Genomic DNA, 72,089 nt, shown 5'->3' with positions numbered 1-72,089 from the left:
TCCTAGCTCTAATCAGCGTAGGAATCACTTCATCCGGGACGCCCTTTTCCATTAGGATCCGGTGTTCAACCGCCATGCCGTCAAACGCGGCAGCGGTAAGTCTTGGAACAGACAGGGCCCCTGTTGCAACAGGTCCTGTCTGAGAGGCAGAGGCCACGGGTCCTCTGTGAGCATCTCTTGCAGTTCTGGGTACCAAGTCCTTCTTGGCCAATCTGGAACAATGAGTATTGTTCTCACTCCTCTTTTTCTTATGATTCTCAGCACCTTGGGTATGAGAGGAAGTGGAGGAAATACATAGACCGACTGGAACACCCACGGTGCCACCAGTGCGTCCACAGCTGTCGCCTGAGGGTCCCTTGACCTGGTGCAATACCTTTTTAGCTTTTTGTTGAGGCGGGACGCCATCATGTCTACCTGTGGCAGTTCCCATAGCCGTACAATTTGCGTGAAGACTTCTTGATGAAGTCCCCACTCTCCCGGGTGGAGGTTGTGTCTGCTGAGGAAGTCTGCTTCCCAGTTGTCCACTCCTGGAATGAACACTGCTGACAGTGCTTGCACGTGATTTTCCGCCCAACGAAGAATCCTGGTGGCTTCCGCCATTGCCACCCTGCTTCTTGTGCTGCCCTGGCGGTTTACATGGGCGACTGCCATGATGTTGTCTGACTGAATCAGCACTGGTTGGTCTCGAAGCAGATGCTCCGCTTGAATCAGAGCCTTGTATATGGCCCTTAGTTCCAGGATATTTATGTGCAGACAAGTCTCCTGACTTGACCGCAGCCCTTGGAAGTTTCTTCCCTGAGTGACTGCCCCCCATCCGCGGAGGCTTGCATCCGTGGTCACCAGGACCCAGTCCTGTATGCCGAACCTGCGGCCCTGGAGAAGGTGAGCACTCTGCAGCCACCACAGAAGAGACACCCTGGCCTTCGGGGACAGGGTGATCAGGCGATGCATCTGAAGATGCGATCCGGACCACTTGTCCAACAGATCCCACTGAAAGATCCTGGCATGGAACCTGACGAAGGGAATGGCTTCGTATGACGCCACCATCTTTCCCAGGACTCGCGTGCAGTGATGCACCGACACCTGTTTTGGTTTCAGGAGGTCCCTGACCAGAGTCACTAACTCCTGAGCCTTCTCCTCCGGGAGAAACACCTTCCTCTGTTCTGTGTCCAGAATCATACCCAGGAAGGGCAGACGCGTCGTAGGAATCAGCTGCGACTTTGGAATATTCAGAATCCAGCCGTGCTGCTGCAACACTTTCTGAGAGTGTGCTACGCTGATCAACAATTGCTCCCTGGACCTCGCCTTTATAAGGAGATCGTCCAAGTACGGGATAACTGTAACTCCTTGCTTCCGAAGGAGTACCATCATTTCCGCCATTACCTTGGTAAATACTCTTGGTGCCGTGGACAGACCAAACGGCAACGTCTGGAATTGGTAATGACAGTCCTGTACCACAAACCTGAGGTACTCCTGGTGAGGTGGATAAATGGGGACATGAAAGTACGCATCCTTGATGTGCAGAGATACCATAAAATCCCCCTCTTCCAGGCTTGCAATGACCGCCCTGAGCGATTTCATTTTGAACTTGAATCTCTTGAGATAAATGTTCAGGGATTTTAATTCAGAATGGGTCTTACCGAACCGTCCGGTTTCGGTACCACAAACATAGTGGAATAGTAACTCCTTCCCTGTTGAAGGAGGGGAAACTTTACTATCACCTGCTGGAGGTATAGCTTGTGAATTGCTGCCAGTACAACCTCCCTTTCCATGGGGGAAGTTGGCAAGGCCGATTTTAGGTAATGGTGAGGGGGCGTCACCTCGAATTCCAGCTTGTATCCCTGAGATACAATTTGTATAACCCAAGGATCCACCCGTTAGCGAACCCACTGGTTGCTGAAATTTCGGAGACGCGCCCCCACCACTCCTGGCTCCGCCTGTGGAGCCCCAGCGTCATGCAGTGGACTTAGTGGAAGCCGGGGAGGACTTTTGTTCGTGGGAACTGGCTGCATGGTGCAGCTTCTTTCCTCTCTCCCTGCCTCTGGCAAAAAAAGATGCACCTCTGACCTTCTTGCCTGAGAACGAAAGGACTGCATTTGATAATACGGTGCTTTCTTGGTCTGTGATGAAACCTGAGGCAGGAAAGTTGACTTTCCAGCTGTCGCTGTGGATACGATGTCCGAGAGACCGTCCCCAAACAATTCCTCACCCTTATAAGGCAAAACCTCCATGTGTTTTTTAGAGTCTGCATCCCCTGTCCATTGCTGAGTCCATAAGACCCTCCTGGCAGAAATGGACATTGCATTAATTCTAGAACCTAGCAGGCAAATGTCCCTCTGGGCATCCCGCATATATAAGACGGCGTCTTTTATATGTCCCAGGGTTAGCAAGACAGTATCCCTGTCCAGGGCATCTATGTCCTCTGACAGAGTATCTGTCCAAGCTGCTACAGCACTGCACATCCAGGCTGAAGCAATAGCAGGTCTCAGTAGAGTACCAGAGTGTGTATACACTGACTTCAATGTAATACATCTTTCATTGCAATAATCATATAGCGGATGGCCTTGGTCATTTTAGGCTATAATTGTGCCTCATCATCGTCGACACTGTAGTCGGCATCCGTGTCAACCATTTGAGATCGTGGGCGTTTATGAGACCCTGACGGCCTCTGACTCGCCTGGGCATGCCCGGGTTGAGAGCCCGGCTGTACCCCGGCTGCAACATCATCAAACCTTTTATGTAATGAGTTAACATTATCATTTAAGACCTTCCACATATCCATCCAATCAGGTGTCAGCCCCGACGGCGGCGACACCACATTTATCTGCACTTGCTCCGCCTCCCTGTAACCCTCCTCATCAAACATGTCGACACAACCGTACCGACACACAGCACACACACAGGGAATTCTCTGACTGAGGACAGGACCCCACAAAGGCTTTTGGGGATGCCAGCACACACCACAGCGCTATATAACTCAGGGATATACACTACAACAAGTGATTACCCAATTGCTGCCGAATATATAACTTTTTGCACGTAAATTTATGTGCCCCCCTCTCTTTTTACCCTTCTGGTACCTGGATACTGCAGGTGAGAGCCTGGGGAGCGTCCTTCCAGCGGAGCTGTGAAGAAAAAATGGCGCTGGTGTGCTGAGGAAGAAGGCCCCGCCCCCTCAGCGGCGGGCTTCTGTTCCGCTTTCTGTGATAAAAAATGGCGGGGGATTTTACATATATACAGTGGCTGACTGTATATATGTAGGTTATGCCAAAAGGTACTTCAATTGCTGCCCAGGGCACCCCCCCCAGCGCCATGCACCCTACAGTGAACGGAGTGTGCGGTGTGCTGTGGGAGCAATGGCGCACAGCTGCGGTGCGCTACCTTAAATGAAGACAGGAGTCTTCAGCCGCCGATTTCGCCGTCTTCAAGCTTCTGTTCTGGCTCTGCGAGGGGGGCGGCGGCGCAGCTCCGGGAACGGACGATCGAGGACAGCTGCCTGTGTTCGAACCCTCTGGAGCTAATGGTGTCCAGTAGCCTAAGAAGCGCAACCTAGCTGTGAACAGGTACGTTTGCTTCTCTCCCCTCGGTCCCACGTAGCAGTGAGTCTGTTGCCAGCAGAAGCTCACTGTTCTTTAACTAGCAGGCTCAGGAGAGCCCACTAGGAGCACCCAGCTCTGGCCGGGCACAGATTCTAACTAACTGAGGTCTGGAGGAGGGGCATAGAGGGAGGACCCAGTGCACACCAGATAGTACCTAATCTTTTCTTTAGAGTGCCCAGTCTCCTGCAGAGCCCGTCTATTCCCTATGGTCCTTACGGAGTCCCCAGCATCCACTAGGACGTCAGAGAAATAAGTGATGCCACTGTGACGCTCTCAGATCCCGTCACCTCTCCAGTCATGTCCCTGTATTATTACAATAAATATAAGTGAAGTTATTGTGACACTCCCAGTTCCCCTCACCTCCCCAGTCATGTCCCTGTATTATTACTAGTGTTATAAGTGTAGTCACTGTAACACTCCCAGATACCCTCTCCTCCCATTCATGTCCCTGTATTATTACTATAGATATGTGATGTCACAGTGACGCTCCCAGGTGTGTGATATACATTTGCTTCATACTGAGCAATATTTTCAATCCCCACAATTACATATAATAAAATGAATAATAATAACAACAACAACACTAAAGGCTGCACCCCAGTATAAAAATAATAACAGATGTCTTTAAAAGCAGGACATCACCACCACTCCCAATGTATAATAATAATAATAATACCAGGACACCACAAGCTGCTGTCCCTGTATAATAATAACAGTACACAAAAACCTGCTCCCCCTGTATAACACTAATAACAACAGGACACCACAGGCCGCTCCCTCTGTATAATAATAACAACAGGACACCACAGGTCGCTCCCCCTGTATAACAACAATAACTGGACACCACAGATGGTAGATGCTAGAATCAAGTGGGCTAAGGGACCTTTTCTGTAAGGGGGAGGAGTTACGACGCAAGGGGGAGGAGCTAGGTCAGCGGGATAGTTCCTCTACTGTCCACGCCACCAACTATTACCTTTAGTAATTAGGTGGTGAGCGGAGCGGAGCGAGCCACCGTGCCCGAAGCGTGGCGAGCGAAGCGAGCCCGCGAGGGTACTTTTCGGGTACCCTGTTCGCCCGTAGCTCCTCCCCCTGGTGACGTAGCTCCTCCCCTCAATACGTCACAAGGTCCCTTCAGCCCCTCCGATATAGAACCAACCCACCACAGATTGCTCCTCCTGTATAATAATAATAATAATAATAATAACAGGACACCACAGGCTGCTCCCCCTGTATAGTAATAATAACAGGGCACCACAGGCTGCTCCTCCTGTAGAGTAATAATAACTGGACACCAAAGGCTGTTCCCCCTATATAATAATAATAATAAAAACAAGTCACCACAGACTGCTCCCCCTGTATAATAATGATAACAGGTCACCACAGGCTGCTCCCCCTGTATAGTAAGACGCCATTACCTGATCTCCACGGACACTGGGAGGCTGCAGCAGTCGATGAAAACTCACATCCTGCATATGGAACGCACAGTACGGAAGTAAGGTGGAACGCACATGCCGGAAGTAGGGCATGATTGGCAAAGGCTGCTTACGGGTTACTAGCCCCTACCCTCCTTCACCACGCCTTCTGTAATTACGATTAAAATACATGTCCTCAATGCGGGGTGCCGGCGGCCATTTTCTTGTAGACCAGTCCGGCAGCAGCAATACGTTCCCTGGCCGTATAGTGACGCCAGGAGCGGCGGCCATTTTCCCCTGGTCTGAGCTCCGCCTTCCTTCTATCATTCCCACAAGGCAGCAGGAGCAGAGAGCAGCCATTGCTGTGTCTGGCAGCAGGTAATGATATTATTATTATTATTCTATAGGCTGAGCAGCTCTGGTGTCAGGTTCTGTACTACAGGGGGAGCAGCCTCTGGTGCCTTGTTATAGTGCAGCTGGAGCAGCCTCTGGTGCTGCATTATCCCTGTACAGGTGGCTCTAGTGTCCTATTACTGTAATACAGGTGGCGCAGACCCCGCCGCTACCGTAATACAGGAGGCGCAGACCCCGCCGTTACCGTAATACAGGTGGCGCAGACCCCGCCGTTACCGTAATACAGGTGGCGCAAGACCCCGCCGTTACCGTAATACAGGAGGCGCAGACCCCGCCGTTACCGTAATACAGGTGGCGCAGACCCCGCCGTTACCGTAATACAGGTGGCGCAAGACCCCGCCGTTACCGTAATACAGGTGGCGAAGACCCCGCCGTTACCGTAATACAGGTGGCGCAGACCCTGCCGTTACCGTAATACAGGTGGAGCAGACCCCGCCGTTACCGTAATACAGGTGGCGCAGGCCCCGACGTTACCGTAATACAGAGGGTGCACATCCCGCCATTACCGTAATACAGGTGGCGCAGACCCCGCCGTTACCGTTATTCTATACATATAAGGGCATTGTACTATACAGGGGAGCGCTATGTGTTGTCCTACTGTACAGGGGGAGTGACCTGTGTTGCCCTTTTATACAGGGGGAGGTGCCTGTGGTGTCTTGTTACTATATTAATATAGGGTGAGCGGCATGTATTGTCTTTATACAGAAGGAGTGGCCTGTGTTGTCATAATATACATGAGTAGCATCCTGTGTTGTCATAATATGCAGGGGGAGCGGCCTGTGTTGTCATAATATACAGGTGTAGCATCCTTTGTTGACATAGTATACAAGGGGAGCAGCCTGTGTTGTCATAAAATACAGGGGGTAGCATCCTGTGCTGTTTTAGTATACTGGCGTAGCATCCTGTGCTGTCATAGTATACAGGAGGAGCATCCTGTGTTGTCATAATATACAGGGGTAGCATCCTGTGTTGTCATAATATACAGGGGTAGCATCCTGTGTTGTCATAATATACAGGGGTAGCATCCTGTGTTGTCATAATATACAGGGGTAGCATCCTGTGTTGTCAAAGTATACAGGAGGAGTGGTCTGAGTTGTCATAATATACAGGGGTAGCATCCTGTGCCATCATAAGATACAGGAGGAGTGGCGTGTTGTCATAATATACAGGGGTAGCATCCTGTGCTGTCATAGTATACAGCGGTAGCGGCCTGTGTTGTCATAGTATACAGGGGGAGCGGCCTGTGTTGTCATAATATACAGGTGTAGCATCCTGTGTTGACATAGTATACAGGGGGTGCAGCTTGTGTTGTCATAGTATACAGGAGGAGTGGCCTGTGTTGTCATAATATACAGGAGAAGCGGCCTGTGTTGTCATAGTATACAGGGGGAGCGGCCTGTGTTGTCATAATATACAGGTGTTGCATCCTGTGTTGACATAGTATACAGGAGGAGCATCCTGTGTTGTTATAATATACAGGAGGAGCATCCTGTGTTGTCATAATATACAGAAGGAGCGGCCTGTGTTGTCATAATATACAGGGGTAGCATCCTGTGTTGACATAGTATACAGGAGGAGCATCCTGTGTTGTCATAATAGAAGGAGGGGTAGCCTGTGTTGTTATAATATACAGGGGGAGTGGCCTGTGCTGTCATAATATACAGGGGTAGCATCCTGTGCTGTCATAGTATACAGGGGGAGCTGCCTGTGCTGTCATAATATACAGGGGTAGCATCCTGTGCTGTCATAGTATACAGGAGGAGCATCCTGTGTTGTCATAATAGAAGGAGGGGTAGCCTGTGTTGTTATAATATACAGGGGGAGTGGCCTGTGCTGTCATAATATACAGGGGTAGCATCCTGTGCTGTCATAGTATACAGGGGGAGCGGCCTGTGTTGTCATAATATACAGGGGTAGTTTCCTGTGCTGTCATAGTATACAGGGGTAGCATCCTGTGCTGTCATAATATACAGGGGTAGCATCCTGTGCTGTCATAATATACAGGGGGAGCATCCTGTGTTGTCATAATATACAGGGGGAGCATCCTGTGCTGTCATAACATACAGGGGTAGCATCCTGTGCTGTCATAGTATACAGGAGGAGCGGCCTGTGTTGTCATCCTGTGCTGTCATAGTATACAGGGGGAGCGGCCTGTATTGTCATAATATACAGGGATAGCATCCTGTGCCGTCATTGTATACAGGAGGAGCGGCCTGTGCTGTCATAATATACAGGGATAGCATCCTGTGCCGTCATTGTATACAGGGGAGCGGCCTGTTCTGTCATAGTATACAGGTCTATTATGCCTTTGTTGTCATAATAGACAGGAGGACTGAGAAGGACCCAGAGCTCAATAACGGTGCCTCCACCTCACTCACTGATACATGAGGGGCACAGTGACCAGAAGATCCTTGAACTCACTAACAAGATCATTTAGCTGCTGACTGGAGAAGTGACTGCTGGGAATGGGACATTATACAGTAACACCGGGGGATGTGTCTGGGTGATGACTGGATAGGTGACTGCTGGGAATGGGACATTATACAGTAACACCAGGGGACGTGTCTGGGTGATAACTGGAGAGGTGACTGCTGGTAATGGGACATTATACAGTAACACCAGGGGACGTGTCTGGGTGATGACTGGAGAGGTGACTGCTGGGAATGGGACATTATACAGTAACACCAGGGGACGTGTCTGGGTGATGACTGGAGAGGTGACTGCTGGGAATGGGACATTATACAGTAACACCAGGGGACGTGTCTGGGTGATGACTGGAGAGGTGACTGCTGGGAATGGGGCATTATACAGTAACACCAGGGGATGTGTCTGGGTGATGACTGGAGAGGTGACTGCTGGGAATGGGACATTATACAGTAACACCAGGGGATCTGTCTGGGTGATGACTGGAGAGGTGACTGCTGGGAATGGGACATTATACAGTAACACCAGGGGACGTGTCTGGGTGATGACTGGAGAGGTAACTGCTGGGAATGGGACATTATACAGTAACACCAGGGAATGTGTCTGGGTGATGACTGGAGAGGTAACTGCTGGGAATGGGACATTATACAGTAACACCAGGGGATGTGTCTGGGTGATGACTGGAGAGGTAACTGCTGGGAATGGGACATTATACAGTAACACCAGGGAATGTGTCTGGGTGATGACTGGAGAGGTGGCTGCTGGGAATGGGACATTATACAGTAACACCGGGGGATGTGTCTGGGTGATGACTGGAGAGGTGACTGCTGGGAGTGGGACATTATACAGTAACACCGGGGGACGTGTCTGGGTGATGACTGGAGAGGTGACTGCTGGGAATGGGGTATTATACAGTAACACTGGGGGACGTGTCTAGGTGATGACTGGAGAGGTGACTGCTGGGAATGGGACATTATACAGTAGCACTGGGGGACGTGTCTGGGTGATGACTGGAGAAGTGACTGCTGGGAATGTGGCATTATACAGTAACACCAGGGGATGTGTCTGGGTGATGACTGGAGAGGTGACTGCTGGGAATGGGGCATTATACAGTAACACCAGGGGATGTGTCTGGGTGATGACTGGAGAGGTGACTGCTGGGAATGGGACATTATACAGTAACACCAGAGGACGTGTCTGGGTGATGACTGGAGAGGTGACTGCTGGGAATGGGGCATTATACAGTAACACTAGGGGACGTGTCTAGGTGATGACTGGAGAGGTGACTGCTGGGAATGGGGCATTATACAGTAACACTAGGGGACGTGTCTAGGTGATGACTGGAGAGGTGACTGCTGGGAATGGGACATTATACAGTAACACTGGGGGACGTGTCTGGGTGATGACTGGAGAAGTGACTGCTGGAAATGTGGCATTATACAGTAACACCGGGGGATGTGTCTGGGTGATGACTGGAGAGGTGACTGCTGGGAATGGGACATTATACAGTAACACCAGGGGACGTGTCTGGGTGATGACTGGAGAGGTGACTGCTGGGAATGGGGCATTATACAGTAACACCAGAGGACGTGTCTGGGTGATGACTGGAGAGGTGACTGCTGGGAATGGGGCATTATACAGTAACACTAGGGGACGTGTCTAGGTGATGACTGGAGAGGTGACTGCTGGGAATGGGGCATTATACAGTAACACTAGGGGACGTGTCTAGGTGATGACTGGAGAGGTGACTGCTGGGAATGGGACATTATACAGTAACACTGGGGGACGTGTCTGGGTGATGACTGGAGAAGTGACTGCTGGGAATGTGGCATTATACAGTAACACCAGGGGATGTGTCTGGGTGATGACTGGAGAGGTGACTGCTGGGAATGGGGCATTATACAGTAACACCAGGGGATGTGTCTGGGTGATGACTGGAGAGGTGACTGCTGGGAATGGGACATTATACAGTAACACCAGAGGACGTGTCTGGGTGATGACTGGAGAGGTGACTGCTGGGAATGGGGCATTATACAGTAACACTAGGGGACGTGTCTAGGTGATGACTGGAGAGGTGACTGCTGGGAATGGGGCATTATACAGTAACACTAGGGGACGTGTCTAGGTGATGACTGGAGAGGAGACTGCTGGGAATGGGACATTATACAGTAACACTGGGGGACGTGTCTGGGTGATGACTGGAGAAGTGACTGCTGGGAATGTGGCATTATACAGTAACACCGGGGGATGTGTCTGGGTGATGACTGGAGAGGTGACTGCTGGGAATGGGACATTATACAGTATCACCAGGGGATGTGTCTGGGTGATGACTGGAGAGGTGACTGCTGGGAATGGGACATTATACAGTAACACCAGAGGACGTGTCTGGGTGATGACTGGAGAGGTGACTGCTGGGAATGGGGCATTATACAGTAACACTAGGGGACGTGTCTAGGTGATGACTGGAGAGGTGACTGCTGGGAATGGGGCATTATACAGTAACACTAGGGGACGTGTCTAGGTGATGACTGGAGAGGTGACTGCTGGGAATGGGACATTATACAGTAACACTGGGGGACGTGTCTGGGTGATGACTGGAGAAGTGACTGCTGGGAATGTGGCATTATACAGTAACACCGGGGGATGTGTCTGGGTGATGACTGGAGAGGTGACTGCTGGGAATGGGACATTATACAGTATCACCAGGGGATGTGTCTGGGTGATGACTGGAGAGGTGACTGCTGGGAATGGGACATTATACAGTAACACCAGGGGGTGTGTCTGGGTGATGACTGGAGAAGTGACTGCTGGGAATGGGACATTATACAGTAACACCAGGGGACGTGTCTGGGTGATGACTGGAGAGGTGACTGCTGGGAATGGGACATTATACAGTAACACCAGGGGATGTGTCTGGGTGATGACTGGAGAGGTGACTGCTGGGAATGGGACATTATACAGTAACACCAGTGGATGTGTCTGGGTGATGACTGGAGAGGTGACTGCTGGGAATGGGGCATTATACAGTAACACCAGGGGATGTGTCTGGGTGATGACTGGAGAGGTGACTGCTGGGAATGGGACATTATACAGTAACACCAGGGGATGTGTCTGGGTGATGACTGGAGAGGTGACTGCTGGGAATGGGGCATTATACAGTAACACCAGGGGATGTGTCTGGGTGATGACTGGAGAGGTGACTGCTGGGAATGGGACACTATACAGTAACACCAGGGGATGTGTCTGGGTGATGACTGGAGAGGTGACTGCTGGGAATGGGACATTATACAGTAACACTGGGGGACGTGTCTGGGTGATGACTGGAGAGGTGACTGCTGGGAATGGGACACTATACAGTAACACCAGGGGATGTGTCTGGGTGATGACTGGAGAGGTGAATGCTGGGAATGGGAAATTATACAGTAACACCAGGGGATGTGTCTGGGTGATGACTGGAGAGGTGGCTGCTGGGAATGGGACACTATACAGTAACACCAGGGGATGTGTCTGGGTGATGACTGGAGAGGTGAATGCTGGGAATGGGAAATTATACAGTAACACCAGGGGATGTGTCTGGGTGATGACTGGAGAGGTGGCTGCTGGGAATGGGGCATTATACAGTAACTCCAGGGGATGTGTCTGGGTGATGACTGGACAGGTGACTGCTGGGAATGGGACATTATACAGTAACACCAGGGGATGTGTCTGTGTGATGACTGGAGAGGTGACTGCTGGGAATGGGACATTATACAGTAACACCAGGGGATGTGTCTGGGTGATGACTGGAGAGGTGAATGCTGGGAATGGGAAATTATACAGTAACACCAGGGGATGTGTCTGGGTGATGACTGGAGAGGTGGCTGCTGGGAATGGGGCATTATACAGTAACACCAGGGGATGTGTCTGGGTGATGACTGGACAGGTGACTGCTGGGAATGGAACATTATACAGTAACACCAGGGGATGTGTCTGGGTGATGACTGGAGAGGTGAATGCTGGGAATGGGAAATTATACAGTAACACCAGGGGATGTGTCTGGGTGATGACTGGACAGGTGACTGCTGGGAATGGGACATTATACAGTAACACCAGGGGATGTGTCTGGGTGATGACTGGAGAGGTGACTGCTGGGAATGGGACATTATACAGTAACACCAGGGGATGTGTCTGGGTGATGACTGGAGAGGTGACTGCTGGGAAGGGGACATTATACAGTAACACCAGGGGATGTGTCTGGGTGATGACTGGAGGGGTGACTGCTGGGAATGGGACATTATACAGTAACACCAGGGGGGTGTCTGGGTGATGACTGGAGGGGTGACTGCTGGGAATGGGGCATTATACAGTAACACCAGGGGACGTGTCTGGGTGATGACTGGAATGGTGATTGCTGGGAATGGGACATTATACAGTAACACCGGGGGACGTGTCTGGGTGATGACTGGAGAGGTGACTGCTGGGAATGGGGCATTATACAGTAACACCAGGGGATGTGTCTGGGTGATGACTGGAGAGGTGATTGCTGGGAATGGGACATTATACAGTAACACTGGGGTACGTGTCTGGGTGATGACTGGAGAGGTGACTGCTGGGAATGGGACATTATACAGTAACACCGGGGGATGTGTCTGGGTGATGACTGGAGAGGTGACTGCTGGGAATGGTACATTATACAGTAACAGCAGGGGATGTGTCTGGCTGATGACTGGAGAGGTAACTTCTGGGAATGGGGCATTATACAGTAACACCAGGGGATGTGTCTGGGTAATGACTGGGGAGGTGACTGCTGGGAATGGGACATTATACAGTAACACCAGGGGATGTGTCTGGGTGATGACTGGATAGGTGACTGCTGGGAATGGGACATTATACAGTAACACCGGGGGATGTGTCTGGGTGATGACTGGAGAGGTGACTGCTGGGAATGGTACATTATACAGTAACAGCAGGGGATGTGTCTGGCTGATGACTGGAGAGGTAACTTCTGGGAATGGGGCATTATACAGTAACACCAGGGGATGTGTCTGGGTGATGACTGGGGAGGTGACTGCTGGGAATGGGACATTATACAGTAACACCAGGGGATGTGTCTGGGTGATGACTGGAGAGGTGACTGCTGGGAATGGGACATTTTACAGTAACACCAGGGGACGTATCTGGGTGATGACTGGAGAGGTGACTGCTGGGAATGGGGCATTATACAGTAACACCAGGGGATGTGTCTGGGTGATGACTGGAGAGGTGACTGCTGGGAATGGGACATTATACAGTAACACCAGGGGATGTGTCTGGGTGATGACTGGAGAGGTGACTGCGGGGAATGGGACATTATACAGTAACACCAGGGGATGTGTCTGGGTGATGACTGGAGAGGTGACTGCTGGGAATGGGACATTATACAGTAACACCAGGGGACGTGTCTAGGTGATGACTGGAGAGGTGACTGCTGGGAATGGGACATTATACAGTAACACCAGGGGATGTGTCTGGGTGATGACTGGAGAGGTGACTGCTGGGAATGGGACATTATACATTAACACCAGGAGATGTGTCCGGGTGATGACCGGAGAGGTGACTGCTGGGAATGGGGAATTATACAGTAACACCAGAGTACGTGTCTGGTAGATGACTGGAGAGGTGACTGCTGGGAATGGGACATTATACAGTAACACCAGGGGATGTGTCTGGGTGATGACTGGAGAGGTGACTGCTGGGAATGGGATATTATACAGTAACACCAGGGGACGTGTCTGGGTGATGACTGGAGAGGTGACTGCTGGGAATGGGCCATTAAACAGTAACTCCAGGGGATGTGTCTGGGTGATGATTGGAGAGTTGACTGCTGGGAATGGAGCATTATACGGTAACACCAGGTAATGTGTCTGGGTGATGACTGGAGAGGTGATTGCTGGGAATGGGACATTATACAGTAACACCAGGGGATATGTCTGGGTGATGACTGGAGAGGTGACTGCTGGGAATGGGACATTATACAGTAACACCGGGGGACGTGTCTGGGTGATGACTGGAGAGGTGACTGCTGGGAATGGGACATTATAGAGTGACACCAGGGGACGTGTCTGGGTGATGACTGGAGAGGTGACTGCTGGGAATGGGACATTATACAGTAACACCAGGGGATGTGTCCGGGTGATGACTGGAGAGGTGACTGCTGGGAATGGGGAATTATACAGTAACACCAGAGTACGTGTCTGGTAGATGACTGGAGAGGTGACTGTTGGGAATGGGACATTATACAGTGACACCAGGGGACGTGTCTGGGTGATGACTGGAGAGGTGACTGCTGGGAATGGGACATTATACCGTAACACCAGGGGATGTTTCTGGGTGATGACTGGAGAGGTGACTGTTGGGAATGGGGCATTATACAGTAACACCAGGGGATGTGTCTGGGTGATGACTGGAGAGGTGACTGCTGGGAATGGGACATTATACAGTAACACCAGGGGATGTGTCTGTGTGATGCCTGAAGAGGTGACTGCTGGGAATGGGACATTATACAGTAACACCGGGGAACGTGTCGGAGTGATGACTGGAGAGGTGACTGCTGGGAATGGGACATTATACAGTAACACCCGGGGACGTGTCTGAGTGATGACTGGAGAGGTGACTGCTGGGAATGGGACATTATACAGTAACACCAGGGGATGTGTCTGGGTGATGACTGGAGAGGTGACTGCTGGGAATGGGACATTATACAGTAACACCAGGGGATGTGTCTGGGTGATGACTGGAGAGGTGACTGCTGGGAATGGGACATTATACAGTAACACCGGGGGATGTGTCTGGGTGATGACTGGAGAGGTGACTGCTGGGAATGGGGCATTATACAGTAACACCAGGAGATGTGTCCAGGTGATGACTGGAGAGGTGACTGCTGGGAATGGGGCATTATACAGTAACACCGGGGGATGTGTCTGGGTGATGACTGGAGAGGTGACTGCTGGGAATGGGGCATTATACAGTAACACCAGGGGATGTGTCTGGGTGATGACTGGAGAGGTGACTGCTGGGAATGGGACATTATACAGTAACACCAGGGGACGTGTCTGGGTGATGACTGGAGAGGTGACTGCTGGGAATGGGACATTATACAGTAACACCAGGGGATGTGTCTGGGTGATGACTGGAGAGGTGACTGCTGGGAATGGGACATTATACAGTAACACCAGGGGATGTGACTGGGTGACTGCTGGGAATGAGGCATTATACAGTAACACCCTGGTACGTGTCTGGGTGATGACTGGAGAGGTGACTGCTGGGAATGGGACATTATACAGTAACACCGGGGAACGTGTCTGGGTGATGACTGGAGAGGTGACTGCTGGGAATGGGACATTATACAGTAACACCCGGGGACGTGTCTGGGTGATGACTGGAGAGGTGACTGCTGGGATTGGGACATTATACAGTAACACCAGGGGACGTGTCTGGGTGATGACTGGAGAGGTGACTGCTGGGAATGGGGTATTATACAGTAACACCGGGGGATGTGTCTGGGTGATGACTGGAGATGTGACTGCTGGGAATGGGACATTATACAGTAACACCAGGGGATGTGTCTGGGTGATGACTGGAGAGGTGACTGCTGGGAATGGGACATTATACAGTAACACCAGGAGATGTGTCCGGGTGATGACCGGAGAGGTGACTGCTGGGAATGGGGAATTATACAGTAACACCAGAGTACGTGTCTGGTAGATGACTGGAGAGGTGACTGCTGGGAATGGGACATTTTACAGTAACACCAGGGGATGTGTCTGGGTGATGACTGGAGAGGTGACTGCTGGGAATGGGATATTATACAGTAACACCAGGGGACGTGTCTGGGTGATGACTGGAGAGGTGACTGCTGGGAATGGGACATTATACAGTAACACCAGGAGATGTGTCCGGGTGATGACCGGAGAGGTGACTGCTGGGAATGGGGAATTATACAGTAACACCAGAGTACGTGTCTGGTAGATGACTGGAGAGGTGACTGTTGGGAATGGGACATTATACAGTGACACCAGGGGACGTGTCTGGGTGATGACTGGAGAGGTGACTGCTGGGAATGGGACATTATACAGTAACACCAGGGGATGTGTCCGGGTGATGACTGGAGAGGTGACTGCTGGGAATGGGGAATTATACAGTAACACCAGAGTACGTGTCTGGTAGATGACTGGAGAGGTGACTGTTGGGAATGGGACATTATACAGTGACACCAGGGGACGTGTCTGGGTGATGACTGGAGAGGTGACTGCTGGGAATGGGACATTATACCGTAACACCAGGGGATGTTTCTGGGTGATGACTGGAGAGGTGACTGCTGGGAATGGGGCATTATACAGTAACACCAGGGGATGTGTCTGGGTGATGACTGGAGAGGTGACTGCTGGGAATGGGACATTATACAGTAACACCAGGGGATGTGTCTGTGTGATGCCTGAAGAGGTGACTGCTGGGAATGGGACATTATACAGTAACACCGGGGAACGTGTCTGAGTGATGACTGGAGAGGTGACTGCTGGGAATGGGACATTATACAGTAACACCCGGGGACGTGTCTAGGTGATGACTGGAGAGGTGACTGCTGGGAATGGGACATTATACAGTAACACCAGGGGATGTGTCTGGGTGATGACTGGAGAGGTGACTGCTGGGAATGGGACATTATACAGTAACACCAGGGGATGCGTCTGGGTGATGACTGGAGAGGTGACTGCTGGGAATGGGACATTATACAGTAACACCGGGGGATGTGTCTGGGTGATGACTGGAGAGGTGACTGCTGGGAATGGGGCATTATACAGTAACACCAGGAGATGTGTCCAGGTGATGACTGGAGAGGTGACTGCTGGGAATGGGGCATTATACAGTAACACCGGGGGATGTGTCTGGGTGATGACTGGAGAGGTGACTGCTGGGAATGGGGCATTATACAGTAACACCAGGGGATGTGTCTGGGTGATGACTGGAGAGGTGACTGCTGGGAATGGGACATTATACAGTAACACCAGGGGATGTGTCTGTGTGATGCCTGAAGAGGTGACTGCTGGGAATGGGACATTATACAGTAACACCGGGGAACGTGTCTGAGTGATGACTGGAGAGGTGACTGCTGGGAATGGGACATTATACAGTAACACCCGGGGACGTGTCTGGGTGATGACTGGAGAGGTGACTGCTGGGAATGGGACATTATACAGTAACACCAGGGGATGTGTCTGGGTGATGACTGGAGAGGTGACTGCTGGGAATGGGACATTATACAGTAACACCAGGGGATGCGTCTGGGTGATGACTGGAGAGGTGACTGCTGGGAATGGGACATTATACAGTAACACCGGGGGATGTGTCTGGGTGATGACTGGAGAGGTGACTGCTGGGAATGGGGCATTATACAGTAACACCAGGAGATGTGTCCAGGTGATGACTGGAGAGGTGACTGCTGGGAATGGGGCATTATACAGTAACACCGGGGGATGTGTCTGGGTGATGACTGGAGAGGTGACTGCTGGGAATGGGGCATTATACAGTAACACCAGGGGATGTGTCTGGGTGATGACTGGAGAGGTGACTGCTGGGAATGGGACATTATTCAGTAACTCCAGGGGACGTGTCTGGGTGATGACTGGAGAGGTGACTGCTGGGAATGGGACATTATACAGTAACACCAGGGGATGTGTCTGGGTGATGACTGGAGAGGTGACTGCTGGGAATGGGACATTATACAGTAACACCAGGGGATGTGACTGGGTGACTGCTTGGAATGAGGCATTATACAGTAACACCCTGGTACGTGTCTGGGTGATGACTGGAGAGGTGACTGCTGGGAATGGGACATTATACAGTAACACCGGGGAACGTGTCTGGGTGATGACTGGAGAGGTGACTGCTGGGAATGGGACATTATACAGTAACACCCGGGGACGTGTCTGGGTGATGACTGGAGAGGTGACTGCTGGGAATGGGACATTATACAGTAACACCAGGGGACGTGTCTGGGTGATGACTGGAGAGGTGACTGCTGGGAATGGTGTATTATACAGTAACACCGGGGGATGTGTCTGGGTGATGACTGGAGATGTGACTGCTGGGAATGGGACATTATACAGTAACACCAGGGGACTGGAGAGGTGACTGCTGGGAATGGGGCATTATACAGTAACACCGGGGGATGTGTCTGGGTGATGACTGGAGAGGTGACTGCTGGGAATGGTACATTATACAGTAACAGCAGGGGATGTGTCTGGCTGATGACTGGAGAGGTAACTTCTGGGAATGGGGCATTATACAGTAACACCAGGGGATGTGTCTGGGTGATGATTGGGGAGGTGACTGCTGGGAATGGGACATTATACAGTAACACCAGGGGATGTGTCTGGGTGATGACTGGAGAGGTGACTGCTGGGAATGGGACATTTTACAGTAACACCAGGGGACGTATCTGGGTGATGACTTGAGAGGTGACTGCTGGGAATGGGGCATTATACAGTAACACCAGGGGATGTGTCTGGGTGATGACTGGAGAGGTGACTGCTGGGAATGGGACATTATACAGTAACACCAGGGGATGTGTCTGGTGATGACTGGAGAGGTGACTGCTGGGAATGGGGCATTATACAGTAACACCAGGGGATGTGTCTGGGTGATGACTGGAGAGGTGACTGCTGGGAATGGGGCATTATACAGTAAAACCAGGGAACGTGTCTGGTGATGACTGGAGAGGTGACTGCTGGGAATAGGACATTATACAGTAACACCAGGGGATGTGTCTGGGTGATGACTGGAGAGGTGACTGCTGGGAATGGGACATTGGCCCTCATTCCGAGTTGTTCGCTCGCAAGGCGAATGTAGCAGAGTTACACACGCTAAGCCTACGCCTACTGGGAGTGTATCTTAGCTTCTTAAAAGTGCGACCGAAGTATGCGCAATATTGCGATCACAAACGAGTTAGCAGTTTTTGAGTAGCTTCAGACTTACTCTGCCTGTGCGATCAGTTCAGTGCTTTTCGTTCCTGGCTGACGTCACAAACACACCCAGAGTTCGTCCAGACACTCCCACCGTTTCTCCGGCCACTCCTGCGTTTTTTCCGGAAACGGTAGCGTTTTCAGCCACACGCCCCTAAAACGCCTTGTTTCCGCCCAGTAACACCCATTTCCTGTCAATCACACTACGATCGCCGGAGCGATGAAAAAGCCGTGAGTAAAATTACTTTCTTCATAGTAAAGTTACTTGGCGCAGCCGCAGTGCGAACATTGCGCATGCGCACTAAGCGGATTCTCACTGCGATGCGATGAAAAACTCAGAGCGAACAACTCGGAATGAGGGCCATTATACAGTAACACCAGGGGATGTGTCTGAGTGATGACTGGAGAGGTGACTGCTGGGAATGGGGCATTATACAGTAACACCAGGGGATGTGTCTGGGTGATGACTGGAGAGGTGACTGCTGGGAATGGGGCATTATACAGTAAAACCAGGGAACGTGTCTGGTGATGACTGGAGAGGTGACTGCTGGGAATGGATCATTATACAGTAACACCAGGGGATGTGTCTGGGTGATGGCTGGAGAGGTGACTGCTGGGAATGGGGCATTATACAGTAACACCAGGGGATGTGTCTGGGTGATGACTGGAGAGGTGACTGCTGGGAATGGATCATTATACAGTAACACCGGGGGACGTGACTGGGTGATGACTGGAGAGGTGACTGCTGGGAATGGGGCATTATACAGTAACACCAGGGGATGTGTCTGGGTGATGACTGGAGAGGTGACTGCTGGGAATGGGACATTATACAGTAACACCAGGGGATGTGTCTGGGTGATGACTGGAGAGGTGACTGCTGGGAATGGTGTATTATACAGTAACACCGGGGGATGTGTCTGGGTGATGACTGGAGATGTGACTGCTGGGAATGGGACATTATACAGTAACACCAGGGGACTGGAGAGGTGACTGCTGGGAATGGGGCATTATACAGTAACACCGGGGGATGTGTCTGGGTGATGACTGGAGAGGTGACTGCTGGGAATGGTACATTATACAGTAACAGCAGGGGATGTGTCTGGCTGATGACTGGAGAGGTAACTTCTGGGAATGGGGCATTATACAGTAACACCAGGGGATGTGTCTGGGTGATGACTGGGGAGGTGACTGCTGGGAATGGGACATTATACAGTAACACCAGGGGATGTGTCTGGGTGATGACTGGAGAGGTGACTGCTGGGAATGGGACATTTTACAGTAACACCAGGGGACGTATCTGGGTGATGACTTGAGAGGTGACTGCTGGGAATGGGGCATTATACAGTAACACCAGGGGATGTGTCTGGGTGATGACTGGAGAGGTGACTGCTGGGAATGGGACATTATACAGTAACACCAGGGGATGTGTCTGGTGATGACTGGAGAGGTGACTGCTGGGAATGGGGCATTATACAGTAACACCAGGGGATGTGTCTGGGTGATGACTGGAGAGGTGACTGCTGGGAATGGGGCATTATACAGTAAAACCAGGGAACGTGTCTGGTGATGACTGGAGAGGTGACTGCTGGGAATAGGACATTATACAGTAACACCAGGGGATGTGTCTGGGTGATGACTGGAGAGGTGACTGCTGGGAATGGGACATTGGCCCTCATTCCGAGTTGTTCGCTCGCAAGGCGAATGTAGCAGAGTTACACACGCTAAGCCTACGCCTACTGGGAGTGTATCTTAGCTTCTTAAAAGTGCGACCGAAGTATGCGCAATATTGCGATCACAAACGAGTTAGCAGTTTTTGAGTAGCTTCAGACTTACTCTGCCTGTGCGATCAGTTCAGTGCTTTTCGTTCCTGGCTGACGTCACAAACACACCCAGAGTTCGTCCAGACACTCCCACCGTTTCTCCGGCCACTCCTGCGTTTTTTCCGGAAACGGTAGCGTTTTCAGCCACACGCCCCTAAAACGCCTTGTTTCCGCCCAGTAACACCCATTTCCTGTCAATCACACTACGATCGCCGGAGCGATGAAAAAGCCGTGAGTAAAATTACTTTCTTCATAGTAAAGTTACTTGGCGCAGCCGCAGTGCGAACATTGCGCATGCGCACTAAGCGGATTCTCACTGCGATGCGATGAAAAACTCAGAGCGAACAACTCGGAATGAGGGCCATTATACAGTAACACCAGGGGATGTGTCTGAGTGATGACTGGAGAGGTGACTGCTGGGAATGGGGCATTATACAGTAACACCAGGGGATGTGTCTGGGTGATGACTGGAGAGGTGACTGCTGGGAATGGGGCATTATACAGTAAAACCAGGGAACGTGTCTGGTGATGACTGGAGAGGTGACTGCTGGGAATGGATCATTATACAGTAACACCAGGGGATGTGTCTGGGTGATGGCTGGAGAGGTGACTGCTGGGAATGGGGCATTATACAGTAACACCAGGGGATGTGTCTGGGTGATGACTGGAGAGGTGACTGCTGGGAATGGATCATTATACAGTAACACCGGGGGACGTGACTGGGTGATGACTGGAGAGGTGACTGCTGGGAATGGGGCATTATACAGTAACACCAGGGGATGTGTCTGGGTGATGACTGGAGAGGTGACTGCTGGGAATGGGACATTATACAGTAACACCAGGGGATGTGTCTGGGTGATGACTGGAGAGGTGACTGCTGGGAATGGGGCATTATACAGTAACACCAGGGGATGTGCCTGGGTGATGACTGGAGAGGTGACTGCTGGGAATGGGGCATTATACAGTAACACGAGGGGACGTGTCTGGGTGATGACTGTATCACTTTGTGTGTCAGGTTCCTATAAGGTGTCAGGATGTCACTGTCTATGTCTCCATGCAGGAGGGGGAGTATATAGAGGAACACAGGGGTCTGTACAAGGACGTGATGATGGAGAATCACCGGCCCCTCACATCACTGGGTAAGAGGAGACTGTCATGTATTGTACAGGGGAGAGCAGGTATGGGGGCCCCTATATACACACATCACCTGATAATCACATATATACACTGTACTCAGTCACTGTGTGTCTCCTACAGATGGGCCCAGTAACAGAGATACCCCAGAGAGATGTCCCCGTCCTCTGTATTCCCAGGATTGTACAGAGGAGAATCACAGGATCCCACAGGAGGATCAGGTAGGTGGGATTTAGGGTCTCCCCAATATACCAAAGTGACTGTCACTATATGATCTGTAGAGGAGCTGTGTGTATTATACACTGATATTATACTGTTTCACCTCAGTTTAATTAGATTGTATGCAAATGTCATTATAGTGTTTTGTTTTTTCCTGCTGCAGGGTACACTGGGTTACACAGGGAATAACATCGGGGTGTAGAGTAGGATCTTGATCCGAGGCACCAACAGGCTAAAAGCTGTGACTGTTCTCAGAGTGCATAGCGCCGCCTCCTCTATAACCCCGCCTCTGTGCACAGGAGCTCAGTTTTGTAGTTGGTGCCATGCAGTGCAGGTATACAACAGGGGGGCTGCTCCCTCCCTCAGAAGAGCTTTTTCAAGTGAAAAATGAAGACTTCAACGGCTGCAGCAGAGACACTGAGTGTTAGATGTCAGTCAGACATCTCCTGCTGCCGCTCCATCACCTCCCCCAGCGGCGCTGTACACTCCCGCGCCCTGGTTGCCGGGTACCTGCAGCGGAAGCTCCGGTTTCCTCCAGTCAGTCACACACCCCGCTGCAGCTCTCCAGGATCACATGGCCGCACTCAAGGAGAAGGTAAGAGGGCCCCCCAGGCGGGACCCACTGGAAACCGCGATCCGGCGTGGGTGGTGGGAGGCGGGCCGCGTATGCTGGCATGCACACTGTGGTAGTACAGGGACCTCACTAGACCACCAGGGCAAGGGCACAGGTCGGTTTTACTAAAAAACGTTTGCTACATGGCCCGCAGTGCCCGGTGGTGAAGTCCAGCAGGAGGATAAGGCTTTGACCTGTAGCCCCTCCCCCAGCCCCAGGGCGCCATTTAGAGTGAATGTTCCCGCCCTGGAGCTGCATCCCACTCCCTCTCTCTCTCCCTCTCTCTCTCCCTCTCTCCCCCCCCCTCTCTCTCTCTCCCTGTCAGCATTTGGGCACCATTTCTAGCAAGCTGAGCTGATCCTGGGACTGTTTTGGCAAATCCTCCTCTGTAAAGCCGCCTGCATGTCAGCGCTGTGCATATTACACGACATATAAGTGTTCTACATGTCTGCTGACAGTGTTAGGGTGTGTACACACGGTGAGATTTTTTTCTTCCGATTCTGACTATATAGTCGGAATCGGAAGAAAAGTTAGAGCAGATCGCAAGGTGACGATCTCGATTCGATGCTGATGCGCGGCCCCACGCGGTCGGCATCAAAAGAAAAGAGAGACTGTGCAGGCAAGTATAGAAGAGAGAGTCAAAATTGACACTTAGCCAAAATCGCACATAGCCAGTATCGCAGGCACACTCATTATGTGCGATACTGACTATGTGCCCACCCGTCCCCTGTCGCTTAGTGAGAATCGGGCATAGCCTGAATCTTACAATGTGTACACACCCTTAGTTAAGAAAGAGTGCATTTAGTTGTTGTTCAATAGTACAAGTACCCTGTGATATACATCCAGTCTTTACTGTGCATTGTTATATCTATTGAGTGTATAGCTATACTTAGTGTTGCTTTGTATTGCTAGTCCAGTGCAGTTTTATTGCATGTTATAATTTCTGCATTGTACAATGTGACTCTGTGTGTGCATATAGCTGCTGTGTGATCTCTACTCTGTGTATCTCACTCCTACTGCTATCCCTATATTCTATAATCTGAGGGGGCTAAGTGCGTCAGGGATATTGTTTAATATATGCAGTTCACAGGATATGCTTATTGTGTATTTTTCTGTGTGATTTTTATTCACCATATATCTCTTGAATCCCCTGGTTGTGCTGATACACTGCACAGGGGGTTCTTGTCAGGTATTGTGCTGCTGATATTGTACTGTGTTGCCTTGTATTGAGCTTTCAGATATGTCAGCTACAGAGGGCAATGGTGCTGGGGCTGATCCCACAGTGTGTGGTGGTGACGCTGCAGACACGTTAGAGGAAAACATAGAAGCAGAGGGTTCAGGTTCTGGGGGTTCCTTACCCCCCCATTGGGACCGTAACAACGGGGGTTCAAAATGACCCACCTTGGGCTACTTTCTCCACATTATAAAGTACGCTGGTAACTAAATTTACGCTACCTATGGGACCTCATGTGCTGGTACAACTGCTTATGGTCCCTGCGGTTAATCGGCCATGGGTAGATCACCTGTCTCAGTTACTCAGTTATAGCAATTGAACCAATCACTGACTAAACAGAAATCTAATCCTCGCCCGCCTAAGACCAAGGGGTCCTCTAAGCGGGCCATTACTTCCTCACAATCCACCCACGTCCCAGACACCTCGTCTGATGAGAATGGCGTCTGTACTGACCGCACAGACACTGATCCAGATAATTCTGATGGGGAATCTGTCACACAGGTGGATGTTCCTGACTTATTGGAGGCTATCAGGCTAATTCTTCAAATTACTGATGACCCAGAGCCTGACGCTGCCCCTAAGAAACCGGACAGATTTAAACGTCAGAAAGTCGTTGAACAAGTTTTACCTCATTCTGACCATTTAGTTGACATACGTCAGGAATCCTGGGGAAATCCAGGAAATAAATTCACGCCTCACAATAAGATGCTGGCTCGCTATCTCCTCGCTGCGGAGCTAAGTAAGAATTGGGAAACACCCCCACCAGTGGATTCACAGGTGGTGCGGCTGATGGTATCCTCAGCTCTGCTTGTAACTACCGAAACGTCTCTGAAAGAACCGATGTATAAGCGTGTGGAGGGTTGTTTAAAGACGATTTACACCCTAGCAGGAGCTGTGTATCGGCCCACTCTTGCAGCGACATGGGCTGGAGAGGCTATTGAAGCGTGCGCTCAGGAGGTGGGTGCGGAGCTGCCTTCCAACTTTTCTGATAATGCTAGACAATGTCTATCGTATATTGTCACAGCTTCTCATTACATTAAGTAATGCTTCTGATGCCGGTATTCTTGTGGCCAAGGCTTCTACTACGTCCATTTTGGCTCGCCGAATTCTTTGATTACGATCCTGGTCTGTGGATCTGGATTCTAAGAAAACCCTGGATGTGCTCCCTTTTAAGGGAGACATTCTTTTTGGAGAAGACCTCAACAAGATAGTGGCTGACTTCGCTTCTGCTAAAACAGCGTGTCTACCTAGTACTGCTCCTTTGGTACCGAAGGCTAAGAGTACTTCATTTCATCCTTCAGGGAAAGCAAAAAGTCAGGCGTACCCGAAACAGGCTCGCACTTCCAAACCCACTAACCCAAACCTTAATGGGCCTGGGCTGCCCGTCAGCTTGCTTCCAAAACTGACAAGCCTGCTGCATGACGGGGCGGGCCTCCCTCTGGGGGATCCCAGAGTGGGGGGCTGACTTCTAGGGTTTACCCAGGAATGGTTGAAGACCACTTCCGATGCCTTGATACAGGAAGTCGTCACTCGAGGTTACGCCGTATCCTTCAAAAATCGTCCCCCTCATCGATTTTGCCTGACAGACGTCCCTTCGGATCAGGTGAAGGCAAAAACTCTTCTTTCGGGGGTACAGTCCCTCCTGGACAGGTGCATCTGGTTCAGAGAGGCAAGGGGTACTATTCACCGCTGTTCCTAGTCCTCAACATCAAGTCCTTGAACAAATATTTGAGAGTCTCCAAGTTTCGTATGGAAACTCTCCGCTCTATTGTTCTGGCCTTGGGCCCGTGGATTATATTGTCTCCCTGGACATACAGGATGCTTACCTGCATATTCGTATCGCAATGTCGCATCAGCAGTACCTGAGGTTTGCTGTTGGCAACCTCCATTACCAATTTCGGGCGTTACCTTTTGGTTTGACCACGGCCACGTGAGTCTTCACCAAGGACATGGCGGTAAAGATGGCTGTATTCCGCCGTCAAGGGGTCAGGATCCTACCGTATCTGGACAACTTGTTGATCCTGGCGAATTCCCCAGAAATTCTCCTACGTCACATAGCTATGACGCTCCAGTTTCTGCAAGCCCACGGGTGGCTCATCAACTGGAAGAAATCTTCCCTGGTCCCTGCTCAGAGCATGGTGCACCTGGGGACGTTGATGGACACTCACAACCAGCGGTTGTTCTTGTCTCAGGAGAATGTCCTGAAGCTTCAGGACAGGATTCAATGCTTTCTATCTTGTCCGCAAGTGTCGATACATTCGGCGATGCAAGTGCTAGGTCTCATGGTGTCTGCTTTCTGCAGAAATTGATACTTGCCAAGTTGGATGGCCTGCCTCACCGGATCAGGTCTCATATGATCTCCTAGTCTCCGGAGGTCCATCTGTCACTAAGCTGGTGGCTTCAGGACCAACGATTGAGTAGGGGTCATCTCTTCTGGATCTCCAACTGGGTCCTTCTGACGATGGATGCCAGTCTGAGAGGTTGGGGCGTGGTGTTGGAGCAACACTTCCTTCAGGGTCGGTGGACCAAGGAGGAGTCTCTCCTCCCGATAAACATTCTGGAACTGCAGGCGGTGTTCAATGCACTGAACTTGGCCAAGCAGTCGATACAGAACACACCTGTTCAAGTACAGTCGGACAACGCCACCATGGTGGCATACATAAATCGTCAAGGTGGCACTCGAATCCGCATGGCAATGAGGGAAGTATCAATGATTCTTCAGTGTGCGGAATACCATCTGCCACCCATATTGGCAGTGTTCATTCCGGGGGTCCTCAACTGGGAAGCGGATTTCCTCAGTCGTCAATACGTACACGCCGGAGAGTGGAGCCTCCATCCAGAAGTATTTCAACTCCTCGTGGACAAATGGGGCCTCCCAGATGTGGACATGATGGCGTCTCGACTCAATCACAATTTTCCGGTCTTCGGGACAAGGGATCCTCAAGCAGTGTTCGTTTTGACGGCGTGGCTCTTGGAGCTTCCATTCTGAGGGCCAAAGGATTTTCTGAGGCGGTCATTCAAACCATGTTGAAGGCCTGGAAACCAGCTTCTGCTCTGGTTTATCATAGGGTCTAGAATTCTTACTTTGCTTGGTGCACCACTAACAATCATGATGCTTACAAGTTTAGTACAGCCAAACTTTTGGCCTTTCTACAACAGGGCCTGGGCTTGGGCCTTCGTCTGGCCTCCATCAAGGTTCATATTTCTGCCCTGTCGGTTTGGTTGCAGAGGAAAATTGCGACTCTACCTGATGTTCATACATTTACTCAGGGTGTGTTGCAGATTCAACCTCCTTACGTCCCGCCTGTGGCTCCTTGGGACTTGTCGGTGGTTTGGGAGGTGTTACAAGGGTCTCCGTTTGAGCCTCTTGAATTTGCAGACCTTAAGTGGCTTTCTGTTACGGTATTGTTTTTGCTGGCTATTGCCTCTGCTAGACGGGTGTCGGATTTGAGTGCCTTGTCTTGTAGGTCCCCCATATCTGATTTTTCACCGTTAACGGGTGGTTCATAGAGCACGTCCCGGGTACCTACCTAAGGTGGTTACTTCTTTCCACCTTAATCAGGAGATTGTGGTTCCGGCCTTTGCCTCTCCTGAATTGTCTTCCAAAGAGCGGTCTTTGGATGTGGTACGTATCTATGTGAAGAGAACTGCCTCCATTCGGAAGTCTGATTCTATCTTTGTACTGTTTGGTTTTCACAAACGTGACTGGCCTGCTCACAAGCAAACCTTGGCCAGATGGATTAGAATGGTGATTGCACATGCTTATGTACAGGCTGGTCGTCCAGCTCCTGCGACTATCAAGGCCCATTCTACTCGGTCTGTTGGACCTTCTTGGGCGGCCCGCTGTGGTGCGACCCTTGAACAATTGTGCAAGGTGGCTACTTGGTCCACAGTGAACACGTTCATAAGGTTCTATGCCTTTGATACTTCCGCCTCCCAGGATGCTTCCTTTGGACGTCGGGTTCTTGTGCCCGCTACAGTGCATCCCCCTCCCATGAGGAACTGCTTTAGGACATCCCCGATGTTGTTCCCTGTGGAACCCAGTGTACCCCGCAGCAGAAAACGAGATTTATGGTAAGAACTTACCTTTGTTAAATCTCTTTCTGCGAGGTACACTGGGTTCCACAGGGCGCCCGCCCTGACGCCCTTAGCTTCTTTTGGTTGGTATGGCATTAGCCGCTGACACTTTCTCCGGTCGTGAGAATGTCGTGTATGTGGCTACTAATGATTGTCGTCTCTTTTATCTGCTACTGCATTGGACTGGTTAACAAAACTGAGATCCTGTGCAGGGAGGCGGGGTGATATAGCAGGTGGCGCTATGCATTCTGGGAACAGTCAAAGATTTTAGCCTGTTGGTGGCTTGGATTAAGATCCTACTCTACACCCCGATGTTATTCCCTGTGGAACCAAGTGTACCTCGCAGAAAGATTTAACAGTAAAATCTCGTTTTTTTGCTTTTTTTTAGGTAGAACGTCTGTCTGATATTACAACAGAAGATACAGAGGGAGAAGAAGAGACGTATGTGACTGATATAAAGGCAGAAGATACAGAGGGAGAAGAAGAGACGTATGTGACTGATATAGAGGCAGAAGATATAGCGGGAGAAGAAGAGACGTATGTGACTGATATGAAGGCAGAAGATACAGAGGGAGAAGAGGAGACGTATGTGACTGATATAAATGCAGAAGATATAGAGGGAGAAGAAGAGACGTATGTGACTGATATAAAGGCAGAAGATATAGAGGGAGAAGAAGAGACGTATGTGACTGATATAAATGCAGAAGATATAGAGGGAGAAGAAGAGACGTATGTGACTGATATAAAGGCAGAAGATATAGAGGGAGAAGAAGAGACGTATGTGACTGATATAAAGGCAGAAGATACAGAGGGAGAAGAAGAGACGTATGTGACTGATATAAAGGCAGAAGATATAGAGGGAGAAGAAGAGACGTATGTGAAGGATGATCAGCAGTGTAAGGAGGAGGAGATCCCTACAGATATCAGCACAGGTGAGTAATAAACACTTATTACAGAAAAGAGTCACATTCTCCTTGCTCAGGCACTACAACAATCTCTTTTTCTCATATGTCCTAGAGCAGTGGTTCTCAGACTCGGTCCTCAGGACCCCACACAGTGCATGTTTTGCAGGTAACCCAGCAAGTGCACAGGTGTACTAATTACGCACTGACACATTTTAAAAGGTCCACATGTGGAGCTAATTATGTCACTTGTGATTCTGTGAGGAGACCTGCAAAACATGCACTGTGTGGGGTCCTGAGGACCGAGTTTGAGAACCTCTGTCCTAGAGGATGCTGGGGACTCCGTAAGGACCATGGGGTATAGACGGGATCCGCAGGAGACATGGGCACCCTATAAGACTTTGAATGGGTGAGAATTGGCTCCTACCTCTATGCCCCTCCTCCATTCTCCAGTTAGATTCTGTGCCCAGGACAAACTGGACACACACTAGGAGAGTTCTACTGAGTTTTTCTAAAAGACTTTGTTAGGTTTTTTATTATCAGAGAGACCTGCTGGCTACAGGCTCCCTGCATTGTGGGACTGATGGGAGAGAAGCAGACCTACTTCTGTGAGTTAAAGGCTCTGCTTCTTAGGCTACTGGACACCATTAGCTCCAGAGGGTTCGATCACTTGGTGCGCCTAGCTGCTTGTTCCCGGAGCCGCGCCGTCACCCCCTCACAGAAGCCAGAAGAAAGAAGCCGGGTGAGTATGAGAAGAACAGAAGACTTCAGTGACGGCAGAAGACTTTCGAGTCTCAGAGGTACCGCGCAGCGCGCCATTGCTCCCACACACCAACGGCTCTACAAGGGTGCAAGGCGCAGGGGGGGCGCCCTGGGCAGCAAGATATACCTCCATTGAGCCTGGCTAAACATGTATACAGTGCATAGGCACTGTATACGGACCCTTGCCAGCATAAAAAACTATATTAATAGCGGGGCTGAAGCGCGCCGAGAAGGGGCGGGGCTTAGCACTCACAACAGGATTCAGCGCCATTTTCTCCATGTCCCTGCCAAAGCAATGTGTACAGTGCAAACGAAGGGGGGGGGAGGGGGGCACAGTGTTTTAGTGCAATATAGAGGGAAATATAGCACTATCTTAGATAATGGGCATGTAATCATTGTGTTGTGCATATATGTCTGTGTGTTCCCCGACATGTGTGAGTGCTCTGTCACAAACAGCTATGGGGATCCCTGTCGGCATCGCCGACGCTTGTTGGTACTTGATTCAGTAGATGCAGTGTCAGCAGGTCGGTAGTATTATGCTTTTCAAAGTAAACACTGTAGGGGAGACACAGTAGTATGTGGGTGTAGGGGAGACACAGTAGTATGTGGGTGTAGGGGAGACACAGTAGTATGTGGGTGTAGGGGAGACACAGTAGTATGTGGGTGACCCTGTCGGCACCAACTGGTATTACCGGGTGGAAATGAACATGCTGTAACTAACCTGTATATATATATATTTATGTATATGTATATGGTACTGTTCCCTGGGCCTGTACCTCGAGCACAGACATGGTAGTATTTGTGGGGGAGTGTTGTTAAAATTATATATGTATACTTCCCTCTGACCCCTCAGGGTCGCAAGAATGTTATTTTGCCTGGTTCCTTCTCCCTGCTGTCGACGAATACTAGGTTTTCTGTCGACCATAAGGTTTCCTGTTAGATCCACAACTGGGGCATTCAGTACATGGTCATACACATTCAGAACACATTGATGTCACTAGGGACCCAATGGTTCCGGACAATCCGCTTCTATTTATGATATATATTATATATAGGATATGTGTGTAATTGTGTATTACATTATGTATATTCATATTATGATTTATAATGAATGCTGAAGTAATAGTAATCCTTCTCATGTGCTGGTCGCTCTGTTGATAAAGCTCTAGGTCGGCCGTGACGAGTTGGTCTCAGATCCTCACAAGGAGTCAGAATGTTTATTATTATTCCCACCACGGATAGAATAAAGTGAAAGTCAACTCCTGGTCTGCACGGGGCCCTGTCACAAAGGATCGTACGCAGGAAGCTAAGTGATATTTTATTCTATACTTTGGAGTTATTTGCATTACATGCGCATGGAGGAGTGTTTGTATTCGGAAAGGCATCCGATAGTATTACCCTATAGAGAGAGGGGATGTGTCTTATGTTGGTTCTTCTCTATAACATGGCGGCAGGCTGCCGTGCGACTGCAGGAGGTGTGGCCGGGGGAATGCTGAGGCTGACTCCGAGAGATACTGCAGTGTTTCCCTGGGACGGTGTACCGCTGTTAGGGGAGGCCTCAGTCAATCTCGGCTGATACCACTGGTAAGTCTAACTTCGTGAGTTAGATTCCCTCACAACGGTTGGTGACGCATTCTGCTGTGGGATGCAGTCATTTCAACCGGTTCGATACCCTTCTTTTCTCTAACGTCCTAGTGGATGCTGGGACTTCCGTAAGGACCATGGGGAATAGCGGCTCTGCAGGAGACTGGGCACAAAAGTAAAAGCTTTATGACTAGCTGGTGTGCACTGGCTCCTCCCCCTATGACCCTCCTCCAAGCCTCAGTTAGATTTTTGTGCCCGGCCGAGAAGGGTGCAATCTAGGTGGCTCTCCTGAGCTGCTTAGAAGTAAAAGTTTAAATAGGTTTTTTATTTTCAGTGAGTCCTGCTGGCAACAGGCTCACTGCATCGTGGGACTAAGGGGAGAAGAAGCGAACTCACCTGCGTGCAGAGTGGATTGGGCTTCTTGGCTACTGGACATTAGCTCCAGAGGGACGATCACAGGTTCAGCCTGGATGGGTCCCGGAGCCGCGTCGCCGGCCCCCTTACAGAGCCAGAAGAGCGAAGAGGTCCGGAGAAAGCGGTGGCAGAAGACGTTCCTGTCTTCAGATAAGGTAGCGCACAGCACTGCAGCTGTGCGCCATTGCTCTCAGCACACTTCACACTCCGGTCACTGAGGGTGCAGGGCGCTGGGGGGGAGCGCCCTGAGACGCAATAAAACATGATAAAAACCTTATGTGGCTAAAGAAATGCATCACATATAGCTCCTGGGCTATATGGATGCATTTAACCCCTGCCAGTTTTCCAGAGAAAAGCGGGAGAAAAGGCCGCCGAGAAGGGGGCGGAGCCTATCTCCTCAGCACACAAGCGCCATTTTCTTTCACAGCTCCGCTGGAAGGACGCCTCCCTGACTCTCCCCTGCAGACTACACTACAGAAACAGGGTAAAACAAGAGAGGGGGGGGGCACTATTGGCAGCTAATATATAATACAGCAGCTATAAAGGGAGTAACACTTATATAAGGTTATCCCTGTATATATATAGCGCTCTGGTGTGTGCTGGCAAACTCTCCCTCTGTCTCCCCAAAGGGCTAGTGGGGTCCTGTCCTCTATCAGAGCATTCCCTGTGTGTGTGCTGGGTGTCGGTACGATTGTGTCGACATGTATGAGGAGGAAAATGATGTGGAAGCAGAGCAATTGCCTGTGTTAGTGATGTCACCCCCTAGGGAGTCGACACCTGACTGGATGGTTGTATTTAAAGAATTACGTGACAATGTCAGCACTTTGCAAAAAACTGTTGACGACTTGAGACAGCCGGCAAATCAGTTAGTGCCTGTTCAGGCGTCTCAGACACCGTCAGGGGCGCTAAAACGCCCGTTACCTCAGATGGTCGACACAGACCCAGACACGGATACTGAATCCAGTGTCGACGGTGAGGAGACAAACGTAATGTCCAGTAGGGCCACACGTTACATGATCACGACAATGAAGGAGGCATTGAACATTTCTGACACTACAAGTACCACAAAAAAGGGTATTATGTGGGGTGTGAAAAAACTACCAGTAGTTTTTCCTGAATCAGATGAATTAAATGAGGTGTGTGATAAAGCGTGGGTTTCCCCCGATAAAAAACTGCTGATTTCTAACAAATTATTGGCACTATACCCTTTCCCGCCAGAGGTTAGGGCACGTTGGGAAACACCCCCTAGGGTAGATAAGGCGCTCACACGCTTATCAAAACAAGTGGCGTTACCGTCTCCTGATACGGCCGCCCTCAAGGAACCAGCTGATAGAAGGCTGGAAAATATCCTAAAAGGTATATACACACATACTGGTGTTATACTACGACCAGCAATCGCCTCAGCCTGGATGTGCAGCGCTGGAGTGGCTTGGTCGGATTCCCTGACTGAAAATATTGATACCCTGGATAGGGACAGTATATTATTAACTATAGAGCATTTAAAGGATGCATTACTATATATGCGTGATGCACAGAGGGATATTTGCACCCTGGCATCAAAAGTGAGTGCGATGTCCATTTCTGCCAGAAGGGCGTTATGGACGCGACAGTGGTCAGGTGATGCAGATTCCAAACGACATATGGAAGTATTGCCGTATAAAGGGGAGGAGTTATTTGGGGTCGGTCTATCAGACCTGGTGGCCACGGCAACGGTTGGGAAGTCCACCTTTTTACCTCAGGTCACCTCTCAGCAGAAAAAGACACCGTCTTTTCAAACTCAGTCCTTTCGTTCCTATAAGAACAAGCGGGCAAAAGGCCACTCATTTCTGCCCAGGGGCAGAGGAAGAGGGAAAAGGCTGCACCAGGCAGCCTCTTCCCAGGAGCAGAAGCCCTCCCCCGCTTCTGCCAAGTCTTCAGCATGACGCTGGGGCTTTACAAGCGGACTCAGGCACGGTGGGGGCCCGTCTCAAAAATTTCAACGCGCAGTGGGCTCACTCGCAAGTGGACCCCTGGATCCTGCAGGTAGTATCACAGGGGTACAAATTGGAATTCGAGACGTCTCCCCCTCGAAGATTCCTGAAGTCTGCTCTACCAACGTCTCCCTCCGACAGGGAGGCAGTATTGGAAGCTATTCACAAGCTGTATTCTCAGCAGGTGATAATCAAGGTACCCCTCCTACAACAGGGAAAGGGGTATTATTCCACGCTGTTTGTGGTACCGAAGCCGGACGGCTCGGTGAGACCAATTTTAAATCTAAAATCCTTGAACACTTACATAAAAAGGTTCAAATTCAAGATGGAATCACTCAGAGCAGTGATAGCGAACCTGGAAGAAGGGGACTATATGGTATCTCTGGACATCAAAGATGCTTATCTCCATGTCCCAATCTTCCCTTCTCACCAAGGGTACCTCAGGTTTGTGGTACAAAACTGTCATTATCAGTTTCAGACGCTGCCGTTTGGATTGTCCACGGCACCCCGGGTCTTTACCAAGGTAATGGCCGAAATGATGATTCTTCTTCGAAGAAAAGGCGTCTTAATTATCCCTTACTTGGACGATCTCCTGATAAGGGCAAGGTCCAGGGAACAGTTAGAGTTCGGAGTAGCACTGTCTCAGGTAGTGCTACGTCAGCACGGGTGGATTCTAAATATCCCAAAATCACAGCTGATTCCAACAACACGTCTACTATTCCTGGGGATGATTCTGGACACAGTCCAGAAAAAGGTGTTTCTCCCGGAGGAGAAGGCCAGGGAGTTATCCGAGCTAGTCAGGAACCTCCTAAAACCAGGCCAAGTGTCAGTGCATCAATGCACGAGAGTCCTGGGAAAAATGGTGGCTTCTTACGAAGCGATTCCATTCGGAAGATTCCATGCAAGAACGTTTCAGTGGGATCTGCTGGACAAATGGTCCGGATCGCATCTTCAGATGCATCAGCAGATTATCCTATCTCCAAGGACAAGGGTGTCTCTCCTGTGGTGGTTACAGAGTGCTCATCTTCTAGAGGGCCGCAGATTCGGCATTCAGGATTGGATGCTGGTGACCACGGATGCCAGTCTGAGAGGCTGGGGAGCAGTCACACAGGGAAGAAATTTCCAGGGCTTGTGGTCAAGCATGGAAACGTCTCTTCACATAAATATCCTGGAACTAAGGGCCATTTACAATGCCCTAAGTCAAGCAAGGCCTCTGCTTCAGGGTCAGTCGGTATTTATCCAATCGGACAACATCACGGCAGTCGCCCACGTCAACAGACAGGGCGGCACAAGAAGCAGGAGGGCAATGGCAGAAGCTGAAAGGATTCTCCGCTGGGTGGAAAATCATGTGATAGCACTGTCAGCAGTGTTCATTCCGGGAGTGGACAACTGGGAAGCAGACTTCCTCAGCAGACACGACCTCCACCCGGGAGAGTGGGGACTTCACCCAGAAGTCTTCCAAGTGATTGTAAACCGTTGGGAAAAACCAAAGGTGGACATGATGGCGTCCCGTCTCAACAAAAAACTGGACAGATATTGCGCCAGGTCAAGGGACCCTCAGGCAATAGCGGTGGACGCTCTGGTAACACCGTGGGTGTACCAGTCGGTGTATGTGTTCCCTCCTCTGCCTCTCATACCCAGGGTACTGAGAATCATAAGAAGGAGAGGAGTAAGAACTATACTCGTGGCTCCGGATTGGCCAAGAAGAACTTGGTACCCGGAACTGCAAGAGATGCTCACGGAGTACCCGTGGCCTCTACCTCTAAGAAAGGACCTGCTCCAGCAGGGACCTTGTCTGTTCCAAGACTTACCGCGGCTGCGTTTGACGGCATGGCGGTTGAACGCCGGATCCTGAAGGAAAAAGGCATTCCAGATGAAGTCATCCCTACCCTGATCAAAGCCAGGAAGGATGTAACCGCAAAACATTATCACCGCATTTGGCGAAAATATGTTGCGTGGTGTGAGGCCAAGAAGGCCCCTACAGAGGAATTTCAACTGGGTCGTTTCCTACATTTCCTGCAAGCAGGACTGTCTATGGGCCTAAAATTAGGATCCATTAAGGTTCAAATTTCGGCCCTGTCGATATTCTTCCAGAAAGAACTGGCTTCAGTGCCTGAAGTTCAGACGTTTGTCAAGGGGGTACTGCATATACAGCCTCCTTTTGTGCCACCAGTGGCACCTTGGGATCTCAATGTAGTTTTAGGGTTCCTAAAATCACATTGGTTTGAACCACTCACCACTGTGGAATTAAGATATCTCACATGGAAGGTGGTCATGCTGTTAGCCCTGGCGTCAGCCAGGCGTGTCTCAGAATTGGCGGCTTTATCATATAAAAGCCCTTACCTAATTTTTCATTCAGACAGGGCAGAATTGAGGACTCGTCCTCAATTTCTCCCTAAGGGGTTTCAGCGTTTCACATGAACCAACCTATTGTGGTACCTGCGGCTACTAGGGACTTGGAGGACTCCAAGTTGCTTGACGTAGTCAGGGCCCTGAAAATATATGTTTCCAGGACGGCTGTTTATCCTGTATGCACCCAACAAGCTGGGTGCTCCTGCTTCTAAGCAGACGATTGCTCGTTGGATTTGTAGTACAATTCAGCTTGCACATTCTGTGGCAGGCCTGCCACAGCCAAAATCTGTTAAAGCCCATTCCACAAGGAAAGTGGGCTCATCTTGGGCGGCTGCCCGAGGGGTCTCGGCATTACAACTTTGCCGAGCAGCTACTTGGTCAGGGGCAAACACGTTTGCAAAATTTTACAAATTCGATACCCTGGCTGAGGAGGACCTGGAGTTCTCTCATTCGGTGCTGCAGAGTCATCCGCACTCTCCCGCCCGTGTGGGAGCTTTGTTATAATCCCCATGGTCCTTACGGAAGTCCCAGCATCCACTAGGACGTTAGAGAAAATAAGAATTTACTTACCGATAATTCTATTTCTCGTAGTCCGTAGTGGATGCTGGGCGCCCATCCCAAGTGCGGATTGTCTGCAATACTTGTATATAGTTATTGTTACAAAAAATCGGGTTGTTTATTGTTGTGAGCCATCTTTTCAGAGGCTCCTACGTTTATCATACTGTTAACTGGGTTCAGATCACAGGTTGTACGGTGTGATTGGTGTGGCTGGTATGAGTCTTACCCGGGATTCAAAATCCTTCCTTATTATGTACGCTCGTCCGGGCACAGTATCCTAACTGAGGCTTGGAGGAGGGTCATAGGGGGAGGAGCCAGTGCACACCAGCTAGTCATAAAGCTTTTACTTTTGTGCCCAGTCTCCTGCGGAGCCGCTATTCCCCATGGTCCTTACGGAAGTCCCAGCATCCACTACGGACTACGAGAAATAGAATTATCGGTAAGTAAATTCTTATTTTTTCCCTTTCGGTGCAGATTGTGGAAGGTGAAAAGGTAAGAGTTCTGCAGCCTTGTCAGGTTCGCAGAAGCGGATGTCGTTTTCTGTTTCTACCACATCCACCGCATGTCGCTGGGTCTATCTGGCTGGAGCCCACTCTGGTGGGAACTCGTCTACTACTCTTCAGTCAGTCTGAGAATGAGTTAATAATGGATTCTAAAGGGGGTCATGCTGGAGTTACAGATGATTCCCCTCACTGATTTTTTGAATAGATCTTACCGATTCCCCTCTGGAAAGGGAGGTAGTACGCGACGCCATACCAGAGTTGCGTCAGGTTCAGGACATTGTCCTGCTGTCCCTAAAAAAAAGAAGAAAAAAAGAAAAGATTTCTACTTACGAAGGGAGCTCCAGCACGTAAAGGTAGAAAAGGGGTTAAATGCGTTTTTCTCCGCATTCGGCTTACCTGGGTTGATGTCCAGGATTGTCTTTGCCATTTCACCGGAGTGATGGCAGTATGATGGTATTCTTTCAGTAGTAGGAGCCATTGTTATTCGGTACTCAGATGCTCTCCGGATTAAGGCGAGGTCAAGAAACAAGTGGTGCAAATCGTTGTTTCTCTCTGACTGTTCTTCAACACAGGGGAAGGCTGTTGTTCCCAATGACGTAGACGTCAGAAGTGGGTATCAGGGTAGATACTGAACGGTTGAAGTTCCGTGTGTTCTTGTGGAAAGAGGTCTGAGGATCCGGAGTCAGATCAGATTTGCAGTAACAATCCATCAATATGTTCCGTTGATGAAGAAGATGGTGCGGCCTAAGAGGCCTTTTCGGTGAGCAGGTCAAATGCCAGAGTGGTTTTCACGGGGCCAGTTGGAAATGTGGTCCGGATCTCACCTGCACATGCGCCGGAATATAATCCTAATGGCCAGGATATCGCTCCTGGGGTGTCTGCTCAGTTCTCACCTCCTAGAGGTGATAATGTCAAATATTACCTTTAAATATTAAGCTATATACTATTACCGTTGAGGGGTTAGTACAAGGCATGTGAATCATGATATTTTTCGACTTTGGCAGTCAACAATAACTGCCACTATCTAAACAATTAAGCAGAAAAATATACAATACATATGAAATATCTATAAATGATTGGGTGTAGGCAGGAGAGGAGAAGGTGGGAAATGTATGACCTAGTGTGATAGTAAAAGCATGTATGTATGAAATTCATGTCTGAGGGGTCATGTATCATCGTGCCGTACATGTTCTAAAATAAGCTTCGAGGTATTGCGAAGTATACATTGAATCCTTCTTATCCCGTATTAAGGGTCTGTAAATGGGCTAACAAACTCTACCGAGCTCTTTTCGGCTTTTAGTTCCAACAAATGGGGTGCACATTAGTTGATGATACATGAAGGGGGATAATATGTGAGTGCTAATATATGTGCCTATATCACCTGTCGTCTATGTGTGTCACTACCTGAAGATCGTAGAGATGAAGATAAGAAACATGCGTTATAAATGCATTCATATGATAATGTATGTGATCGTCCGTGGGCATCTGTTGAAGTCTTGTCCGGATTGCGGTATCTTTGCTGTAAGTGGTAAGCAAAGTTTTTCAAGTGTCCATAGAAAGTTAGTCTCTAAAAGTTCATCAAATGTCTGTGAAAAAGTTCATCAATGGTCTGTAGAGATGTGCATCAAAATCTTCTTCCGAGTGGATGTCTTTTTACCTTGGAGAAAAACAAAGGAGAAACGGGTGAAAGAAACGGACCGTGGCATCACGTCTTATCACAACATTGTCTCGATTGATGGGTCATAAATTAAACCAGTTGTTGTTACAATGCCCTCGCTCCTCAAACTCTTTAATTTGGTACTGCGCTTGCAATGCATTTAAAATCCGAACACATCTGAATATCAAACCAATCATAATGACAACTCCTAGGATACAAAAGAGAAATTTCCCTACATTCACGATAACATTTTGAGCCCATTCTCCTAAACCTGAGAACCAATTGCGTGGGTTCAACCATGAAACCCAGCCGGTCAGTTCATTACCCACAGCAGCAAGGGTAAGGTTGTGTCTCCTTCGGAACTCCCACTTCAATTGCAAGATATCGTCCATCTTTTGATCTATGACCTCAGTTGTGTCATCAGTGCTGTTTGTGATATATGTACAGCACTTCACACCATACTGAGTTACTAGGGTGACACAATACCCTCCTGTCACTACTGTGATGTAATTGAGAACCATCCTGTGCTGGATCAGTTCCATTTTGTAAGCTTGCAATTCTCTCCCAGTATACCTGAACGTGTCATCATACATCTCGGTGATATTGTCTATCAGGTTCGCTTGCACATACCTAAAATATACATACATATACCTAAAATGTATAACTCCTCTGGCGGTACGGGTGATATCTAGCGCGAGTAGGAGTTGAATCCCGGTGGATTCGTGGATCAAATCAGAGGCTGCATGCTCTGTCCTATCTATAAGGTGTCTCTTTACAATGTGTTCGTAATGAGTGTGAGTGTAAGGAGCTTGAGCATTGAGGTGAACGTCTTTCATCTTTTCATGGGTAATGGTCATTACTTCTGGCAACAATCTTCCAATGTAACACAATCCCTCTGAGTTTGGGGCAAGCCACTTATACTCCTTCCTCGCGCATATGAAATATGCATCATCGGGGAGGACATATGGGACAGAATGTGACATCACCATATTACAAACCTTCCAGGTGAAAAATCCTATCCCTAACTCTGTCATTTGTCTAGTACACGTATGAGGCTGTATGATATGCGCACAGTATCCTGGTGATACTTCTCCAACTCGCATGGTCCTACTTCCTAGAGTGTACCTATACTGAAAATATCTCTCACCATTGGCTATTTGGCGTATAAGCTCTGGGTCTATGGGCATTCTATCGGCTCTGTGTGAAAATGCCATGGTTCGGTTGTTCCATGTCACTTCCCAATTTCCCGGCTTTCGGGGATTGGAAATATTAAAACATATTAAGGACTTATCCACATGATATTGGTTGAGCTTCAAACTAGTAAAGCCTAGAAATATTAAATTTCTTGTCCACCTGTCTCCCACCCCTTAATTCAAGTACCTCATCTATCGTTAAAGCGTATGGCACTAGTCCTGACTTTCTATGACCTTGAGGTACTTGTGAGCACACCCAGCATTCCGTTTGGTTTAAAACCTTACCCACTAATGAGTGATAGTCACTCAATGGATGACGGTCCATGTTGATATTAAGACTGGACTGACATCTCTGGATGCACCCGTCCTCAACTATGTTTTCACAATTCCTACAGATACAATTCTCTTCAGCTAACAATCCTTCACAATGTCTTTTGGTGTCATGGCTACCAGATCGTTTTCTGATACTCGCCTTTACTCAGTGATTGTGTTGCTCTTGGAATTCTACGAATCCGTCCTGGTCATCAGAACCTATTCCAGATCCTTTCTCGACCTCTCTGGTACTCTCACCGAAACAGACTGCTCTGGTCAACAACAGGGTCAACAGGAAAACACGGAATGCAGTCTCTTTAGGCAAGTCCATCTTGCAGGAGGAGAAAGAAAGAGTGGTAATGGGGGTAAGAAAATAATTGAAGGGAAAGAAAATTGTTACGATAATTGTCCTCTAGTCTCTTTGTTCTTCTTGCTCAGATGCCGTCTCAACAGTGCTGTCTCTCAGTCTTCCCAAAACGAACACTTCAGTGATACGATATTCTTTCCGAATCAGCGATCTTTCTGTAAGGAGCATAAATCTTGCATTACCATTTGTCTATTTGGAAAACAAAAAGATTGGAAACCGCACCGGTGTAGTAGGTGTATATGTGAAAATGATAAATTATCTGTAATTAGCTGATAATTAAATTAAAGGTTTAAATCCTCATTTTGGGAAGCAGACACATAAGGTAACACAATCCTTGTTTTTGTGTGTCAAAAAAACTGCCCATCAGCGGTGCTCCCACGAGTCAAATATACATTGTAAACACGGAAAAAAGAAAAGAAAGAAGACTCTTTTTGGGAAGCACTCATATACAGATAATATTGTATGACTGGTTGTCACAATAACTAGCTAAAATACAATACTTTAATAATTTTCGTTAAAAAATTAATTACTGAGGAGTTCAATAAGCGCCAATATTTGTTTGAATGGTGACATTGCGAAAATATAAAGAAAATGTTTGTAGCGTGTGAGGTACAAATACCTAATATAGGCCGAGATGGGTAACTCTGTGATTTTGTGAAACAAAAAACACCAACTATGGGACAGCCTGTGGTCAAACAGATGTTTATTCAATGTATATATATATGACCATCATTTGAGAACTGCTGTATATTCCAACTGGGAATTGAATCCTAGCAGATAATTAAATCATAGGTCATGACCGATAAGCGAATCAGTGCTCTATTTTAGTGACAGGCAGGGTGGCAAATAATTGCAGTACCAGGGTGTTCCTTGGTGGTCTCCCATCCAAGTACTTGAACCGGCCCTCCACTGCTTGGCTTCCAAGATCAGATGAGATTGGGCATCTCCAGTGGGGTATGACCGCAGACCTTATGCTTACCCTTGTCACACTGTGTCCTAGTTGGGCACAGATAAGAGCCAATTAGCGATATTATGTAGACCACAGGTGTCTAAACGGCTGGTGAAAGAGAATCAGGAGTTGTTTCTCAGAGATATAACAAAAAGTTATAACACAAAAATCAGATACCCATCTAAATATTCACGGCAAAAGTAGTCGCAAATACAAGTAGAAAAAACAAGTAAAAAAACATCTATTCTGTACAAATAATTAAGAATATCTAGAACAACTGATTCTAAATTATGCAAAGTAGGAGGCCTCCAAATTTGGACTCCAAAAACTCAAAATAGATGTATCCCACATACACTAAGGATTATGCAGTAAGGTATATCATAAGTAGTGATGTTTCCAGCTCCAATGCCCCACCATGAATCACCTTCAGGCAGCGGGGGAACCACACGACAAAAATTGTGCCACATATATCATCAATTTGGTGTTTTTAAACGAGCATGGATTACTGCATTGCACATAGAAAAAACATTCATGTATTTGATAGACTCCAAAATGGATATACTAAGGATTATGCAGTAAGATAAATCTTAAACAATAATATCTCCAGTTCTAATGCCCCACCATGAATCACCCTCAGGCAGCGGGGGAACAGCAAGACAGTAAATATACCACATATATAATCAATTGGGTGTTTTCAAAAGAGCATGGATTTATGCATTACACACTGAAGAAAGCATTTATGTGTTTGATAGGCTCCCAGAGGTAGTTGATGCATCAGCATCCGTGATTTTTTGGTAGCAAACAAGCACTTATTTACTTACTGATGATATTTTTATCTGTTGTTAATGCATATGCCTATCATGAAGAGTTCTCTGTGCCCCGTGGGTATAGGTTTGTCATGCACAGAGAGAAAAAAAGAGGAGCAATTGTCAAGATATTACCTAATCCGGGTGTATAATCATTGTGTGATGTCCTACTTGTATAGAGAGAGATATTAGGGGAAATCCTGGTGGAAGGTGCTGGCCGCGTCTGCCCGCGTGTTGTCCGCTGCTGTACTCCGGCCGCACTGTTCTTCCTGTTAGGCTGGTTCCCGTAGCGACGAACTTTGCCGTGATCGGCTAGTTGCGGTCACGTGTGCGCACCACGTGACCGTGAGGTTGATACCTCTAATCCTTCTTCCTTCCAGTCATACAATATTACCATTTGTCTAACTGTTGTGTGACATACCATCCGTAAAACATGAAAGAACAAAAAGAGAGAGAACAATAGAAAAAGAGAAAAATTGTCAGATTTCCGTTCACCATCAGGCTGTCACATCAACATGTCTATCGGTATCTCTGCACAGTCTCCCCCACCAGTATTTCCACTCTCCACCCTCTGTGCGTGGCCAGGCACAACGATGCTGGTAGGACATACTGGGGTTGGGTAGACCTCTGAAAAGACCAAGTGGTCATGTGACGTTTGAGCTGTAGTTCTGCTGGTGAACGTCAGAGATGAAAAGGAAATATTTAAAGATAAATCACAGAGTTTACCTGGCCGCCCCTGTGTCTACAAGGAATAACCTACCAATTACATCGACCTTAACCTGAGGCTTACTATCAAGGCTAACAATTAACTTCACTGGCTGCAAATTACAGGTGCGGCCCAAAATTTTTCCTATATGATCCCTGATTACAATTACGTGTGTCATACAGTGTGTCATAACTTTGATCGTGTTCTTGTCTAGGAGGTCTGACTTTATGTGTGCTGTTACAGTTGCTGGCATAATGCCCTTCCCTTTTACACAGATAACAAACCCTTGGCTTCCTCCATGTGCCAGGGGCTGGGGGTTTTGGTCGATTTGATGCCTCTTCTAGTGCTTGGATGCTCATCACCATCAACCACTCTCCCTGTGCTTCCCTGGTTCTTTGGATATTATGGTCATGCTCGATAGCGGACTCCCTTAATGCAGCCACCGAGATACCTCTCCAGTTAGGTTGAGTGAACTGTACCCTTGTTCTCAACACTTCTTTTAAACCTTCCAATAATACGGACACCGCTACCTCTCTATGATGTACACTTTCCTCAATGTCCGCGATCCCAGTGTATCTAGCCATTTCCTCTAATGCTCGATGGAAATAATCAGAAGCAGTTTCACCTTCTTTTTGTCTAATGGAGAAAATTTTGTTCCACTTGACAACAGTTGGGAAATATACTCCTAACTGCAGATTGATCTGTTTAACATTCTCCTGATTGTATTCCTCAGTGGGAGGTACTTCTGCGTCTAACTTACAATCAGTGATGAATTTTGCAGGGTCAATATTGGAGGGTAGACATACCCTTAGCAATGTCCGCCAATCTTTATTATGGGGTTCAGCGGCATTACCTAGTTCTTTAATAAACCTTTGGCATGCGGCTGGATCTTTCCTGGGATCAGGAAATTCAGAAGTAATTGTCCTTAATTCTGTCCGGGACCAGGGGCAATGCATTGCAATGTTCCTGACTGGAGTGACTCCCTGAGCGTCAGTCTTTCCATTTGGGACTGCGATCACCCTGACAGGATTAAGTTCAATCACATCACTCTGGGTTGATTCTACAATGTGAGGTGCAGTTGTCTGTGCATAATATACAATACCGTACTTACCTGTGGACACGACCTCACCTGACCCTCCGTTAGGGAGCTTTACTACTGCCTTTACCGATTGGGCTGTGCCCACCTGGGTGTCTTGTATGGTGGCTGCTGGAGAAAGTGCCGACATCGTGCTGGGCTCACTTTCTTGCTTGTAATCCTGAGGGAAGTTTAACATGGGGTGCAACTTGCACGGGTTAGAATTTGTACATTTATCAGTTTTACTCCTATCGTTATTAACACATTTATTACGTTTACTCTTATTGTCATTAATACATTTATTAAGTGCACTATTATCATCATATCCCAGTATGTCATTCTCTGTAGCCATTGTTTCTCCAGTTGCCATCAGTTTCCTGCTAGGGTTGGAACCAGCTGTGTAAGCTAATTCCCTCTGTATATCACTCTCTCGTTGCCATAAATGTAAACAGTTTGTGTGTCTGACCCTTTGTTTTTGGGACTTTATGAGACAGATCCTAAACTTTAGATTATGCAATACCTCTGAGTTAAAACTACCTATCCCAGGAAATGGTGCTTTATCCCCCACAGTCATTCGTGTCCATTCATCACAAAAGGTCTCAGTGTGGGGACCATACTTCCCCCACATTACTCACCGAGCTGACCCCCTGGGTCTGAAATTCTCTGCCTGAACCCTGGCGGAGTAACGTCCCTGTGTTGTGCACTTGGCTTCCATTGTGGACCTTTTTAACACAGAAAAACTTCCTAAAATGCACCAAACACAGTAGTCTATGGTGGAAGTTCTCCAAGCTCTTCCACCAGCTTCTTCTGCTCCGAGTATCCCCGGTCCGCCTTCTAGCAGACTCGTGTAGTCGTTGCAGGCCCTACCTCTAGTGATTTTCCTGAGAGACCAGCGAAAATTCCCTACCTTTGTTTTACACAAATCACGCTTGCATGTGCTCCCTACAACACGTATGAGGGCAATTTACGCATGAATATGCAACCTCATATCACGTTGCGTCACGGGTTTACACCTACAACCGTGCGGTCCAATCGTACCACTTATAGACACTTGTTGTCTATAAATGGTAGGATCATTGGAGTCTCCCTACTGTGCTCCACAACAGCCGGAGCGTAATACCACGATAACTTTTATCACACTCCGTCGCACGTGTTCACCAAAACCGTGCTCGCACGGTTTCACCTAGACCGTGCTTCACCAAGTTTCACCAAGACCACCAAGTGGGATTCAATACACTCATACCTTTTTCAGCCCACACAATCATTCTATAGTTTTCTGATCATAAAAATTATTTCCTGTTAACTGATAGCTCTCCCCAGAGGTACTACAGTACAGTAAGGTATTTAAACTAAATATTGGAAACTGAACAAATTATGTGCTACCGTATCGCCTAAACTAAAACAATGCTATTGTGTGATTTGTATTTTGTGGGCATATCTGTATGCACGTTGCGTAAAATATGCCACGTGTGTAGGCCTTTGCGTTGCGTACGCAGTCTCGCACGTTGCCCGAGACACGTGTACACAGGCCGGATACGTCCGCAGCAATACAAATAACATGCTTCTATAAATGTAAACGATATTTAACTATAATCGCTTACCCACACCACACAGTATCTCCTGTATAAACCTTTATAACTGAGCCAGGCTGCGTGTGTGTTTTACATGTACTCCCTTAAATATTACTTTATATTTTTAACTAAATAGCAACAAATTTCTCAGCACGGGTCAAAATGTATCTAATAATCAATGCTAATGGCAACAAGCGAATAGATATGCAGAATACACAAAATACAGGTCTAAATTAATCTAATCAATGCTTCCAATAGTATGATTCATATTGGATAGCTATCTTGCAGAACATACATTGATATAAACACATACACATAATTATAATATTATATCTATGTATCATTCACTGGTCTCCTGAGACTCATTTACTCATTAAGTGCTTCTAATTTGCATATGAATGTGCTTTTGACTGTCTGTGAAGGTGGTTTTTCACTGCCAGGAAAAAGCAGCCACACGGGTTAATTTGCATTTCAATGGCTATTTTACAACAAGCAGAGTTTAACTGAATCCTAGAGGTAAAGAGAGAAAAAAACTTTGTTTATCTGTATGTGGTTCTTACATCAAATATTCATCTTACTATTAACTTTTATTAAGCCCCATCTGAATCTATTTGTAATTGACTATGGCATGGGTTAAATAAATGCATTGGTAACTCATAAATGGTGATTTCTTTTTGACCAAGGGCGGCTGATTATTCCTGAGCAGACTGAAAATCAGCCATTTAGGGAAAAAAACGACCTTCCCAAAATGGCCGCTGCTCCTCCCCCTCCCACATCCATGAGGGTTACACAAAATGGAGGACAGACCATGTGGCTTCCTTTGTCACAAAAAAATCACCATGCAAGCCCCTGAAGTTATTTTTAGGCCTGAGTTTAAAAAAAACCAACACTATATCAAGGCTTTTGCAGCAACTTTTAAATATACTTTTAAACCTACTTAAACAGGTAAGCAATCCAATCTGAATCAAACACAATATGACTAATTTGAACCTTGTTTTGCAACAATATAATCAGATATGCAGAGTACAGGTGTATGCTTGTATTCAGAAATTCACAGACTTTAAAAATAGCTTTGCGTTCTTACCTTCCGAATCCCACCAGCATCCCTTCAAACCAAGCGGAGCAGACGCTTATCTAATCAGCATCAATGTATCCCCGACCACAAAACGGCTAACGGGATACTACCTTCCCACCCTTTGCTGATAGATAAAAGTCTGCCTTGTCCTGCTAGGCTGTGGATATGAGGAGGCCCGGACGATTGCCCCCAATTGATAATGCCAAATATCACCTTTAAATATTAAGCTATATACTATTACCTTTGAGCCGCTGTGGCCGTTAGACCACGTGCACGTGCTACGCACTTTGCACGCTGTTTGCGTACGAAGTACCGTATGTGGTACGCACTTGGCGTACACATGCTACGGAATATCCACAGCGAGCGCACACACAGTTGATAACCTTTAAACCTTATTATTAAAACCACAGTAAGAATATGCTTATGCTCTAAACCTTAATAGCCAAATACTGTAATGATGTAACGCTTAAAACCTTTAACAATGTGTATACTGTATGAGCGATTAAGATGCTAAGAGAGCCCTTTGCGTAGGAGTGAAAACACAAGACCTGATTTGGATTTAAAAACGACAGTAGCTCTAACACTGCCGTGGATGGTTTAGAGCAGGCCTGGCCAACCTATGGCTCTCCAGCTGCTGTAAAACTACAAGTCCCATCATGCTTTGCCACAGTTTTTCTATTAGGGAATGCTAAAACTCTGGCAGGGCATGCTGGGATGTGTAGTTTCACAACATCTGGAGAGCCACAGGTTGGCCAGGCCTGGTTTAGAGAAAAGGGAAAAAACACAATACAAGTTATACACTACAAACTAACATCAAAATCTTACACAATAACAGAGAAATAGCGAACAATCGCAAACAAGAGTGAACAAATGAGAACATAAATGGCGAACAAAATGGATAACAAAATGGCTACAGAGAATAATACATACGGGGGGATGATTCGCAAGCGCGTCCTGGATCCAACCCTCAGCATTCAGGGAGAAAGCCTTCAGAGAAAGTGAGTGTCTGGCCAGGCAATGGTGGTCTTTATATACACAACATACTTTCACAATACAATGGTCCCTATAATCTCATTGTTCATTGGACACAGGAATGTCTCCACATTATAGCAAAGGTCATAGGTGGATTTGAACAGGTGGGCTGTGTCTTTCCCCAACTGCTCTGGTGGGAGGTAACCTCAGGATTCCCACCGCATGGATAATGAACAGCAAATACAATTAATGTCCATAATCTACTTTTGTACATAACTATACACAGGAGCGAGCGATCTTTTCCTAACTAACATCAGAATGTTACCCTTAAAATACCCTACAGCTGGATACTAGACACCACCTTTCAACCTTTATCTGACCCTTCCTATCATGCAAAGAGGAATCTCTCTGTCCAGGAACAGTTTAAACTAAACATACTCGCTGACATGGTCTAGGGGAATATTATCTACAATATACACTATTTGGGTTAAATATGCTACGATCGAGTCGCCCGATACACGCTCACAAACTCTACCGTCAATGCGCATACCACGCGCGTGATCGCCGGAGCGATCTTACGCAAATTGCGGATATGTGCACGCACGGCAGACTGAGTGTACGAGCAGCGGGCATGTGCATGAGGGGTTAGTACAAGGCATGTGAATCATATTTTTTGACTTTGACAGAGGGACGAAGGTTCGGAATCCAGGATGAGATCCTGGTGTCCATGTATGCAGATCTCCGAGACTGGGGAGCAGTCCTTGCAAGGGAAGTATTTCCAGAGGAAAAGGTAAAGCTGGGAAGTTTGTCTGCAATAAGCTTTCTTGAATTAAGAGCTACTTTCAATGAACATATGCTTTGTGATCTGCCCGTGTTAATTCTGTCGGATGACTTGACAGCAGTGGTGTAAGTAAGCCGCTAGGGCGGAACAAGGAGCAAAGCGGCAATGGCAGAAGCCGAAAAAGTTTTCAGCTGGGTGGAAAGACTGGTAAACGCTCTATTAGCAGTCTTCGTTCCGGATGTGAACGACGGAGAAATAGATTCCTTTGGCGGGATTGCCGTTACCAAATTCGGTAGAGGCCCATTCCACTAGGAAGGTGGGCTCTTCTTGGGCGGCTGCCTGAGGCGTCTCGGCTTTACAGTTGTGCCGAGCAGCTACTTGGTCGGGTTCAAACACTTTTGCTAAATTCTACAAGTTTGATACCCTGGCTGATGAGGACCTCGCGTTTGCTCAATCGGTGCTGCAGAGTCATCCGCACTCTCCCGCCCTTTTGGGAGCTTTGGTATAAACCCCATGGTCCTTATGGAGTCCCCAGCATCCTTTAGGACGTAAGAGAAAATAAGATTTTAAACCTACCAATAAATCTTTTTCTCCTAGTCCGTAGAGGATGCTGGGCGCCCGTCCCAGTGTGGACTAAATCTGCAAGGCTTGTATATAGTTGTTGCTTACATAAGGGTTATGTTACAGTTGGAATTGGTCTTTGATGCTGTTTTTGTTCATACTGTTAACTGGTTGCGTATATTCCAGGTTATACGGTGTGTTTGGTGTGGGCTGGTATGAATCTTGCCTTTAGATTAACAAAATCCTTTCCTCATATTGTCCATCTCTTCTGGGCAGTTTCTCTAACTGAGGTCTGGAGGAGGGGCATAGAGGGAGGAGCCAGTGCACACCCATACTAAAAGTTCTTTAGAGTGCCCATATCTCCTGCGGAGCCCGTCTATACCCCATGGTCCTTACAGAGTCCCCAGCATCCTCTACGGACTAGGAGAAAAAGATTTACCGGTAGGTTTAAAATCTTATTTTTATATACTAACAGGGGTGTCAAGTGTGGTACAGCACTGCAAAAGCAGATCCAATCTCTTTCTCATCAGACTCTGCTGTCTTCCCTTCACTCTCACTCAGATGTTCACTGCTGCCAGTAGCACACGTATGAGAAGCAGAAGTATGGCGGCAGCTGTATAGATTCTCATATGTAATTCTCTGTATCATACTTACCGTACACACATCGGCCCTCATTCCGAGTTGTTCGCTCGCAAGCTGCCTACTGGGAGTGAATCTTAGCTTCTTAAAATTGCGACCGACGGATTCGCAATATTGCGATTAGACCTCTCTTAGCAGTTTCTGAGTAGCTCCAGACTTACTCGGCATCTGCGATCAGTTCAGTGCTTGTCGTTCCTGGTTTGACGTCACAAACACACCCAGCGTTCACCCAGACACTCCTCTGTTTCTCCGGCCACTCCCGCGTTTTTCCCAGAAACGGTAGCGTTTTTTCACACACACCCATAAAACGGCCAGTTTCCGCCCAGTAACACCCACTTCCTGTCAATCACATTACGATCACCAGAACAATGAAAAAGCCATGAGTAAAATACCTAACTGCATAGCAAATTTACTTGGCGCAGTCGCAGTGCGAACATTGCGCATGCGCAATAAGCGGAAAATCGCTGCGAAGAAAAATACTGAGCGAACAACTCGGAATGACCACCATCATCCTCATTACTAGTGAGAGAATAGAGGTAAAACACTGATGATGGGGGTGTAACAGTGGATTATAACCTAGCAGATGATGATTACAGGGTATTATATGGTGTATTGCATGTAAAGTACCTTGTTCCACACCTACTCTGCTGTAGCAATATACCTTATATAAGGGTGAGTAACACATGTACAGGCTTATTAGCGTATGAGCACACACATAAAGGAATGCTACCTTACCAATGCTTCCAGGAGTAATGTTAGGAGACATTTCTCTGATCCATCAGCTCATATGACTGATGTTATTGTTCATCTAGAATCTCCAATTCATACGATATGTTCCCCATTCATTGTTTTACATTGGTGCTGACATAGGACTTGGCGAGTGACTACATCTCCATTTATACTTCATGGTTAGTTACCAGTACAAGAGAGAGATATATCTAAGTCTTATTATAATATTACATTTGTTATTGTGAGTGTTCTCAGGAGGGTGGACACAATGATAGTCTGAGACACAATATTATAAAGCTTTCATTAAAAGTTGTTTTATTATACACACACATTTACAATTAAGTGTCTCAGAGAGTCGTCTTCTATTGTTTACAAGATTAATATTGTTACAGAAAATGTCACATTTCCATAATGTATTTTATTTCCAGCAGATGGACACACAAGCAGGAATATCACAGAAGGACATCTAATGTTATCCCCGGATTGTGACATAAAAGATAATGACAGTAGACAGGATTCTCCAGGAGCTAACCCCATTACCCCAATTATACATCCAGCTTTATCAGCTGATCCCTCTGATCCTGGGAAATGTTCTCCTGATCACTCTGATATTGGTGCATCTGTTACAGCTCTGAGAGTAGATACAGTGTTTCCCTGTTCTATAGATGCCAAATGTTTTACACAGAACACAGAGCTTATTACACATCAGCCAGCTAAGGCAAGGGAGAGGCCATTTCCATGTTCTGAGTGTGGGAAATGTTTTACATACAAATCAGCTGTTGTTGCACATCAGAGAAGTCACACAGGTGAGAAACAATTTCCATGTTCTGAGTGTGAGAAATGTTTTGCACAGAAATCAGATCTTGTTAGTCCTAACAGAAGTCACACAGGTGAGAGGCCATTTCCATGTTCTGAGAGTGGAAATTTTTTTGCACAAAAATCACATCTTGTTAAACATCGGAGAAGTCACACAGGTGGAAAGCCATTTTCTTGCTCTGAGTGTGGGAAAGGTTTTGCACAAAAATCAGATCTTATTAATCATAACAGAAGTCACACAGGTGAGAATCCAATTACTTGCTCTGAGTGTGGGAAATGTTTTACATGGAAATCACAACTTGTTATACATCAGAGAAGTCACACAGGTGAGAAGCCATTTCCATGCTGTGAGTGTGGGAAATGTTTTGCACACAAATCAGATCTTGTTAAACATCAGAGAAGTCACACAGGTGAGAAGCAATTTTCTTGCTCTGAGTGTGGGAAATGTTTTACACAGAAATCACTTCTTGTTATACATCACATAAGTCACACAGGTGAGAAGCCATTTCCATGTTCTGAGTGTGGGAAATGTTTTGCACACAAATCAGATCTTGTTAAACATCAGAGAAGTCACACAGGTGCAAAGCCATTTTCTTGCTCTGAGTGTGGGAAATGTTTTACACAGAAATCACATCTTGTTACACATCAGCAAAGTCACACAGGTGAGAGTCCATTTCCATGCTGTGAGTGTGGGAAATGTTTTCAACACAAATCAGCTCTTGTTATACATCACAGAAGTCACACAGGTGAGAAGCCATTTCCATGTTCTGAGTGTGGGAAATGTTTTGCACACAAATCAGATCTTGTTAAACATCAGAGAAGTCACACAGGTGAGAAGCCATTTTCTTGCTCTGAGTGTGGGAAATGTTTTACACAGAAATCACATCTTGTTAGACATCAGCAAAGTCACACAGGTGAGAATCCATTTCCATGCTGTGAGTGTGGGAAATGTTTTGCACACAAATCATCTCTTGTTAGACATCAGCAAAGTCACACAGGTGAGAAGCCATTTCCATGTTCTGAGAGTGGAATTTTTTTTGCACAAAAATCACATCTTGTTAAACATCGGAGAAGTCACACAGGTGGAAAGCCATTTTCTTGCTCTGAGTGTGGGAAAGGTTTTGCACAAAAATCAGATCTTATTAATCATAACAGAAGTCACACAGGTGAGAATCCAATTACTTGCTCTGAGTGTGGGAAATGTTTTACATGGAAATCACAACTTGTTATACATCAGAGAAGTCACACAGGTGAGAAGCCATTTCCATGCTGTGAGTGTGAGAAATGTTTTGCACACAAATCAGATCTTGTTAAACATCAGAGAAGTCACACAGGTGAGAAGCCATTTTCTTGCTCTGAGTGTGGGAAATGTTTTACACAGAAATCACATCTTGTTACACATCAGCAAAGTCACACGGGTGAGAGTCCATTTCCATGCTGTGAGTGTGGGAAATGTTTTCAACACAAATCAGCTCTTGTTATACATCACAGAAGTCACACAGGTGAGAAGCCATTTCCATGTTCTGAGTGTGGGAAATGTTTTGCACACAAATCAGATCTTGTTAAACATCAGAGAAGTCACACAGGTGAGAAGCCATTTTCTTGCTCTGAGTGTGGGAAATGTTTTACACAGAAATCACATCTTGTTAAACATCAGCAAAGTCACACAGGTGAGAATCCATTTCCATGCTGTGAGTGTGGGAAATGTTTTGCACACAAATCATCTCTTGTTAGACATCGGCAAAGTCACACAGGTGAGAAGCCATTTCCATGTTCTGAGTGTGGGAAATGTTTTGCACAAAAATCAGATCTTGTTAAACATCACAGAAGTCACACAGGTGAGAAGCCTCTTTCTTGCTCTGAGTGTGGGAAATGTTTTACACGGAAATCACAACTTGTTATACATCAGAGAAGTCACACAGGTGAGAATCCATTTCCATGCCCTGAATGTGGGAAATGTTTTGCACACAAATCAGATCTTATTAGTCATAACAGAAGTCACACGGGTGAGAATCCAATTACTTGCTCTGAGTGTGGGAAATGTTTTAAATGGAAATCACAACTTGTTATACATCAGAGAAGTCACACAGGTGAGAAGCCATTTCCATGTTCTGAGTGTGGGAAATGTTTTGCACACAAATCAGATCTTGTTAAACAACACAGAAGTCACACAGGTGAGAAGCCATTTCCATGTCCTGAGTGTGGGAAATGTTTTACATGGAAATCACAACTTGTTACACATCAGAGAAGTCAGTCAGGTGAGAGGCCAATTCCATGTTCTGAGTGTGGGGAATGTTTTACATGAAAATCACAATTTGTTACACATCAGAGAAGTCAGTCAGGTGAGAAGCCATTTTAATCCTCTGGAGTATACTTATTGCCATGCGTTGTTCTTCAAGGTTCTTATCCTATCTCCTATGCTTTTTGCAATAATACATGCTACCGCAGGGTGAAATAATCAGATGTCATGCCCTCATCTACCACTGCTATGCAGATGACCTGTCTTTTGCTCCGGGTGCTGAGGACCCAGTACCAATCCTAAATGTCTAGCTGATCTCCAAGTGTGGGTGATGCCAGTTGGCTGTGACTCAGTCCTGGTGAAACAGGTCCTTATGATAGAAGCTCACCAACAAATGGCAGGGCTACAGCTCAACTTTGTGAACCAACCAGGCTTGTGCTTAGGGGTTCAGAGTTACAAAATGCTGATAATGGGAGTCATTCCGAGTTCGTTCGTTGCCGATTTTCGCTATGCTGCAATTAGTTGCAAATTGCGCATGTGAAAGGCACGCAGGGCGCATGCGCTTAGTTATTTAACACAAAACTTAGCAGTTTTGCTGTGGCTTCTGCGGCGCTTTTCAGTCACTGGTGTTCAGTAAATGATTGACAGGAAAGGGGAGTTTCTGGGTGGCAAGTCTGCGTTTTACAGGCGTTTGCAAAAAAAACGCAGGCGTTTCAGGGAAATCGCGGGCCGAATGCAGGGCGTGTTTGTGACGTCAAACCAGGAACTAAACAGACTGAGCTGATCGCAATTCGTGAGTAGGTCCGCAGCTACTCAGAAACTGCAAAGAATTATTTAGTAGCAATTCTGCTAATCTTTTGTTCGCAATTCTGCTAAGATGGTATCCGGACTCCAGGTCGACAACACAAAGGTCGACACACTTTAGGTCAACGCCAATTGGTCGACACACCGTAGGTCGACATGGAAAAAGGTCGACATGAGTTTTTCACGATTTTTTTCTTTTTTTAAACCTTTTCATACTTAACGATCCACGTGGACTACGATTGGAACGGTAAAGTGCCGAGCGAAGAGGTAGCGGAGCGAAGGCACCATGCCCGAAGCATGGCGAGCGAAGCGACGCGGTGCACTAATTGGGGTTACCGGTCACTCTACGAAGAAAACAACACCAAAAAAACATTAAAAACTCATGTCGACCTTGTTCCTGACGACTTTTTTCCATGTCGACCTAAGGTGTGTCGACCAATTGGCATCGACCTAAAGTGTGTCGACCTTTGTGCTGTCGACCCTCAGTCCCAGACCCGCTAAGATACACTCCCAGAGGGCGGCGGCCAAGCGTGCTAAAAGCAGCTAGCGAGTGAACAACTCGGAATGAGGGCCCATGTGCGGAATCTTGATGTCCTGGATGGTGGAGTGACACTTAGACATCAGGTATCAGCTATAATCAGATCCTCATCTGAGGAACATAGCCAAACCCCAGCACTTATTTCCCTCAGATGATCTACCTACAGTCATACATGCACTTGTATTATCACACTTTGGGGGTCATTCCGACCTGCTCGTTCACTGCAGTTTGTCGCAGCGATCGGGTCGGAACTGCACCGGCGCATGCCAGTCATCGTTGCCTAGTGATCGCCTCTTAGACAGAGGGAGGGGGTTGGACGCGTTCTCGGCCAATGCAGGCGTGGCTGGACCGTTGGGGGGGGCGGGCCATGGCGGCAGTGAAGAACAACTCCCGGCCAGCCACAGGAGCTGCGCTGGCTGGGAGTTACTCCAGAAGTACAAAAGCATTGCCGCTGTACGATGCTTTTGTATTTGTGTGGGGGGGGCGGCACTGACCTGCAGGGCGTACTAGCCCTGAGCTGGGAAATTCCCCCGCATGTCAGGGAAGATGATCGTAGTTGTGCTAAATTTAGCACAGCTACGATCAACTCGGAATGCCCCTATAGACTACCGCTTGTACAGAATGCAGCAGCCAGGCTGTTACCTAACCAGCCCGTTCCTGCCACATAACCATTCTCTACTCCCTCCACCGGCTGCCTGTATGATGGTGACTCGGGGGCTAATCAGGTTGGATCGCAATGTGTGATAGAACTGGAATTATTCAGAAAAAGTTGCAGGTGTATCCTCTGCGCCCATCCTGTGCATGCTACCACATTTTCTGTGGAGGGGCCACAGAAAATGCGATTGCCTGTCAGGCAGAGGCGGTCACGAGTGTGGGTGGGCAATGCTCCATTTCCAGGGAGGAGGCAGTGTAGCGCGAATGGAGGGCAGAGGCGGACAAATGGGCATGATCACAGTGGCTGTGTGACATCATGTGCAGCTGCCATGATCGAGAAGAAAGCGGCGGGCCTCCTGCGGGTGCAGCTAAGCTGCGGCAGCAGGAGGCTTCACTAACTTCTATGATGAAGCAGTAATTGTGAGGCAATCGCATCTTCTGCTTCAAGGGGGAGGCGGCGGTCAGCATGCTGGGTGGCCTTGCGCTGCGATGGGCGCCCCCCAGCACGCTAGGAAAAGGATTGCAAATTCTAATTAGGAGCATCTGCAATCCTCTATTAACTAATCTCACGGACTCTCCCAGCCTTGCATGACCATGGTACCAGAAGCAGCTTCTCCTTCCTTACTACCCGGGTTTCTTCCATCTGTTGATGAAGGACTGTTAGCAGTACCATAAATTCCCAAGCAGTGCTTAGATGTCGGGGAGACAGGGTGGGTGGCAGTAGTGCAGTAGCGGAGGCTGCTGGAGGCAGTGTCTAAGTGGGTAATATTGTCCCCAAGCAGCGCTGAGGAGAAAGACAGGGCGGGTGGCAGTAGTGGGAGCTGCTGGAGGCAGTGTCTATGTTGGTAAATGTTCCTAAGAAGGGCTGAGGTGTCAGAGTGAAGAGACAGGGCAGGTGGCAGTAGTGGGGGGGAGACAGGGTGGTGGCAGTAGTGAGGGGAGACAGGGTGGATGGCAGTAGTAGTGGGGAGACAGGGCAGGTGACAGTACTGGGAGGAGACAGGGTGGGTGGCAGTAGTGGGGGGAGATAAGGTAGGTGGCAGTAGTGGGGGAGACAGGGTGGTGGCAGTAGTAGAGGGAGACAGGGTGGATGGTCACAGTACAGTACCAGGGGCTGCTGGAGGCAGTAAAGAGGTGTATGGGTCCCGCAACAGAACCAGTTGATAATTAGATTTATTGATGATTATGCTTCCTTATTTCTAATTAATCCCTTGTATGTGATACTGTTATTTGCTGTGTCAGCCTTTATGTGTGTTCTGTATAATAATCCTGAAAGTAGTGCTGCTACCGATCTCATATCATTTGTAGTAACTTGGAAAAGATGAGATATGAGGTGCACCCTGGAAGCTTATAGGGGGTTAATCAGAGATGAACGCAGATGTGACATCACACAGCCCCCCTGAAAATGGTCCCCGCCCCCCTGCGTTCACACCTCAGGGATGCGGCCACAATGAGTGTGTCTGCGTGGCCACTGTGCATGTGCATTTTGCCACCACCAGGTAAACTGCTGCGGGATGCTATTGCGGATGGGTCTGAATGACCCCCACAGGCTGTTGTGCATAGTAAAGTATTTTTTAAGTTTAAAATATAGACAAAAATATGTGTATTAAAGATATGAAATAAAGTCATTTAAAATCAAAAGATTTCCGGTGCAATTTTGGCTATGTCCGATGTTGACAGCGCATTTGAATAGTGGGATGATATTACGGGGGGAAGGGGTAATTAAATAGTTTTATCATTTGTTGGTTTTAAATAATTTATGTCTATTCAAATGTTCTGGGTTTTTTTTTTACTTGTAGGTGAATTAGGGTTGTTTTATTTAAAAAAACAAACTTACCTGACCCTCGCCGGGAAATGTCCATGTATGAAGGTATGGGAGATACCTGCTGCAGTCCCTTCTACTTACATTTGGGGGGTCCGTATTTTGGGGGGAATTAGCAGCAAATAGTTAATGATACATTGGCTCCATAACGTCTCGCTGACCCTATGATTTTTACAAAAATATGTTACACAAAATGACATTTGCATTAACAACCATTTGTCGCAACGGAGGGCTGAGGCTGACCTGGGGAAGCCTCAGATGTAGGGGCTGATGTGTAAGTGAACCGGGGAGGTAGTATCGGGTTCTTTGACATACAGGAGTACTATTACCCGTTGCCCGAAGCCGTGACCACGACAATGAAGCTGTAAAAGGTAAAGTCAGTTTTATTGAACACACAGCTTAAAGACACCTTTGATATGCAAAACATCACAGGAGATGTGCAATGGTAAGTTACAGTTCAGTTCCCAGAAGTGCAGGGTAATTAGTGCTGTGGCTTGCAGAACAGATATTACAGAGTCCTTGCTAGAACTGGAGATGGTAAGTCCGTATGCCACAGCTAACCGCTGATGAGAGGTATGAACTGGTACTGCCCAGCAGATGGTGCACAGAGGCTGGAGTAACAGAGATGCACAGGAGTAGATGGTACTTGGTAATTTGCAGAGAGTGCTGGATGGAACCGGTATGAATGAAAAGGTGTGCAGAACTCACCACTGTAGATATAGAGTTCGATGGTAAGCATCGATGGACGCTGTGGTTAAATGGTAGGATGGTCACTGATGCAGGTGATATAAGAATACCGCTGATGAAGTTGAAGAAAACTGAAGATACTGTGGAGCACCGCTTAGCAGAATACCAGCGACTCAGGAGCACTCTGGAAAGCTGGTAGGCCGTGGTAAGTACACTGTGGCGTATGGGGAGCGGTGCTGCAGAAAGGGGAAGTTGTCAACGATACCAGGACACCGCTGGAGGCTGGAAGCGAAGCAGGACCAACACTGGAAGCAGAAAGCCGGTGTCTGATCTTGAAGAGTGATCAGGAGCAATACTGGAACACTGCAGAAGTCAGGCTACACCGCAGAATGGAAACAGGTGCGGGTCTCTTATAACCCTTTCACACAGACCAAAATGTCCCGGGTTAATGCACATGAACGTGCACCAACCCGGGAAATGTCTCAGTGTGAAATGGTACAGGGACAAAATCCCGGGACTCATGCCCCGGCATTTCAACCCTGCAATCGACTAGGGTTGGTCCTGGGATCTTCCCGGGAACCTGGTCAGTGTGAACGGGAGCCGGGTCAATGTGCCCCAGCTCCGGTTCACTCTCTATGTAGCAGGCAGTGCTTGGAGATCATGTGATCTCTTGCGCCCCCCGCACTGTGTCACCGCTGATGTCAGCAACCCAGCAATATACCGAGCTGCTGACTGCGGTATGCAAGGAGTCTTACCTGGAAATGTCACTGCATGATCCCGGGACTGTATTCCCGGGTAAGACCCCTGCATTTTTGGTGTGAAAGGGGTATTAGCGGAGCTGGATCACAGGAGCTGGAATACCTGGAGATTCAAGCAGAAGAATCCACAAGCAGGAGAGACAGGTGTACAGGGTAGACAACCAAAGCACTGATGATTAGGCAGCCTTGATGCAGGATATTTATACCAGCTGGGAAGCAGGTATTGGCTGGGTAATCAGGCAGAGTCCAGAGTCCAGCTGATAGGTTGTAAAGTAACATGTGATGAATCCAAACATGACTGCGCCCATGTTTGAATCTGGAGGGAAAGTCTGTTTGAACTTTAGCATGTGAGAGACTGAGGCCATGTTACACAGCCTGCTGCACGCAGACAGCGCAGGTGGAATCCAGGCTTGGAATGCCGGGCCAGTCTCAGGAGACACTTGGAAGGTAAGAAATGGTGATGAATTACCCGGATCGTGACAGCACCCCCCCTTTAGGGGTGGATCAGGACACCTCTTAGGCTTGCAAGGGAATCTGGCATGGAAAGCCTGGACCAACTTTGTAGCATGGACATCTGATGCATCTGTCCAGGAGCATTCCTCAGGGCCATTGCCCTTCCAGTCGATCAAGTACTGAAGGTGATCGCACCTAAAGCGTGAGTCCAGAATTTTGGCAACCTCATACTCAACACCCCATTGAGTCTGGACCTTAGGTGCAGTGGGTAGCGCAGAAAGAAAACGATTCAGGACCACCAGCTTGAGAAGGGATATATGAAATGTCCTAGGGATTTTCAGAAATGGAGGCAGCTTGAGTTTATAGGCAACTGGATTGATGTCTTGTTCAACCTGGAAAGGACCGATGTAACGAGGATCAAACTTCATACTTGGGACTTTTAATTGGGGATTCTTGGTGGCCAGCCACACTCTGTCACCTGGTTTGAGGGCAGGAATTGCCCGATGCTTCTTGTCCACAAACTTTTTATACCTAGAGGAAGCTTTAAGGAGAGCTGCCAGGAGAAACTGGCGAAGAGTGATATCAGCTGCAGGTACTGATGTTGCTGGAAGGGACTGAAACTCTGGAACTTTTGGGTGAAACCCGTAGTTGGAAAGGAATGGTGTGGAGGAGGATGAAGAGTGATACTGGTTGTTGTGACAAAATTCAGCCCTTGGAAGCAGATGAACCCAGTCGTCTTGAGAAGAGGAAATGTAAATTCGGAGGAAGGCCTACAAGTCCTGATTCACCCTCTCGGTTTGCCCATTAGTTTGGGGGTGATAAGCCGTAGAAAACTTTAGCTTGACTTGTAGTGCCAAACATAGGCTTCTCCAGAATTTGGCTATGAACTGGACACCTCTATCGGAGATTATCTCTTCAGGAAGACCATGTAGTCTGAAGATCTCTTGGATGAAGACTTGAGCCAACTTGGAAGCAGACGGAAGACTGGTGAGCAGAATGAAGTGAGCCATCTTGGTGAACCGGTCAACTACCACCCAGATGGTATTGTACTTGTTACACTCAGGAAGATCCATAATAAATTCCATTGATAAATGGGTCCACGGATGATGAGGGACAGACAGAGGTACCAGTTGTCCAGTGGGCGACTGGCATGGTACCTTGTGCTGGGCACACTTAGGGCAGGATGGAATTAACTCTGCTATGTCCTTCTTCAGGGTCGGCCACCAGTATGATCTGGAAACTAATTCAAAGGTTTTCTGAATACCCACATGTCCAGCAAAGCGAGAGGAATGTGCCCATTGCAAGAGCTTCCTTCTGAGAGACGGTTTTACGAGGCTTTTCCCTGGCGGGGGCATAGAGTCCATCCTCACGGCGGAGAATGCCACTGGATCAATAATGGGATCCTTGCCAGTAAATTGACTCATTTTCTTGCTCCCAGGAGCGGGAAAGAGCATCAGCCTTGTGATTCTGTGACCCTGGACAAAACAGAAGTTTAAAGTGAAACCTGGAGAAGAAGAGTGCCCACCTGGCTTGATGGGGATTGAGGCATTGGGTGGCTTTCAAATACAGGAGGTTCTTGTGGTCTGTCAGAATGGTGATAGTATGAGAAGCTCCCTCCTGTAGATATCTCCACTCTTCTAGAGCGAGTTTGATAGCTAGAAGTTCCTGATCACCAATGGCGTAATTGCGCTCAGCAGGGGAGAACTTCCATGAGAGGAAGCCACAAGGATGTAAATGGCCATCATCGGCGCTTTGAGACAGGACTGTGCCCACTCCAACGGAAGATGCATCCACCTCCAGGGTGATGGGCGAGCTGGTATCTGGCTGTTTCAGTACTGGAGCAGAGACAAACTTTTGTTTCAGTAGATAGAAAGCTTGAGTAGTTTCTTCCGACCACTTGGAAGGATTGTCACCTTTTTTGGTAAGGGCAGTGACAGGTGCCACAATAGTAGAAAAGTCCTGAATGAACTTCCTGTAATAATTGGCAAACTCCAGTGATCTCTGAACAACCTTGAGTGTCGTGGGTATCGGACAATCATGAATAGCCTGGAGTTTCCTCAGGATCCATCTCTAGTCCAGAAAAGGACACAATGTATCCCAGAAACGGAATAGATTTGACCTCGAAGACACATTTCTCCAACTTGCAATAAAGATGGTTGGCACGGAGACGAGACAGGACCTCCTTGACCCAGAAGCAATGTTCCTTTAGATCATATCATCGAGGTAGACCACGGCATGTCGGTAGAGGATATCTTGGAAAATTTCATTCACAAAGTGTTTAAAAACCGCTGGAGCATTGCTGAGTCTGAAAAAGGCATGACAAGGTACTCGTAATGTCCGTCGCGGGTGTTAAATGAGGTCTTCCACTTGTCACCCTTCCGAATCCGGATGAGGTTGTACGCACCCCTCAAGTCTAACTTAGAAAAGATGGTGGCTCCACTGACATGGTCAAACAGCTCGGTGATAAGGGGCAGAGGGTACTGATTTTTCACAGTGATGTCATTCAACCCACAGTAGTCAATACAGGGTCGCAGGCCACCGTCTTTCTTCTTTATGAAGATAAAGCCTGCACCAGCAGGAGAGGAGGAAGGCTGGATAAACCCTTTGGCAAGGTTCTCTTTCATGTATTGCTCCATTGAGTGGGTCTCTGGAAGCAACAATGGATATGTGCATCCCTGAGGTGGAGTCTTCCCTGGGATCAATAGGACAATCCCACTCCCTGTGAGGGGGAAGAATATCTGCAGAGGACTTACTAAAACATATGTGAAATCTCTGTAAAGAGAAGACTTGGATGAAGATGTGCAAACTGGAAGTACCTTTTGAAGACAGGTCTCTGAGCAGGAAGGACTCCATGCCAGGATATGTGTAGTTCTCCAATCAATTTGAGGATTATGGAGACGAAGCCATGGAAGGCCTAGAACCACAGGATGCGTGGCTTTTGGAATAACCAGGAATTAAATTAGTTTGAAGTGAAGAGCTCCTACTTTCAGATGGATAGGCAGGGTCTTGGAGACAATGACTGCATCGGAAATCTTGCTGCCATCCACGGCAGTCAAGGATATGGAAGACGAAAGTCTCTCGGTAGGTAGGGACCACCGCTTAACGTATTCCTCAGTCATGAAGTTCCCAGCTGCTCCAGAGTCTAGCAGAGCAATGAGGTTCCTGAAGCACTGAGAAACTTGAAGCGAAACTGGAAGATTACAATCACATGAAGATGGGGAGAAGTTCATTACTCCTAGCCGGCCCTCTCCTTGACTGGCTAGGATTTGGAGTTTCCCTGATGCTTTGGGCAAGCGTTTATGACATGAAAAGGAGCAGCACAATACAGACATAGATGTTCGGATAGACGTCTTCTATGCACTGCAGGGAACAGACGAGAGTGATTAATCTGCATGGGCTCATCTTTAGGCGGAGATGGCTGATGAGTAGCAGTAGAATTCTTATGAAGTGTGGACCTTCCTCGTTCAATCGCCCTTTCACGGAATAAGAGATCGACTTTGGTGCAGAGAGATATGAGCTCATCTAGTTTTGGAGGTAAGTCTCTAGTAGTGAGCTCATCCTTGATTCATTCGGATAACCCATGCCAGAAGGCTGCATAAAGAGTGTCATCATTCCAGGAAAGTTTGGATGCTAGGATCTGAAATTGTACCAGATATTGGGGGTAATTCCAAGTTGATCGCAGCAGGATTTTTGATAGCAATTGGGCAAAACCATGTGCACTGCAGGGGGGGGGGGCAGATATAACGTGCAGAGAGAGTTAGATTTGGGAATGGTGGGTAGGGTCACCACCAGAGGTACTGCAGTCGGAACACTGGATGCTCCTGAACCATGGAGGGTTACTTGGATTCCATCCATCTGGGTGGAAAGGTCCTGGAGACAGCGAATAAGTTGACCCTGTGCAGCCTCCTGATGTTCTAAGCGGGCTGCAAGTTGTTGCATCGGGTTAATCGCTTGGGCCTGGTCTCCAGCCGGATCCACTTGGTCAGTGCTTACTGTCACAACTGAGGGCTGAGGCTGCCCTGGGGAAGCCTAAGATGTAGGGTCTGACGTGTAAGTGAACCGGGGAGGTAGTATCGGGTTCTTTGACATACAGGAGTACTATTACCCGGTGCCCGAAGGCGTGACCACGACAATGAAGTTGTAAAAGGTAAAATCAGTTTTATTGAACACACAGCTTAAAGACACCTTTGATATGCAAAACATCACAGGAGATGTGCAATGGTAAGTTACAGTTCAGTTCCCAGAAGTGCAGGGTAATTAGTGCTGTGGCTTGCAGAACAGATATTACAGAGTCCTTGCTAGAACTGGAGATGGTAAGTCCGTATGCCACAGCTAACCGCTGAGGAGAGGTATGAACTGGTACTGCCCAGCAGATGGTGCACAGAGGCTGGAGCAACACACATGCACAGACGTAGACGGTACTTGGTAATTTGCAGAGAGTGCCGGATGGAACCAGTATGAATGAAAAGGTGTGCAGAACTCACCACTGTAGATATAGAGTTTGATGGTGAGCATCGATGGACGCTGTGGATCAATGGTAAGATGGTCACTGATGCAGGTGATATAGGAATACTGCTGAAGTTGAAGAATACTGAAGATACTGTGGAGCACCGCTTAGCAGAATACCAGCGACTCAGGAGCACTGTGGAAAGCTGGTAGGCCGTGGTAAGTACACTGTGGCGTATGGGAGCGGTGCTGCAGAAAGGTGAAGTTGTCAACGATACCAGGACACCGCTGGAGGCTGGAAGCGAAGCAGGACCAACACTGGAAGCAGGAAGCCGGTGTCTGGATTGTGGAGAGTGATCTGGAGCAATGCTGGAACACTGCAGAAGTCAGGCTACACCGCAGGATGGAAACAGGTGCGGGTCTCTTATACCCCTTTCACACAGACCAAAATTTCCCGGGTTAATGCACATGAACGTGCACCAACTCGGGAAATGTCTCAGTGTGAAATGGTACAGGGACAAAATCCCGGGACTCATGCCCCGGCATTTCAACCCTGCAATCGACCAGGGTTGGTCCCGGGATCTTCCCGGGAACCTGGTCAGTGTGAACGGGAGCCGGGTCAATGTGCCCCAGCTCCGGTTCACTCTCGATGTAGCAGGCAGTGCTTGGAGATCATGTGATCTCTTGCGCCAACCGCACTGCGTGACCGCTAATGTCAGCAACCCAGCAATATACCGAGCTGCTGACTGCAGTATGCAAGGGGTCTTACCTGGGAATGTCACTGCATGATCCCGGGACTGTATTCCCGGGTAAGACCCCTGGATTTTTGGTGTGAAAGGGGTATTAGTGGAGCTGGATCACAGGAGCTGGAATACCTGGAGATACAAGCAGAAGAATCCACAAGCAGGAGAAATGTGTACAGGTTAGACAACCAAAGCACTGATGATTAGGCAGCCTTGATGCAGGATATTTATACCAGCTGGGAAGCAGGTATTGGCTGGGTAATCAGGCAGAGTCCAGAGTGCAGCTGCTGGGTAATCAGGCAGAGTCCCCAGCTGATAGGCTGTAAAGCAACATGTGATGAATCCAAACATGGCTGCGCCCATGTTTGAATCTGGAGGGAAAGTCTGTTTGAAGTTTAGCATGTGAGAGACTGAGGCCATGTTACACAGCGTGCTGCACGCAGACAGCGCAGGTGGAATCCAGGCTTGGCACGCTGGGCCAGTATCAGGAGACACTTGGAAGGTAAGAAATGGTGATAAATTACCCGGATCGTGACAGCATTAATTGAACAAGAAAAACAATGCAATTTAAAAATAAAAAAAACTTTATATATAAATAATAGAAGAAAATCACCAATTCTGGTCTTCATTCATTGACTCTATCAGGAGAACAAGAGCCTTTTTAGCAAGGACTATGCCACCAGTAACCAGTAGAGGAATCAGGCGTATCCCACAGAATATCAGTGCTGCCACCATACATTGGGGAGAGAAGATAAAGTGCAGATTTCTGAACAGTGCTTTTAGAAGGAACATAAGAAGTGCATAGATCACAATGATCAGAAGTCCGGTACAATGAGGTGAAGAAACCAACGCTGTGGTACTAATGACCTCAATACAGATCACTTGGAGCAAGAGACTAGGGTAAGGGCAACAACAATTTTTCAAACCACTAAAAAAAAAAACAGTTTGAAAAAAAATGAATTATAAATTTAAAAAATGAGGATCGTCCAGTACAGAGGACTGTGTACTCAGCATGTCTAAGTACATACCACTAAACGACGTGCTGGAATGGGAGGAGGGGGTGGCTGTATGGGTCCCAGCAGAAAACAGCTCATCTGTTGAGGGTTTACCAGCACATAATGCATGGGTTGGTGATGTGGGTGGGGGCACACTTGGGAGACAGCGCCTGGCAGGTGGTGTTATCTCACACGCCTCATTAAGAGATTCTTTATTTACACGTGAGGTAGCATCAAGAACCAGATGCTTGAAGATCTTCTTTTGATCCTCATTCATCAGTCGCATCTCCGCTGCGATGTAATTGCCAAAAGTTTGCTCCAAGTCCGGGGGCCTATTAACTTCCTCGGTGTGAGTAAAAAAACTGTTGTGAGCTGGGCGGGGCAGAAGTGGGTTTCTGGATGACCACTGCTGTTTCGGGGGTCATGGCTGTGGGGTTGGGTCATCCACTTTAGTTGTCTCGCTCATGGAAGGCTGTACTTCCAGCTCCGGTGTAATATCCTGCAATATAAAAGAAAAATGAACTCCATGTAAAAATGTGTGGGTACAATACAAATGTGTGTGTACTTACCAGATCCAGACTCTCCGATGCCTCCTCTTCCACAAGAGTGGGAGAATAAGGATCCAGACTACACTGTGACCTTATCCTTGGCTCTTGCTCCAAAGTGAATTTCATGAGGTCATAAAACCACAGCGAAATTCACAAAAATAGTGGATACAGATAAGTCACAAGCGCTCTGAATGAAGAATACTTCCCTCTTATAAGACGGAAGCAATGTAGGTGAGATGAAGATGTTCCTTCTTTGTGCTAGATTTCAATCTTGGGTAAGATCATCAACGCTCAAAGGAAACATAAAACAGAACAAAAACACATCATGGTGTAATACGTCCACAATAGAGATTGATGTGACTCCAAAAAATGTGTTGAATGAAGTGAATCAGGAGTTTCTAGATGGCGTATCGTACTCACTCAGTGGAAATGGTAAATAAACATAATGGTATATTTATGTGGAACCCACTCTTGAATGGATATATCCTAGTTTAGGAGTGAAAAATCCCAAATGATGTAGTTGTGGGTATATACATGTGCGTACCCAAACTCAGACTATCAGTGTAGATGAAAACACATAAAGGTATCTTTCAACTGAAATCAGCTAGTGATGGTTTTTCAATAAGGATGTGCGTATTTAAGCTGTTACACTCACTTCAAGGTTTCTTTATACCAGAGACAGGAAAAAGAACCAAATACCAGATTCCAAGTCCATAGAAAAGGGGGTTACAGTTTATTAAAAATCAGCACAAAGTAAAAAAACATCCATGGAAAAGTTAAAAAACATAGGCCCTTATTCCGAGTCGTTCGCTCGGTAAATTTCATTGCATCGCAGCAATTTTCCGCTTAGTGCGTATGCGCAATGTCCGCAGTGCGACTGCGCCAAGTAAATTTGCTATGAAGTTAGGATTTTTACTCACGGCTTTTTCTTCGCTCAGGCGCTCGTAGTGTGATTGACAGGAAATGGGTGTTTCTGGGCGGAAACTGGCCGTTTTATGGGCGTGTGGGGAAAAACGCTACCGTTTCCGGAAAAAACGCAGGAGTGGCTGGAGAAACGGGGGAGTGTATGGGCAAACGCTGGGAGTGTTTGTGACGTCAAACCAGGAACGACAAGCACTGAACTGATCGCAGATGCCGAGTAAGTCTGAAGCTACTCTGAAACTGCTAAGAAGTTTGTAATCGCAATATTGCGAATACATCGTTTGCAATTTTAAAATGCTAAGATTCACTCCCAGTAGGCGGCGGCTTAGCGTGAGCAACTCTGCTAAAATCGCCTTGCGAGCGAACAACTCGGAATGACCTCCATAGAGAACATGTACTTGGCTAGGTGGTTGGTGAGTGGGCAGTCCGGAACGCCCAACACACCCTTTTTCCATCTTTTTACACCTGTGGTTATTTTTTGTGCTGAGTACATGTCCTCTATGTTTTTTACTTTTCTATGGAGAAATTTTCTTCAGTTTTGTTTTAAGCCTTGTTATTTTAGGTATACTGTCTGGGCAACAGTATACCTGCACCGTGGGAGTTACGGGGGACGGTTACATGCCTCTGTAAGGTGACAGAGCCACTTCCCCTCTGCACGACCACCACCCTGAGAGGCAGCACGCCGCACACCCCTAACGCTGCCTGAAGATAACAAAAGTGGTGAACAACATGGCGGCGAACAGGACCCTCCACGGTGGTTACCCGCTTCAGCCCCCTGCACAAAACTGGCAGCGATTGTACAAACTAGCTAATCTGTGAGGTTTGCACACCGTGGGAGACTTGGCCAGTATAAACATTGTCAGTGGCTCCGGCACCATTATAGGGGGCGAATGTTCAGAGCGGTACCAGAGGCATTTTGGCGCCTTCCTCTGCATAACAGCAGCTTCAAGGACACACAGCTCCTCCAGAGATCCGGGAGACACTGGAAACTGGTACAGGGGTGTACTAGCAGGGGGAGAGCCGCTATTGCACACAATATAGTGTCTTTAAAAAGACACACATTCCGGATTACTGGTATATAGATATATTTCAGCTTGCAGTTGTTACTACAAGCGGGGGGGGGGCGTGCTGTTCTTCTCTCACTCTGAGTCTCTATCACACACGCAGTGAGGCATGCTGGTTATACTTGTCTGTGAGTTGTGTGTGTGAGTGTTGTTCTATGTCATTATGGTTAAACACGCTGTATGCAAAGTTTGTCGTATCAGATTCTCCCCTTCTACCACTGGGTCCCTATTGTGTGACCATTGCAGTCAGTCTTCTCAGGTCAGTGTGGGGACTAGGGGGAAGGGTCAGGAGCCTTCTTGGCCCATGCCATTAAGACTATGATGGCTGACATGTCATCCCAGCTTGAGGCTAATAAGCAAACAACACTACAACTGCAACAGGCTGTTGCAGACCTTGCAGCAAAGGCTGATGACAGATATCCTTCCCTCCATAGTTCAGGGCCACTTAAGTGTGGGCTGCCTGCTGTTCTAGCAGATGATGAAGATATTCTGGGGGAGGAATTGGAACCTGATATAGAAGATTCCACTCCTGCAGAGGGTATTGAACCCCTAATTCTTTGGGATGTAATAAAAAGCCCCTTTAGAAGAGGCTGCTTCAACGCATCACCTTCCCAGATTCTCCAGAATTAGATGAGGTTTTTAAACAAGCCTGGAAAAATCCTGATAAAAGATATCAGGTTACTAGAAAGATTTTACGTTCTTTCCCATTCCCAACAGAGGGTAGAAAATATTGGGAAGAACCCCCAGCTGTTGATGTTTCTGTCTCCTGCCTCTCTAAGAAGGCAGTGTTATCGGCGCCATGGTCTTTTCTGCTCAAGGACCCTGGGGATAGGAAAATAGAAACTACGCTACAATCTATTTATACAGCGGCTGGTGTATCACAAAGACACATCCATTTTCCCTTCCACAAGGATATTTCCAATATCATATATGTGACTAGTATGTGGAATTACAACATATGCAGTGCAATGTGTGCATGAAAATATAGTCACTGGCTCCATCACTTAGTATCCGATATCCTGGCATCCCCGACCTGTATATTTACAAAGTACATAGAATAACAGATTATAATTGATAATATTACTATCACAATAAACTTTGATATATAATTTATCTATTCTTCTGATTTTGCAATATTCTGGATTTTCATACTAGTACTTTGTCCATACGGAACCAACTTTTATGACTTCCCTGTGGGATTTACAATATAAACGGGCTGTAGCTGTGGTTCTGTATGATTACTTTGCCTGTCGCTTTCTTTCTTTTTGCTATTACAATCTAGACGACGTATTGTCATGCGTTACTTAGTCTGAGAACATTGACATTTCCAGGAACCTTGCGTATAGGGAGTAACCCTTAACCTTTCCTTATCACAGCGTCTAGTACTACGTGCTGTGGACAGTTCCCCAGACTTATTAGTTCTGCATTTATCAGACCAAGGAACATTACAGTTTTGACAATCTCTCTTGGTACATTTCTATCCTGTTACTTTTGTCTTACACACTGTGGATATAGGCCCTCATTCCGAGTCGTTCGCTCGTTCTTTTTCATCGCATCGCAATGAAAATCCGCTTAGTACGCATGCGCAATGTTCGCACTGCGACTGCGCCAAGTAATTTTGCTATGCAGAAAGGATTTTTACTCACGGCTTTTTCTTCGCTCCGGCGATCGTAGTGTGATTGATAGGAAATGGGTGTTACTGGGCGGAAACACGGCGTTTTATGGGCGTGTGGATGAAAACGTTACCGTTTCCGGAAAAAACGCAGGAGTGGCCGGAGAAACGGGGGAGTGTCTGGGCGAACGCTGGGTGTGTTTATGACGTCAAACCAGGAACGACAAGCACTGAACTGATCGCACAGGCAGAGTAAGGTTGAAGTTACTCAGAAACTGCTAAGTAGTTTGTAATCGCAATATTGCGAATACATCGGTCGCAATTTTAAGAAGCTAAGATACACTCCCAGTAGGCATAGGCTTAGCGTGTGTAACTCTGCTAAATTCGCCTTGCGACCGATCAACTCGGAATGAGGGCCATAAATCGTAATGTTAATATCATGCTTGAAATATATAATAACAGGAAACGGCTTTTGATCACGTTTAAAAAATCAAAGAAAACTCCATTCACATATATACATCTACATAAATACACATACATACCCATACAAATACTTGTAGGAAAAATAATCTTTAAAAAAAAAAGTAAAAATAATCTAAAAAAGAGTAAGTAATTTAATACTGTACTGTAAAATGCTGCGCAAACAAAATAAAACATATAACGTGCATATAAAGTTATGACAAATATGTTTCTGAAATAAAACATTTTTAAGTATATGTTGAAAGAGTCAAATAACTCCCAGTCACTGTCTGAAGGGAAGATGTGTGTAAGTAATATGACCTTTGTATCCTCTACATACAGCACCTCAGGAGCTTCACTAGGTCATCCGTGACTTACAGCGTGAGAGAGAAAATACTAGTATTAGAGACACCGCTCCATTGCTGCGTAATTGTGTTACAGAAACTTCTAGTATCTCAGATAATAACACAGTACAGTAGTAATGAGTAAAATCTGAGGAATTTCTAGAAGCATAATATAAGCATAGTACTACAGTATACTACTGATAAATGAATGTATGTATATGGCATTATTATCTCTAATATGTGTCGGCGGCATTGCCCGCTCTATAGCATGTGGGGTCATGTTATGGGTGATTATGTGCTGGCAGAATAGCACATTCTCCTCAGTATGGGAGATGTCATTAGGTGAATCTAACATTGAATTTGCACAATTGGAATTATATGGTGGCGGATTTTCTATTACATTATTACCACAATTATTTACATTATTTGCTTTCCCGTGTAATTTAATCTCCTATAATCAAACCTGGGACGTTCTCGTATCGATCTTATTGACCTAGCAATATTTTCTGGAGTATTGGTAACATTAACACATGTATTATTATTATTTCCATTACAGTGTTACTATAATCATTGAGTCTTTATTTTCCAGTTATACATTTCTTTTCCACAAGTCTAAGATCTGTAAATGCTTTATTCTATCATTTGGTTTTATTTCTTTTCTTTCTCTGTCTCTCAAGGCACTTCAGTATCATGGGTTCAAAACTACCCGTCTCAGGAAACTTTAATTCCTCATCCTTGGTGATGTCACTCAACTTTGTCACATATTTCACACACACTTGTCCAAAAAAATCAATCATACAACTAACAGTGGTTCACTTAATAATCTTAGATGAGTCACTTCCCATTTTCAACAATAACAAAACAATATATTCTCTTTACACAACAATGGGGGTCATTCCGAGTTGTTCGCTCGCTAGCTGCTTTTAGCAGCATTGCACACGCTAGGCCGCCGTCCTCTAGGAGTGTAACTTAGTTTAGCAGAATAGCGAATGAAAGATTAGCAGAACTGCTACTAAATAATTCTTTGCAGTTTCTGAGTAGCTCCAGACCTACTCACAGATTGCGATCAGATCAGTCCGTTTAGTTCCTGGTTTGACGTCACAAACACGCCCTGCGTTCGGCCAGCCACTCCCCCGTTTCTCCAGAAACTTCTGTGTTTTTCCCGGACGCCTGCGTTTTTTAACACACTCCCGGAAAACGCTCAGTTACCAACCAGAAACGCCCCTTTCCTGTCAATCGTGTACCGATCAGCAGAGTGACTGAAAAGCGCAGCAGAATCCACAGCAAATCTGCTACGTTTTTAGTTAAATAACTAAGCACATGCGCCCTGCGTGCCTTGCGCTTTCGCAATTAGCAACAAATCGCAGCATAGCGAAAATCGGCAACGAGCGAACAACTCGGAATGACCCCCAATGTCTGTTGCCGAGGGTTACAATTTATAGCCTGGACTGTTCTCTGTGGCCACAAAGAATCTCAATGAGACTTCTTAGAGTGTCTTCTGTATAATTTAGAATGACAAGACCATAAGTTATATATTTAGCAAGTGACCCCTTTATCCGCCCCCACCTTTCGGGGGATAGTATACTCCTATATTACTTGAATCCGTCCTTCAAACATTCACAAAGTTTACACAACTTCTTATCAATGTACTTCTACTTTCAGATAACACACTTGCATCAGTTTGGATAGAGGTACTTCTTAGTTTCTCTTTCTCTCAATTATTTGTTTATAATATAAATACGTACAGTGCCATGCTAGACAGAATAGAAAGTAACTGCGGTACTTAAAAGTATAATAATTTGTTATTTAATATTTAATTATGC

The 72,089-nt window shown here is 47.4% G+C and overlaps 1 protein-coding gene and 1 pseudogene across 1 annotated transcript; one reads left to right on the top strand and one right to left on the bottom strand.

Annotated features, from left to right (window-relative positions):
- The first annotated feature begins 28,321 nt into the window (after positions 1–28,321).
- On the top strand, positions 28,322–54,311 carry LOC134983760 (zinc finger protein 585A-like). Its single transcript, XM_063949401.1, has 2 exons — positions 28,322–28,857; positions 50,795–54,311. The coding sequence occupies exons 1-2, from the start codon at positions 28,476–28,478 to the stop codon at positions 53,482–53,484; spliced, it is 3,072 nt and encodes a 1,023-aa protein (XP_063805471.1). The 5' UTR covers positions 28,322–28,475; the 3' UTR covers positions 53,485–54,311.
- On the bottom strand, positions 41,347–41,467 carry LOC134983772 (5S ribosomal RNA; annotated as a pseudogene).
- Positions 54,312–72,089: the final 17,778 nt, after the last annotated feature.

This window comes from Pseudophryne corroboree (assembly GCF_028390025.1).
Source record: "Pseudophryne corroboree isolate aPseCor3 chromosome 3 unlocalized genomic scaffold, aPseCor3.hap2 SUPER_3_unloc_23, whole genome shotgun sequence".
Lineage (NCBI taxonomy): Eukaryota > Metazoa > Chordata > Amphibia > Anura > Myobatrachidae > Pseudophryne > Pseudophryne corroboree.
Note: the sequence above shows the minus strand (reverse complement) of the source record. Positions and strands in the feature narration are given on the sequence as shown.

Excerpts from the sequence above, each read along its gene's own strand:
- LOC134983760 (XM_063949401.1), top strand. The coding sequence starts at position 28,476 with ATGAAGGCAGAAGATACAGAGGGAGAAGAGGAGACGTATGTGACTGAT. Across the intron at positions 28,858-50,794 it reads CCCTACAGATATCAGCACAG|ATGGACACACAAGCAGGAAT; the intron begins GTGAGTAATAAA and ends TATTTCCAGCAG.